Genomic DNA, 72,089 nt, shown 5'->3' on the forward strand with positions numbered 1-72,089 from the left:
TGGAAATCAAAGAATACCTATTGATTCTGAAAAAGACTCTGACTACTAAAACAAGCCAAAGTTACAAGAACCAGTAAGTTAAAATCACTGACCTCTTTATAAAACCTTCAGTTCTATTTTGGGGAAGGTATTTTTTATTTAACGTGAATTTTCTACATTTAATGCAGTTCTATGCATGTATATACTGAATTCAATTAATTTCATGATAAAACCATAAAACCAGAAAGAAGATCCCAAGTGTGCCATTATGCAAACAAAACATTTGTTGAGAAATAATTCACAGTCCCCTTTATCCTTTTCCTTATGATGTAAGGCATGCTGATTAATATATCAGAATTCTGAACCTGTCTTTTTATTTGAACAACATTACAGCAATAAACCAGAGATGGAAAGCTTATTGAGGGAGGGGGAATAATTACATTCCAACAAAGAAATAGATTTCATTATAAGTACCCAGGGGGTTATTTTATAAGAAACTAGAAAAATATGTTTTTAAAAAATATAGCTTGGCAATGGCCTTTATGTCTAGAATATTATTTTCTCAATATAACCCCCATTGAGGCACAAGTAATATTAACAAATAATAAAGTTTTGCTGTAATTCTTAGTATTTTAATAAACATAGTTATAACATGCCAAGTAAATTAAACTCCTTAATCTTTTCCCTCTATTTTACTACAACATTGCATTACTGTACTTGGAAAATGATCATTCCACAAGCAAAGTTACTAATCATCTTAGACTGATTAAAAAGAAAATGTCTTCTTGATTCCTCATGACCCCTAACCTGAAGTCTTTGAATCAGAGATTAAAGCTTAATTATTTTGATGTACCAGTTCAGTGTTATCAACCTGGCCTCTTCACTTTGAAAGTGTAAATTGCTTGAGTAAAATAGGTGAATGCTCTGTCCTTTGCTTTTATTTTTAAAGAACTCATATTTTCAATTTCTAGATGAAGAATAATACCTTCACTAAATTCTAATCATACTTTCTGCTGACAGAGATAGAATAAACCTGGAGATTATCTAGAATACTAAGGGAAGATCACTGTGCATAAATCAATATTGCCTCTACCTGTATTACTAATCTTCTTTTAGACATAAAACACAATGTGTTTTTTTTTTTAATGTAGACCACTTTGAGATAAGGTTTAAAGTGCTCTCTCACTCTTAAAATACAGTTTTCTTTACTAAACTACTTTCAGCAGAACTGTTTTAAGTATAAAAAATAATCTGAGAACAGTCAGTGCCACCAACCCCATAATTATCATCTACCCAGTACTTCTATACACAGGTAATGATGTCAGTTTCATGTGTGAACTTTCAGAAATATTCTGTGCTGCAAAAATATTGCTTTACAGAAATTCCAACATGAAACAACATGTTGAATTTTTTTCTTTAAAAACATAGCTTAAAAGAAGATACATATCAATACATATAGATTTGGTATGTTATTCTGTTATGTAAATATTCCATGATTTGTTTAAATCATCACTTAGGGTGTATACATAAACAGGTAAGTCCTAATGTTGATTGCAGTCCACTTTTTAAAATTTAAGTATAGTTGATTTACCCTAGAGAAGGAAATGGCAACCCACTCCAGTATTCTTGCCTGAGAATTTCATGGACAGAGGAGCCTGGCAGGCTATTGTCCGTGGGGTCACAAAGACTCAGGCACATAGTTGATTTATAATACTATATTAATTTCAGGTGAACAACATGATGGTTCAATATTTTATAGATTATACTTAAAATCATTATAAAAGATTGGCTGTATCTCCGTGTAACTTATCTTTGTAGCTTATTTGTTTTATACATAGCCCGTCTATTTTTGTTCTTCCTAATGGTGACTTATCTTCATGCCTCTTGATTCTTTGTCTGCCATTCCATGCACAAATCATGTAATATTTATATAACAGAATAACATACCAAATCTATATGTATTGATATGGATCTTCTTTTAAGCTATGTTTTTAAAGAAAAAAATTCAACATGTTGTTTCATGTTGGAATTTCTGTAAAGCAATATTTGTGCAGCACAGAATATTTCTGAAAGTTCACACAAGAAACATGCATCTCATGTAAGCTTGCTTGAGTTCAAATTTCGACACCACCAGTTTTTCACCATGCGAATGTGGGGTAAGTTATTGAGCTTATCTGAGCCTTAGTTTGCATTGGTATAATAATGCCTCCTGAGTTTTATAAATCATAAAAATCAGGAAACACAGCCCTGGCACATTCCAAAGTGCCTTATAAATAGAGTGAATACTGAAATGATCACTTCCAGAAGCCTTCTGGAACAGGAGGTAAAAGGCTCACTATATATTATAACAAGTTTCAAACATAGTATCCTCCAAAAGTAGCCATAGACCTGGCCCTGACCTACGCCAGTCTAAAGAATGGATTTTTTTCACTGCTCTCCTCAGGATAGGCACGAGTATTCCTGACATCCAAAACCACAGTGAGCAGGTGGGTCTTGTCACAACAGGATCCAGCTCTAAGAATGATTAGGCTCTTCCCATTCAGGGGGAGTAAGTTGCCAATATCTCTTAAATTGCAGATTCAAGCTCCAAGACCTCACTGCTGCTAAGTCACTTCAGTCGTGTCTGACTCTGTGTGACCCCATAGACGGCAGCCCACCCAGCTCCCCCCTCCCTGGGATTCTCCAGGCAAGAACACTGGAGTAGGTTGCCATTTCCTTCTCCAATGCATGAAAGTGAAAAGTGAAAGTGAAGTCGCTCAGTCGTATCCGACTCAGCGACCCCATGAACTGCAGCCTACCAGGCTCCTTCATCCATGGGATTTTCCGGGCAAGAGTACTGGAGTAGGGTGCCATTGCCTTCTCCTCAAGACCTCACAGGCCCAAGTAATCTCTATATGAAAATTAATTTACAGATCAAACAGTCCAACTGACCAGTTTACATTCAGATGACTTGTATGCATAACGGTTAATGTCTCTCTCCCTGCACTGTGGATTCAGCTGTGCTCTCCCTATAAAGTGGTATGTCATTCCCTTGTCCCCAGAACTAAACAGACAATCCTCATTGGGCTTGCATTTAATTGCTCTATAAGTAAAGGAGGGTGGCAATAAGGTGAGATTAGTCTCCAGTCCCTTTTGTATGCATATAACTTGGAGTGAGCATGAAGCAGAATCTAATCCTCACATTCTCGTGTAGTCTTGGTTCTTGTGTGGCACTAATGTTTGTGTTTTATATCATCTACTTCTATGATATCCATGTGTAAAGTGGCTACTATTATTCCCATACTATAGAAAAAGGATCAGAAGCTTAAAAAGCATAGATAATTTCCTCAAGATCAAAAGAGCATTACATGACAGAGCTAGCACACAAATTTGGGTTTCACTGACTTCCAGGTCTGTGTTTTTCCACCACATTCTTACATTGTCTCTAATGAATAAAGAAAGATATTCTGTGTGCAACTGACTAAATTCTGTAAAGGTCTAAACTAAACTTTTTTTTTTTTTTTTTTCTCTTTCACCAGAGAAAAACGCTATGTCCAGGAAATCTAAATGTAATGCTACGTAGAACATTATGTTAACATGTAAAACACAGGAACTGTTGACATATTTCCAAAGGTGTCAGTCAGGAAGATGACAAAGTAGTGGTTACAGGCCAAAGGGAGACTGATAAACACTGGAAGTGAGTAAAGATGACAATACAGGACAACACAAGAAAACTCACACAAAATAATGTAAGTGGTCAAATTGGCACATTAAATCCATGGAAACTAAAGCCTCTCAGACCTCTAATTAGAATACTGTATTCTTTCAAAATGTTTGTATATTTGCCTGCTACACATACGCTTTTAAATGATTATACTTGTTCTGTAATCTAGAGAAAACAGATGAACATTGGCTAGTCCCCAGGAGATAACACCCTGCTAGGCCATTGAACAAAACTTTTGCATAAAGGAGTTAAATGTATAAAGTTGTCTTCATTGCCTGGAAAATCCCATGGACGGAGGAGCCTGGTGGGCTGCAGTCCATGGGGTCGCTAAGAGTCGGACATGGCTGAGCGACTTCACTTTCAATTTTCACTTTCATGCATTGGAGAAGGAAATGGCAACCCACTCCAGTGTTCTTGCCTGGAGAATCCCAGGGACGGGGGAGCCTGGTGGGCTACCATCTATGGGGTCTCGCAGAGTCGTACACGACTGAAGCGACTTAGCAGCAGCAGCAGTCCTCATTAGAATTGTGCTCTAAATCAGTGTTTCCCAGTTATGGTTCAATCTTAACAATGATAACTTACAATGTTCAAATTGCCTTCACATCTATTCACTCATTTACATCACATTCATTTACTCACAAGAATCCTTTCCTGTTGACAAGGTGAATACCATATGCCATATTTTTGAGATCACAGCATTGAATTTGAAGTTAATGCATTTGCCCAGAGATTCTTTTTTCCATTATTGAAAAAGAATACAATTTCCTTACCCTTAGCCAAATGTTCTTCTAGTGATAATGGCAGTTATGATGACAAAATAAGAACATTACAAAAATACAATAGCCTTGAGTTTCCAAACACATGTGTGAAAATCACTACGGTGTGGGCTTAATGATGACATATTGCTTCATCTAATCCTCATAACAAAGCTATGAAATGAATATTATCTTATACAAAGCAAGAAACTGAGGCTGGGAAAGGTTTAAATAACTATCCTAGATCACACATTAAAAAAAGTACCAGAGTGAAAACACACTATAGATGCTTCTCAAGGTAAAATTTCTTATTAGAGACAAATGTCAAAAACAGTCCATGTGCTGGCCCCTTCTCGTTTTAGTGTTCAAAATAAGACAATGACTGTGTTCCAGTTAGAACATGAATTATTATCTCATAACTTTCTAATATTAAAGTCCTATATCATTGTTCTTTAAATATCATAAAATATTAGTTTACCTCTATTAAGACAAGAATTTTTGGGGTGTTTGGATATAGTGGCTTTGGAGTATCTTCTCTTTCTGACTGTAGTCAGAAGAGATAATAGAAATGACAAATGACATAATCTTTTTTTAAGGCAGAAGAACATGTCCTTTTCCACCTCTGTAAGTCCTGTTCTCCCTGTATTTCTCTCCATATTTCCCCAGATGTTGCCTTCTTTCTCTTGTCTCTTGTTCTCTCAGTGCAGATCACTGATATACTCAATTACAAATACTCTTTGACATCACAGGTCAATCAACAGTTAATAACCTAAAACACTAAAGTACTTTATTAAGTGCTATGAATACAGCAATGAATGAAATGAACATGGCATCTTACCTTATAAAGGTATTTACATAAAGACACTGACATTAAACAAATTCATTAATAACTGAATTATAGTCAAAAGATAAGAGGGGAAAAAACAGGATGTAGGATGATTTGTGATCTTTAGTAAGAGAGATTCATCTAACTAATAAACATCTCCTGATGAAGTAATTTTAGCTGAAATTTGAAATATGAATAGCAATATACATACAAATATGGAAAGAAACTCAAAGGCCCTGAGTCATAAAAGTCCTAAATGAGGGTTACTGGAACTAAAGATTAGTGAAGATGAGAGTCCACTACATCACTGAGGTAATCAAAGTCATGTACACTTTATTCATGATAGTCACTTTATTTATAATTGAAAAAACATTTGAAGGGCTGTAAGCAGGGGAAACAGTGGAAACAGTGGCTGACTTTATTTTTTGGTGCTCCAAAATCACTGCAGATGGTGATTGCAGCCATGAAATTAAAATATGCTTACTCCTTGGAAGGAAAGTTATGACCAACCTAGATAGCATATTCAAAAGCAGAGATATTACTTTGTCAACAAAAGTATGTCTAGTCAAGGCTATGGTTTTTCCAGTGGTCACGTATGGATGTGAGAGCTGGACTGTGAAGAAAGCTGAGTGCTGAAGAATTGATGCTTTTGAAGTGTGGTGTTGGAGAAGACTTGAGAGTCCCTTGGACTGCAAGAAGATCCAACCAGTCCATCCTAAAGGAGATCAGTCCTAGCTGTTCATTGGAGGGACTGATGTTGAAGCTGAAACTCCAATACTTTGGCCACCTGATGTGAAGAACTGACTCATTTGAAAAGACCCTGATGCTGGGAAAGATTGAGGGTGGGAGGAGAAAGGGACAACAGAGGATGAAATGGTTGGATGACATCACTGACTTGATGGACATGGGTTTGGGTAGACTCTGGCAGTTGGTGACGGACAGGGAGGCCTGGTGTGCTGTGGTTCATGGGGTCACAAAGAGTCAGACACAACTGAGCGGCTCAACTGAACTGAACTGAAACAGGAAAGGATTTTCTGTTTAAAAGCACACATGGGGGAAAATAGTTTAGGGACCCCCTAGACTATGTTTGGAGATTAATTATGCAAAAGTTACAAAATCTTAGGCAAGAAATATTGCTAGATAAATTAGAATGGCATCAGTGATTATGGAGAAGTAGAGCACATGGTTAGGACAGAATTAAAGGGTTTAGACTACACACAGTAATAATCAGAAGAGGAAAAGAACAAGAAAAGCTGGGGTCCAATGGTTAAGAATCCACCTTGCAATGCAGGAGACACTGGTTTGATCCCTGCTCTGGAAAGATTCACAAGGCATAGGGTAACTAAACCCATGTACCCAACTACCAAGCACAAGACTTGCAACTCCTGAAGCCCATGCACCCTAGAGCCTGTGCTCTGCAACGAGAGAAGCCACTGCAATGAGAAGCCCATGCACCACATCCAGAGAAAAGCCCATGCAGCAGCGAAGACCCAGTACAACCAAAAATAAAGAAATAATTTTTTTTTTAAGTACAAGAAGAATCAAGAATAAGTTCAAATATTTTAGTATAAGAAATTGGATACAGGGCTTTGAAATTTTTGAAAGATTATAAATAAAGCTTAACACGTGTTCACTCTAAAATACCAAAGAGAAATAAGGAAATTGATCTTAAAAATCTGTGAAACAAAAGAGAAGCATGTAAAACCAACTTGTGGTGTATTTATACAGCTCAGCAGTTAAAGCAAAAAACCTTTAGTACATGAAAAAAACATGGATGAATCTTCAAAATGTTATGTTAAGCAAAAGTAGTGAGACACAAATTACAATATTAAGATTTAATTTATATAACTATCTAGAATAAATAAAGCTAATTTATAGTGTTAGAAATCAGATGAATGGCTGTCTAGAGCAGAAAGAAATGCATAAAGGAGAACTTAGAGACAGTTCTTAGGGACAGTCTGAAGCCTTTGGGGATGGTGGCAATTATAAGCGACCTGATTAAAAAATGGTCAAAGACCAAAGAAGATACAAAGATGGTAAATAAACACATAAAAAGATGCCCCACATCATGTGCCATTGGGAAAAATGCAAAAACAAGACAAAGCATTATACACTCATTAGAATGGCCAAAATTCAAGACATCGACAGCACTAAATGCTGTTGAGGATGTGAAACAATGGAAACTCTCCTTCATTCCTGGTGGGAAGGCAAAATAGAACAGCTATTTTGGAAGATAGCCCAGCAACTGAATATTTTGGTGTTTATTTGCCCAAAGGAGTTGAAAATTCACACAAAAACCTACACAAAGATGCCTGTAGTAGTTTTATTAATAGCTGCCCAAAGTTGTACAAACCAATATGTCTTTCAGTAGTTGAACAAATAAATAAATTGTGATACATTCAGACAACAGATATTTAGTGTTGAAAAAATGAGACTTCAAGTCATGAAAAGACACAGAGGAATCTTAAATGTTAATTACTGAGTGAAAAAAGTCAACCTTAAAAGGCAATATTCTATATGATTCCATGTATGTGATATTCTGGAAAAGTTAAAACTATATAGATACTAAAAATCATTGATTGCCAGGGGTTCAGAGGAAAGGAGAGATGAACAGGCAGAACACATAGGATTTTTAAGGCAGAGAAACTATTCTGTATGGCACTAAAATGGTCGATACCTATTATACATTTACCAAAACTCATACAGCGTGCAACATCAGTAGTGTAAAAAACTGAGATTGGTGATTATACTTTAGTTCATTTGGTATAATTGAAGAATCTTGCTGCTAAGACTGCTATAAATGATCTTCACTAAGTATTTTTAAAAGTTGCATGTTATATGTGATTTGTCACTCAAATAATCTGCTTCTATTCCTGAAAATGTTCCATATCTTCACAACTGTTTCAAATTCAGAGGAGATTATTAATTTCCCCTGTGTATCCAGTAGCATTCAGTATTTCATTCACTCTTGGAGCCTGAACTGATTTTCAAGTATAGATATTACAGCAGATTAATTTTATGACATTTCAACAAAATTTAAGTTTACGTCATTTGTGATTAGTAAACACAAAGAGTGAATGTCATAATATTCAAATGGTTTAGTATTTAAAGCACTTTGGTGAGTTCAAATGGGATAATATTGCTTTTGGAATACTTCTCAGAGTTGTGAAGAGGTTTATATATAATCAAATGGTTTGACTTTATATAAAGAGTTGCATTGTGTTTACACTTTAGGTAGAAGTCACCATGTGCCCCAATATCTGTCAGTTTTTGAGTGGCTCTTACAAAGAGGACATCACATGCTGAAAACATAACTACACAGTTTGGTTATCTGTCAAAACACAAAGCCATCAGAGCTGAAAAGGGACGGAGCAAATATATCATACACCTGATATACGTCAGGCTGCTACTATGAGGGAGAAACTTGCTAGAGTTCTTTGCTTGATTAGAGCACAAGATGAATAGAATTTGTCTGATTTTAATCTTTAGACTCTAGGGATATTTTCCCATATTTACCACTAAGAATATTCACAAAATAAAACAATGGAATCATGCCCAGAAAAGAAAATTAAAAGTCCAACTTTAATTATTCATACAATTTAACATGGAAACTGAAAACGAATGGCAGCTGGAAAATGAAATGAATGGAAAGGGAGAGCTAATAAAGATGTCTATTCTCATTAGAAATGTTTTATGAAAAATGAGAAAAATGAATATTGCTAATGTAAATATAAGTGTACTTACCTCTCACCATGAAAACCAATTCAGAAGCATCAATAAGTGGAATGGCAACCACCTTAAAATTGACAACAATAAAGATATAAATAACACCAGATAATTCTGTGATTGCAAAACTTTCAGACTTCAGGATAAACTTAAGAAAAATAAAGATGTATTCTATCATTTTATAAATAAAGGATGATTGGCCCATAATAAAATTGATGAAAATTCACACCCACAGAAGAAAATGTTACAGCTAAGGACAAGATAATCAGTATAATCACAAATCTGACAAATCCCCAGAAAAATAAATTATCCACACATCTTTTTTTCTTTAGTATAAGTAATATCTTCTACTCTATTCACCCCAATCTATAGTTATCTAGTATAATTTCATAAGAAAAAAGAGAATGATTTCACTTCTGTCTCAATGGGTGAAAGTACTTCATCATGAATTGGTTTTACATCCATTAGACTGACCCTGTAAAAGCTGTGTGAATCTATATGTGATTCAGCCAAAAAGAAAGAGAACTTTCAACTTATCTTCAGGTAAAATTCATTTACTTTATTTTTTTAGGGTTTATTCTTTCATTCAAAATATCTAGAAATAATTTTTATTCTCTAATGTTTAACTACCTTAAATTTTATTCTAGACAACAAACATATAATTTGTAACCTCCTAAGAGCAGATGCAACATCAGTTTTGTTTACATTTTCCACAGCTGTTGGTCTGGCAAAAAAACTCGCAATAATATATAGCTTTTTTCTTTCCTCGAGCTTTATTGAGGCCACCAGAGAAATGCAAATCAAAGCCACAATGAGATATCACTTCACATCTGTTAGAATGGCTAGTATCAGAAGACAAGCGATAATAAGTGTTGGTGAAGATGTAGAGAAAAAGGAATCCTGGTACACTGTTGATGGAAAGGCACATTGGTATAGCCAGTATGGAGAACAGTGTGGACACTTCTCAAAAAACTAAAAACAAAAATACTATATAATCTAGCAATCCCACTTCAGGGAGTCAAACAGAGAAATAAAATCACCATTTCAAAGAGATATCTGAACCATCATGTTCACTGCAGTATTATTCACAATAGCAAAATATGTCCATTGATACATGAATGGATAAAGAAGACGTGACATGTATATACACAATTAATATTATTTAGCCATGAGAAAGAAGAAAATGCCATTTGCAACAACTTGGATAAACCTACAGGGCATTAAGGTTAAGTGAAGTAAACTAGACAGAGAAAAACAATATTGGAATATTAAAAAAAAAAAAAAGTCTAATTCATAGAAAGAAGAAGTAGAATGGTGATTACCAGAGGCTGCAGGTGGACAAAAATAGGGATGTGCTGGTCAAAGGGTACAAGCTTTCAGTTATAATTAGTAAATGGATGAATAAACTACCAATCTTTAAAAAATTAAATTGCCAAGAGCAAGTAGTCAAAGAATAAATAATTTAAAATCCACAAACACCATAATCTAGAAAAGACAAACTTCTCTACTCATTTTTGTGAGGCTAGTAAAAGTTTACTACCAAAACCTAAGAAGGAAAAAAAATTACTGTCAAATCTCACTTTTGCATTTATATGCAAAAATCATATATAAACTAATACAAATTAACACTACTGACATGTAAAGAAATATTAAACTTTATATGATGACTGCAATGATAGAATTGGATATCTAAAGAGTATACAATATGAATAAAAATAAAAATCATATCAACAATTAATCTAGAAATTTGATAAAATTCAATAACATTCATGATTAAAAAAAAAACACAGCAAACAGTATAAAAACATGGATATAATGCAAAAAGCAACTATTTGTTCTGCAGTGTATACAGAAGCAAAAAATCTGGTTAAGAGGGCATACTTTCTTGAAGAATGGAATATGGGTAGCGAACCAGTTAGGTTACAGTTTCCACCACTTTCAGACTTGAATACTGGAAAAAGGGAGCATGCCTGCAAAAGACTATAGCTGTTCCAGCCAGGGAAAATTGAAAACTGAAGTCAGGAAGCCAGAAACTACAAACATAGTGGTGGAACCATGAATGGGAAAGAGCCAGAGAGGAGAATCTTCAAACTTCCTACCCATGTCTCTGACTGACCCCTCAACTACACATGTGTGGAACACACTCAATGACAGGTAACTAAGGTCTGAACTAGGCCCAGAATTGCTTCCCAAGAAACAAAATTTAAAGTTCAAGGAAAACACTAATTAAAAAAACACAAAAACAAGACCAACAACAAAAACAAAAAACTAAATAATAGTCATTGGAGGATAATAACAGAATTAAGAATCCGCAAAATGTAATATTCATAATGTCCACGATACAGTCCAGAAGGTCATGACATACCAAGAATCAAGACAATGGAATACAGTATCAGAGAAAAATAAATCACTTGAATGCAAAACCAAGAAAACCTAGATGTTAGTACTAACAGAAAGAATATAGATGTGGCTGCTGCTGCTAAATCACTTCAGTCGTGTCCGACTCTGTGTGAGCCCACAGATGGCAGCCCACCAGGCTCCCCTGTCCCTGAGATTCTCCAGGCAAGAACACTGGAATGGGTTGCCATTTCCTTCTCCAATGCATGAAAGTGAAAAGTGAAAGTGAAGTCGTTCAGTCGTGTCCGACTCTTAGCAACCCCATGGACTGTGGCCCACCAGGCTCCTCTGTCCATGGGATTTTCCAGGCAAGAGTACTGGAGTGGGGTGCCATTGCCTTTTCCATAGATGTGGCTACTACATTCTAAATTAAATAAAAGACAATTTATTTAATCAATTAAAATTTTACCCCCAATATGGAATATCTCAACAAAGAAATAGAAATGGTAATAAGAAAGGAATTCTAGAAGTGATAAATAAAGTAAATATACAGTAGGAAACAGGAGGAATTATTTTTGATATGTAGTAGGACAATATTTTTAAGAGTACACAAATCACAAGAAAATTTATAATTTGGAATTGACTAGAAATGTGCTTTAAAACACACTGAAATAAGGAAAATGCAATTCACAGACTGGGAGAAAATATTTATAATACAAATGCCTGATAAAGGGTGTGTAACCAGAACACATAAAGAATATTTCAATTAAATAATGAAAAAAACTGCCCATTATGGCAAGTATGACATTTAAACAGATAATAGATAAAATAATATACTTATACATATATCCAATTGGTAGATATAAAATCCTCAACATTGCTAGATATCAGAGAAATCAAAATTAAAATCATATGATTCCTCTATATACTCATTAGAATATTGAATAAGATTGACTTAAAATAACCAATGTGTATATGAAACAACTGAAACTTTCATACATTGTCAATGAAAATATTAAATATAACAATTTTTAACAGTGTGTTAGATTTATCACCGTGTTAGATTGTACGGCTTCCCTGGTGGCTCAGAGGTTAAAACGTCTGCCTGCAAGGCAGGAGACCCAGGTTCAATCCCTGGGTGGGGAAGATCCCCTGGAGAAGGAAATGGCAACCCACTACAGTATTCTTGCCTGGAGAATCCCATGGATGGAGGAGCCTGGTAGGTTACACTCCACAGGGTCTCAAAGAGTTGGACGTGACTGAGCGACTTCACTAGATTATCACAGTTTTTATATTATTATAAAGTTTAGCATTTACTTAATATTCAAATCACACACAATCTAGAAATTCTATTCCAAAGTATTTCCCGAAGAATAATGAAAATATCTAGCCAAACAAAGATTTGTACTTAACAATTTCAACAATTATCACCCCCAAATGCAAACAACAGAAATATGTCCAGCAGCAGGTAAATGATAAACCAACTGTGGTATAATCATATAGTAAAATTATATTCAGCAACAAGAAATGGACTACAAATAACCAACACATCCCCAAAACGTTATGCAAAGTGGGAAGAACAAGACACAAAAGAACATAAATTGTATGGCTTCACTTACATGAATTTATAGGTCAAGTACAATGAATATATACTAATAAGAATCAGACCAGAGTTTGCATTGCACTGGGCAAGAGTTAGCTGTCAGTAGCTACAGAGTCATGAAGGAAATTTTCAGATCAGATCAGATCAGATCAGTTGCTCAGTTGTGTCCGACTCTTTGCGACCCCATGAATCACAGCACACCAGGCCTCCCTGTCCATCACCAACTCCTGAAGTTCACTCAGACTCACATCCATAGAGTCAGTGATGCCATCCAGCCATCTCATCATGTGTCGTCCCCGTCTCCTCCTGCCACCAATCCCTCCCAGCATCAGAATCTTTTCCAAGGAGTCAGCTCTTCACATGAGGTGGCCAAAGTACTGGAGTTTCAGCTTTAGCATCATTCCCTCCAAAGAAATCCCAGGGCTGATCTCCTTCAGAATTCACTGGTTGGATCTTCCTGCAGTCCAAGGGACGCTCAAGAGTCTTCTCCAACACCACAGTTCAAAAGCATCAATTCTTCGGTGCTCAGCCTTCTTCACAGTCCAACTCTCACACCCATACATGACCACAGGAAAAAACATAGCCTTGACTAGACAAATCTTTGTTGGCAAAATAATGTCTCTGCTTTTGAATATGCTATATAGATTGGTCATAACTTTTCTTCCAAGGAGTAAGCGTCTTTTAATTTCATGGCTGCAGTCACCATCTGCAGTGATTTTGGAGCCCCGAAAAATAAAGTCTGACACTGTTTCCACTGTTTCCCCATCTATTTCCCATGAAGTGATGGGACCGGATGCCATGATCTTCGTTTTCTGAATGCTGAGCTTTAAGCCAACTTTTTCACTCTCCACTTTCACCTTCATCAAGAGGCTTTTTAGTTCCTCTTCACTTTCTGCCATAAGGGTGGTGTCATCTGCATATGTGAGGTTATTGATATTTCTCCCGGCAATCTTGATTCCAGCTTGTGTTTCTTCCAGTCCAGCATTTCTCATGATGTACTCTGCATATAAGTTAAATAAACAGGGTGACAATACACAGCCTTGATGAACTCCTTTTCCTACTTGGAACCAGTCTGTTGTTTCCTGACCTGCATACAAGTTTTTCAAGAGGCAGATCAAGTGGTCTGGTATTCCCATCTCTTCCAGAATTTTCCAGTTGATTGTGAGTAACGTAAATAATTGTAACTTTTAATTGGGGTCGTAATTACATGGAAGAAATATGATTGCAAGGAGATCCAACCAGTGAATTCTGAAGGAGATCAGCCCTGGGATTTCTTTGGAGGGAATGATGCTAAAGCTGAAACTCCAGTACTTTGGCCACCTCATGCGAAGAGTTGACTCCTTGGAAAAGATTCTGATGCTGGGAGGGATTGGTGGCAGGAGGAGAAGGGGACGACAGAGGATGAGATGGCTGGATGGCATCACTGACTCGATGGACGTGAGTCTGAGTGAACTCCAGGAGTTGGTGATGGACAGGGAGGCCTGGTGTGCTGCCATTCATGGGGTTGCAAGGAGTCGGACACGACTGAGTGACTGAACTGAACTGAATACATTTGAAAAGCACATTGAACTGTTTTAAAGTGAGTGCATATTTACTGCATGTAACATATATCTCAATAAAGTCAATTAGAATGAAACTTTGATTTCACATACAAAACAATGCAATCCACTATATTAACAATATAATAAAGGAAAATTCAATATCACAGTAATCCAAGTCTATGCCCCGACCAATAATCCTGAAGTCGAATGGTTCTATGAAGAACTACAAGATCTTCTAGAACTAACACCCAAAAAAGATGTCCTTTTTATTATAGGGGACTGGGATGCAAAAGTAGAAAGTCAAGAGATACCTAGAGCAACAGGCAAATTTTGCCTTGGTTTACAAAATGAAGCAGGTCAAGACTAACACAGTTTTGCCAAGAGAACGCACTGGTCATAGCAAACACCCTCTTCCAACAGCATAAGACAAAACTCTACACAAGGACAACACCAGATGGTCAATACTGAAATTAGATTGATTATATTCTTTGCAGCTAAGATGGAGAACTCTATGCAGTCAGCAAAAACAAGACTGCGAGCTGAGTGTGGCTCATCATGAACTCCTTAATACCAAATACAGATTAAATTGAAGAAAGCAATGAAAACCACTAGACCATTCATTCAGTCAGTCAGTCAGTTCAGTTGCTCAGTCATGTCCGACTCCTTCTGACCCCATGGACTGCAGCATGCCAGGCCTCGTGTCCATCACTAACTCCTGGAGTTTAGTGAAAAAGCATCACTTTTTCAGTGCTCAACTTTCTTTATAGTCCAAATCTCACATCCATACATGACTACTGGAAAAACCATAGCCTTGACTAGATGGACTTTTGTTGACAAAGTAATGTCTCTGCGTGTTAATGTGCTGTCTAGATTGGTCATAGCTTTTCTTCCAAGAAGCAAGCATCTTTTAATTTCATGGCTACAGTCACCATTTGCAGTGATTTTGGAGCTTCCCAAAATAAAGTCTGTCACTGTTTCCACTGTTCCCCATCTGTTAGCATGAATTGATGGGACCAGATTCCATGATCTTAGTTTTCTGAATGTTGAGTTTGAAGCCAACTTTTTCACTCTCCTCTTTCACTTTCATCAAAAGGCTCTTTAGTTCTTCACTTTCTGTCATAAGGGTGGTGTCATCTGCATATCTGAGGTTATTGATATTTCTCCAGGCAATCCTGATTCCAGCTTGTGCTTCATTCAGCCCAGCATTTCTCATGATGTACTCTGTATGTAAGTTAAATAAGTAGGGTGACAATATACAGCCTTGCTGTACTCCTTTCCCGATTGGAAACCAGTCTGTTGTTCCATGTCCAGTTCTTACTCTTTCTTCCTGACCTGCATACAGATTTCAAGAGTCAGGTCAGGTGGTCTGGTATTCCCATCTCTTTAAGAATTTTCCAGAGTTTGTTGTGATCCACACAGTCAAAGCTCTTGGCATAGTCAATAAAGCAGAAGTAGATCTAATAGACAGTGCCTGAAGAACTATGGACAGAGGTTCGTGACATTGTACAGGAGGCAGGGATCAAGATCATCCCCAAGAAAAAGAAATGCAAAAGGCAAAATGGTTGTCTGAGGAGGCCTTACAAATAGCTGTGAAAAGAAGAGAAGCAAAAGGCAAAGGAAAAAAGGAAAGATATGCCCATTTGAATGCAGATTTTCAAAGAATAGCAAGGAGAGATAAGAAAGCCTTCCTCAGTGGTCAGTGCAAAGAAATAGAGGAAAACAATAGAATGGGAAAGACTAGAGATCTCCTCAAGAAAATTAGAGATACCAAGGGAACATTTCAATCAAAGATGGACACAACCAAGGGTAGAAATGGTATAAACCTAACAGAAGGGACTATAAAAAAAGCTGAGTGCCAAAGAACTGATGCTTTTGAACTGTGGTGTTTGAGAAGACTCTTGAGAGACCCTCGGACTGCAAGGAGATCCAACCAGTCAATCCTAAAGGAAATCAGTCCTGAATATTCATTGGAAGGACTGATGCTGATGCTGAAGCTCCAATACTTTGGCCACCTAATGCAAAGAATTGACTCACTGGAAAAGACCCTGATGCTGTGAAAGATTGAAGGCAGGAGGAGAAGGGGATGACAGGATGAGATGGTTGGATGGAATCACTGTCATGACGTACATGAGTTTGAGTAGGCTCAGGGAGTTGGTGATGGACAGGGAAGCCTGGGGTGCTGCAGTTCATGGGGTCTCAAGGAGTCAGACAAGACTGAACGACTGAACTGAAGTGAACTGAATAGAGGAAAAAACAGATAACCACCTCAATAGACAAAGAAAAACCATTTAACTATATCCAACACATTGTTTCCTGATAAAACATCTCAGTAAAATAAGGATAGAAGTGAATTTCTTCAACTTGATAAAGGCTGTTTCCAAAAAGTCTAGAGATAAAATTATCCTTAATGGTGAAATACCAAATACTTTTCCTGTAAGACCAGAAAGAGTAAAGCTGAGGGGCTACAAAGCAAAGAAAGGGGGTGAAAAAAATACAAGATGTCAGAATAATTACCTCTTGGTACCCTTGGATATCAAAGATAGTTGTGATGTTCTTTTCCCTTAAATCAATGAGTGCTTTTTGAATTATTATTCTTTATGTGTTACATGTATATAACATGTTCTTTTCTGTATGTCATAATATAATAAAAATTTTATTTGGAGTACATCTTAATTGCAAATACATCATATTTATCTTAATTCTAATAAGAGTATATAATTAAATAAAAGATATCATAGAAGTTTGAGTAATATTAGATCATTGTGGATTGTTGTAGGGAATTGTTTATGAAATCATAAAAGAACAATTTGAAATTTTGGATGGTAAATTAAATGCAACAGGAATAGCATCAGTTAGAATTATAAACATGTATATATGTTGTGCATTCTTGGTGGCACTGTGAAGTGGTATACAGAAAGTATGGAAGACAGTACAGAATTTTCTCAAAAAGTGCAAACAGAACTACCATATGATCAGCAAACCCACTTCTGGGTGTATATTTGTTTCCTTAGCTCTTAACTACATGAAGTGGTCTTGTCCTGCTAGAAAGGCTTTTACATAGTTCAAGGTGAAAATTATTCTTTGAATTGCCCAGATGCTTAGTAATAACATCCAGGTAAGTGGCTCCTAATAATACACTTTAAAATACAAAAATAATGACATTATATGGTGATTGGTTTATATAGCTCTTGTCATTTTCCCCTGAGTCTGTGTATGCATGTGTTAGGCATTCAGTCATGTCTCACTCTTTGCAACCTCATGAACTGTAACACACCAAGCTTCACGGTATTCTCCAAGCAAGCATACTAGAGTGCGTCGCCATTCCCTTCTCCAGGGGATCTTCCCAACCCAGGGATTGAACCTGGGTCTCCTATATTGCAGCTGGATTCTGTACTTAAAACAGCAGAACTAAGATTACAGAGAATTTTTACTTTTATATGCATTTATCAAAAATTTTATTTCTCTTCTTCACTAAAATCTTACATATTGAATAACAAAACATCATGATATTTTAAAAATAATTTTTATCATGTTATGGGTCATGGAAGTATATTTTTAGTAAAATTTGTCTTACTACAAATCAGTGTTTTACTGACAGAAGAGTATCCTTGACTCCTACCTTCTACTTGGATAAACCTAGAGGATAGAGTTTTGATAGAGTCTTAAATTTGCAACATGATTGTCATGTTTTGGTATTAGGTTTTTTTCACTGGCCTCATAAAATAAATTGGAAAATGTTCCCTTTTCTATTTTCTGAAAAAGTTTGTATAAAACTGCTATTACTTATCCATTAGATGTCTGGCATAATTCCTCAGTGAAAGCATCTAGGCCTGGAGTACTTTGAGAAAAACTTTTTGATGATGAATTCAATTTTTATTATAGATATTGAACTCTTCTGACTTTCTATTTCATCTTATGTCAGTTTTTGTGTTATAATTATAAGAAATATGTACATTGCATCTATTTGTCAAAGTTACTGGTATTAAGGCTTCCCTTATTATCATTGTAATAATGATATGATATGTAATGATATATCTTTGCAGTTTAAGAGTGAATTCAGATCATTGTATGAGATGAAAATATAAGAAATGGTTATTTTATTAATACAATTAATTGTTTGATGAATTCAATTTTTTTCAGTTCTAAGCATTTTCATTCCAAGTGAAAAATTAAGAAATAAAAGAAACAAATAAGACTAGTTGATATTACATATACACATAAATGTATGTGTATATATGTGAAACTTTTATATATTTATATTTTATATAGATTCATTTACTGAATGAGAAGTTTAGATATATATATATAATATTCTTTAATTAGTGTATTAATATAATACTTTCAAATGTAAATGGAAGTTCTCAACCTCTTGTTAGAACTTACAATTGGCAATGTGAATATAGAAATATATAGACATTGCCAGTTTGGTGAGTCAATTTCTATTTTTTTTTATATTGACTTAGCAATTAGGAATCACAGAAGGTCATACAAAGTGTTACAAATTCTTAAACAAAACAAAGCAAAATAAAAAAATTAAAAACCTCATACAATTTATCCTATGTGTTTTATAAGAATTGTTATTTTTTTGTTTACTATTTACTTTCTTAACTGGAGAAATAGAAAGATACAGGAGATATTAGCAGGATGCCAGAGAAAAAAAATAAATTATTTAAAAACAAAATAAAAAGATACATAAGATACTACCTCTCTCATTTTCAACACCAGATGGCCCACAGAGATGACTTCAAAAATAATTTTTTAAGAAAGTCCATTAATATCATGCATTGTTCAGATGAGACCACACCTTCTTAGAAGAGATGGCCATTTTGTTGTTGTTGTTGAAGTTCTTTTTCTTTCTTTCATAGACAATCCTCTAAGTTTTAAGAAGCATGAATTTAAACTTTATTTTTGCTTCACACTTTCTCCAAAAATAAAATCCTCTGGAAAATCTGTGTCCTGATAGATACTTACATTTTCTCCTAATCATCATACAGATTACCTCTTTCCAAGTACTTTGGGGAATATTAATATTATATCCAATACAAAGTACATGAAATGCATCCAAGAAATATGCTGTAAGAAATATTCATCCAGCGTAAGGGACAATGCCAAATTTGACAGGGGGTTGGCACTGAACATGTTATTAGTAATTATAGCATGAAAACATGTTTTTGTCTTTATTTCTTTAACATATCTGAATAAACACAGAATTGAATCATAAAACGCAGAAAATATTTTCCTTATGCCAGGGCATCCTCTGGCATTAGACTCAGAATAGGCCCATTCTTCAAGCATTTTGTGTGAAGGGCTCCTTTGAGGGATATCTTGAGATCCTTTTTGAGGTTTTTTCATGTAAATGGTAGGCCCAATGATAATTTTCAATATTTAGAATAAATACTCATCTAATTACTTTGATAAAAACAATGATCATCCTCCTGTTATTGTTCAGTCACTTGGTTGTGTCCGACTCTTTGTGACCCCATGAACTGCAGCACACCAGGCTTCCCTGTCCTTCACCATCCTCCAGAGCTTGCTCAAACTCATGCCAATTGAGTCAGTGTTGCCATCCAACCATCTCTTCCTCTGTCTTCCCCTTCTCCTCCTGCCTTCAATCTTTCCCAGCATCAGGGGCTTTTCTAATGAGTTGGCCCTTTACATCTGGTTTTGGAGTATCGGAAATGCTGCCTAAATATTGGAGCTTCAGCTTCAGCATCAGTCCTTCTAATGAGTATTCAGGGTTGATTTCCTTTTGGATGGACTGGCTGGATCTCCTTGCAGTCCAAGCAACTCTCAAGAGTCTTCTCCAACACCACAGTTCAAAAGCATCAGTTCTTCAGTGCTCAGCTTTCTTGATGGTCCAACTCTCACATCCATATATGACTACTGGAAAAACCATCTTCCTGTAGGCAAGAGCAAAGACAGTTCCAAGTATAGTCATAAGGCCCTTATTCTTTTATTTCTTTTTTAAGGGGACATTTTTTATAAAAAATTTTATTTTTGGCTGTGCTGCATCTTCATTGCTTTACATGAGCTTTCTCTAGTTGCACTGAGGGGGGCTAGTCTCTAGTTGTGGTGTGCAGGCTTCTCATTGTGGCAGGCTTCTTTTGTTACAGAGCATGGGCTTCAGGTGCAAGGGCTTTAGTAGTTACAGCACACAGGCTTATTTACCCTAAGGCATGTGGAATCTTCCCAGACCAGGGATCAAACCCATGTTCCCTGCATTGGCAGGTGGATTCTTAACCACCCAGTGGACCACCAGGGAAATCCTCCTTTATTCTTTAAATCATGATAAAAATTTTTTAGATTAACCCATCAATCAGAAAATTAATATAATGCCACCCAAGATAATTTTCAAAGTAACCCACTAAGATTTGTTTTTTAACCACACAATAAATTCAGCTAGAAATATGGACTTTTATTATTTGGAGCTTTTTTGTTTTGCTTTTTAAATAAAACTTTTTGAAAATCTGGAAAATTAATCTTAACTATCATCAGGAATGTAATCTAATGTTATGCAAATCCCTAGATAAAATTCTAATGTGTCATTTTCATTACTAATACTCTTAAAATAGCATTATATATGCATTGTGAATAATGCAGAGATGATTTTTCAATCACCTTTATACTAGAAAAGTATTTAAACTTAGAGATATTAATAGAATAGCCACTATTTCCTTTTCCCTATAGATTATTGAGTGCTTATGGGAAGAAAGGAAATAAAAATGCCTTTTTCATTTACCTATTAATAAAATACGATGACTTCTTAGGTTCAGTAGTGAAAATATTTCATTTATTGGTTAATTTAAATACATTTTGGAGCACTTTTTGGTGTTAGAGTGTAGTTTAGACACTGAAAAGTATAATGCTAAAATAACTCTTTAACACTTGCTACATCAGTTAGAACATCAGTTGCAAGATACAGAAATCCAAATTAAAATGGTTTAAACCATAAGTGGATATATTATCTCAAGAAACGAGAAGTTCAGACATCAGGAATATTACACTGTTGGTGAATTTATACTCACTGACAGGATCAAGAGTCCATGTTTTTTCCATGTTTTTGTTTTGACATGTTTTTCATGATTGCATGACGGCTACAATTTCATATAGAGCCAACAACATCAATAAATGAAGAAAGGATATTTCTTATTGACTACTTTCTATACCAGTGGAAACTCTTAGCTTGAGAAAATTTCAAATGCTTTAACGTTGGCCAATAATGATCACATTTCCTATCTTAATCTAATCCCTGGCAAGAAAATTTCCATTATCACAAATGCTTTAAAGTAATTATTTATCTGCTCCTTGGACCGCAGATAGTATGATGTTTTATTAACATGTGGCCAAATAACAGAAATTTTTCCATCAAAAGAATCAGATTGGTAAAAACAGGCATTGCCCTGAAAGAATTAGCTTCTCAGGTAAACTTGTTCTTGATATCTGGTTTTCCTCCTTTCTTACACTTCTCCCAACTCCAATATTATCTATCATTTGAACTCCTTTTCAGCATTCAATATTCAACTGTAAGTTAAAAACTAGATAAAAATCTAATTATAATTTTTTAAAAAATCACAAAAACAAATCATGAGAAGCCTGTGCATCATTTTGTTCTGAATGTACCAAGAACTGTTTACTATTTTAGAAAATTTGTTCTGCAATGGCAATTTTGCTCATAATTTTTGAGTCATCACCGCAATTCAACTGTGTTAGTTTAGATTTATAGCAGAGTGTTTCTACTTTTGTTATGTCTTCTATCTAGTACAGTTGTGTCTGAGTATTTACATATTTAAATATCACTATTTTATTATAAATTGATTTTTTTGTTTCTTATTTAAAAAATGAGTTAACATGAGCTCATAGCTTTCTGTTCTACCAGGATATGAAACTAGGTGTGAATAGGAAGAATCCATTACTATGAGAATATGGTGAAAGTCAGGTTACACCTGAGTAGCTCCAGAAGACATAGTTACATTTGGCTTACACTCTACAGTATTGCCACCTTGCTTTCATCTTACACTTATGACCCCATGAAGATCTCTTAATGACAAGTCTATGGAGTAAAAAATATCCGGCCTAATTTAAAGATGATTGCATGTAATACTTGCCACCACATACCTTCTACATGACCAGGCAAGACAGTGGTGAAGAAAGATCCTACAAGTGGATGATTTAAAGATGATTGCATGTAATATGTTGCCAGCACGTACCTTCTACATGACCAGGCAAGACAGTGCTGAAGAAAGATCCTATAAGTGGATAAAATATGAGGTGGTACTTCTGATCCCTCGCTTTTGTTGTAAGGATACTTAAATAAAAATGTGGATATACTGATTTATGATATTGTTTTACACTTTTAAAAGATTTGTCAGAAAAATGGTTAGAATATGTTTGGAAATTTGAGAACAGAAAGCCTAGAGTAGAAGCATATGGTATACTGCTCAAAATTTTCTGTGAAAATATTTGTTTCCCAAATGAATAGTCACCAAAAGGCACCACTGCAGATGAGGCTTCCCTCTATACATGACAAACTGTCTCTTTCACCAGGTACCCTGTTTCCTGCTTAATAGACTCAAGTATAAAATTTCATGGTGGCAAATATGGAGGTTATGAACAAGCTTAATAAAATAGCATTCCTTTCATTGAGTAATTCAACATAGAGTTCTCTTCATCATACTTTGTTTTAAGTAAACATCAGTGCTGACCTCTGCATATAGCATCAAGAGTAGAAAATCTTTCAGTTACCTGATATCATGTTGAGCAGGGTCATCATTTGTTCTTATTGAAAAAGCATCTTAACCTAGATAGACATTTGTAATGATAATCAGTAATAGACAATAATGTCACCTTTTATCTTGATATTTACTACACAACATTTGCCCTGAAAAGTCCTGCTTGGGAAGTCCCTTACAAGATGACTCAAGTAAAATCATAATTTTACTTGGGGAAGAGTGAAAGAAACAAATCATACATGCTTTTCTTTCCCTTGTTGGACATACAACTCACTGAACATTTCGCCCTTTCTTTTTTTACCACTTGGGGTCCTTTAATTAGTTATTCTAGCCTGAGACAATTACTTCTGAACAAGTGCTTTATTGGGGCAGTAATCCCAAGGAGCAAAAGTAAGAACAGAGAGACTGAGATAACGGAAGAAAACTATGAGTGCTTTATCAAGGGTTGCCATTACTTGACTTAGTTCTATCTGGGTCTTACAGTAGTTCTATCTTTTGTTTTTTGAGGAACATCCATATTGTTTTCTGTAGTGGCTGCACCAATTTACATTCCCACCAATAGTGTACCTGGGTTCCCTTTCCTCCACATCCTCACCAACATTTGTTATTAGTGATCTTTTTGACAATAGCCATTCTAACAGTTGTGAGGTGATATCTCATTGGAGTTTTGCTTTGTATTTTTCTGATAATTAGCTATGCTGAGCATCTTTCTATCCATTCGTTGGACATCTGTATATCTTTGGAAAAATGTTCAGATCTCCTGCTCATTTTTAATAGAATTATTTATTTTTGATATGAATTTGTATGAAATTTTAAAATATATTGGATATTAACCCCTTAATAGTTACATTATTTGCAAATATTTTCTCCCATTTAGTAAGTTGTATTTTCATTTTGTCAATAGTTTCCTGTATTGTGTAAAAGCTTTTAAGTTTAATTAGATGCTATTTATTTATTTTTGCTTTAGTTTCCTTTGCCTAGGGGAGACAGATCCAAAAAAATATTGCCATGATTCAAATCAAACAGTATTCTGCCTATGTTTTCTTCTAGGAGTTTTGTGATTTATGGTGGGGGTGATAAAATGGTATTTAAGAAATTTGGACAAGTAAAAATTATAGTACCTATGAAACTGAAGGGCCTTCTGTAGATACTTCTAATGCATTGAAAAAAAGTTGATGAAAAAGGTGAATGTGATTACTTGCCAATTAAAATCTTAGTTTGAAAGCTCAAGGACTTTCAGCATGTAAGTAGATTCTCATCCTAAGAAGCCAGAGTGCATAAAAACATAAGGATTTGACCCAGGAATTATTTATAAATTTGTTTATAATAGTAGTTACAAAAGTCTGTCAATTCTCAGTCATTTAGCATATTTTAGGCACTAAGTTCAGGAGAGAAGGGGATATTAAGAAATGAGACAGAGATATCTAGACTGATGATTACAAAAATCTTGAATCTCTAGATTCTTTGAGTCCTACAGTGTTCAGAAACGGCCCACTACTCCCTATTAAAGGTAAATGCACTCCTTTGATTGACGATGATGTAGAGGCCTCTGGCTTAAAAGAAAGCATGCCCCTTCCTCAGGATCTACCCTTAGTACATATATGGACCACCAGGCTTGTAAGTACAATTAAGCTATAACAGATCATGACCAAGGAAGTACTAAGAGAGGAACGGGAGTACAGCCAAAAGGAGATTCAAGGTGTAGTCATCATATACTGACAGGATGCTAGGGAGTTTACATGGTCTGAAAGAACAGGGGAAGAAGTGAAAGTTGAATAATGGGGAGTTTATAGGTATGAGACTATCCCATGAAACAAAGTTTATCATCTTAGCAAGACCTCCAGAATATGATAATAACACCCTGTTAGGAGCTTCCCTGGTGGCTCAGATGGTAAAGTGTCTGTCTGCAATGTGGGAGACATGGGTTCAATCCCTGGGATGGGAAGATCTCCTGGAGAAGGAAATGGCAACCCACCCCAGAATTCTTGCCTGGAGAATCCCACGGACGGAGGAGCCTGGTGGGCTACAGTTCATGGGGTGGCAAAGAGTCGGACACGACTGAGCAACTTCAGTTTCACTTTCAGGATGGCTCTTGGAGGTTAGAGAAAGAGATGGCTAAGAGTAAATAAATAGAAATGTCAGAATTTCTATAAAAGACAGTTGAGGAAGAGATTAAAATTCTCAGAGAAATGGATATGCTTAAGTAGACACTCTACCTAAGGTCAAAAAAATTCACCATCTAAATTTTATACTGAGGGCTCAGTAAAAGACACTTAAAAAAAGAAAAAAGGAATGTCCTAGGGAAAGAGGCATTAACTATCACCAAGAAACTCAATGTGATTTATTGGTATTGAACTTAATAGAAGATGATGTTTCAGAACAGTAAACCCTGATAGCAACGTGGATGGTAGGAACCCTAAGTGATAGAGGCCGGATGGCAGTACTAAAATGACTTTGAGTGTCAAAGTGGCAGCCAAAGGGATATAACCTCTTGAGAATTAAGGAGATGGTTAATATATCACTATGTCCCAAGTCACAAACTAATGAGCTTTCAATAAATAAAATTTTCAACCTAAAAATTTAAAAAAAAAAATTAAGGAAAGGTAGCCAAGATGTTGAAGTCGGCTGTCCTTTTAAGAACCAGCCCTTTGCTCAGTTGTTTGACTTAAGCCAGTTTCAACCTTGAATTTCATGACCACAGGAAAGACTGAGTCTCCATGAAGAAGGGCTCTTCAAATCAATAGCAAATCAATAGAATAATGACTTCCCCACTCTTCTCCCCAAAGGGACCTACAATGAGTTTACAGACACAAACAGCCATGGAGACAGCAATAAAGACTATGTATAAAATCCAACTGTAGGGACGTCCAACCTCTGCTGCTGACAAAGTCAGCAATAGAGATTAATTCTGAGATCCTGATATGATACCATCCTTTGGGCTTCCCTTGTGGCTCAGCTGGTAAAGAATCTGCCTGCGTTGTGGGAGACCTAGGTTTGATCCCTGAGTTGGGAATATCCCCTGGAGAAGGGAAAGACTACTCACTCTAGTATTCTGGCCTGGGGAATTCCATGGACTGTATAGTCCATGGGGTCACAAAGAGTTGGACACAACTGAGTGATTTTAATGTCACTTTGAAGAGACAACCTGTTACTTGATAGCAAGTTAATTACATTAGATCCCTTCCATACTGGAAAGGGCAGAGATTCAGCTTGAGTAGAATTAATACACATTCAGTAGGGTATGCTTTACTCCTTGTGAGGCCTCAGATAGAATAATATCTGGTGTGATCCACTTATCCACTATCCCATATAACATGACTCCTCTTTATAGAAAAGAAAGTATGAAACTTTACCCATATACAGAGGTTCCATTGTTTCTATTATCCATCTCACTGCCTAGAAATTGTTCACCTGATGGAGTGATGGAAATGCCTTTTAAAGGTATAACCGAGACAAGTAAGTTTGGATGTTATAGCTGATAAATATGGGGAGATCTTTGTCAATATTCACTTTTATGCTAAATCAATGATCATTTAATGTTTCTGTGTTTTAAATAGATAGGATAAGACATGGGTTTGGTTATCAAAGATAGAGGTCACTGTAGCCTTGCTTAGCATCAAACTCAATGTCTTTGTTGGAGAATTTAAGCTTCCTGTCCCCATAGTAATATGGGTTTAGACATCTTGGTTCCCAGAGACAAATATTTCCCCACAGGGAATAGAAAAAGTACCACTAAACTTTAAGTTATGGTAATCACTCGGTCACTTAAGTTTCCTTACATCAAGAAACAAGCAGGCAAGGAAAGGAATTATCAGCTTGGAAGATATAATTGACATAATCATCATGAGGAGGTAGGACTGTTCTTAGATGGAGGGATAGTAAGGATTATGTTTGATACTCAGGGTGTCCATGTGTATGTGCTTTGATATATGTTTGCCCATTTTTGAAAATAAATGGACAAATGCAATAGCTATGATTTGAGAAGATGCTAAGAATTCTAAAGGATAAGGGTCTTGGTAAGTACCCTATACTGGCAGAAGTGCTATCCAAAAGAGGGCATCTCAAATGGACAGAAGTGAATGAAGACAAAGCATATCATTTTCACTCCTAAGACCAGCTACAGCAGGGGTTGTAATCTTATCCCACTAATCTTCTTATCTCTCAAGAAAAAAGACCAACCAAAATCATAGCAGAGTTTCTCATTGAACTTTTGATATAAAATAAGAGGCTGAGAGCAGCATAAGAGTAGAGCAGTAATAGATGGGGGGCGCGGTACTCAGATTACTCCTTCTGGACTGAAGCACTCCCTCCCTCACTTGTTGGGAGTGCTGGTGGCTAAAGGCTCCCAGCTGAGTCTCTTTCTATACTGAATGGAGACTATCAAGAGGAACTTGGGTTGCCACTACACCATGTAGGAAGGGAGGAATGTGTTTGGAACACATTTTCTAAGGGGTCTTCTAGTACTTTGATGTCATGCAGTAAATTGAAAGCAAAACTGCAACAACCAACACAAACAGGTACCAAAAGAACTGTTAATAACTCAGGTTCTATAAAAATGTAAGTTTGGTTTGGGGTCAGTTTATCAAAGAACGCTTACCAGCTATGTACTATATTAAGACCAAAATAAAAATGTGGCAGAAACCATTATTTTTTGAAGACTGTCATACAAGCTTCACTATACCTTCATAGCAATATTCACAGACCTCCCTATGAGCTTCTCTAAATCAATAAGCCAAATGTGAAGACTTTTCTAAAACTTTCTTTAAGCTTCAGTTTCTCCAATATATCTAGATATTCAAGTGGAAGCCATTTGGTTACTATTTCTTTTATACCCCAATTGGAGCCCCTCTGTGCTTTCATTACCCCATCTCTTCCCCATCCTTGTGACTTCTAAAACCTATATTAAATCCCTAATTACTATAATACTTAAATTGGAATAATATGACATGGAATGAATGATAATGGAAACTAAATTGTATCCAAAACTGTGAAAAGCTAAAGCAGGATTTAGATGTATATATTAGAAAAGAATAGTTTATTACAGAAGAAAATCTTTGACTTTGAAGTAGTTGAAGATTTCTTTAAAAGGCAATGAGAGCAAAGGTAAAAGGAAAAAAGGTTAAAATGTTGTTTAATTGAACTTCAAATTAATCTAGATTAAAAATATCAAGAGATATAATTAAGAAAGTAAAAAAGGACTTTACAAACTGGAAAATACTTCCAATACCTGTACCCTACAATAGATCTATACCCATATATATATTTAAAACTATATAAAGTTAATTGGAAAAATACAGGCAACACATTTTAAAAAACAGGAAAAGGACTTAGACAATTCTCAAAAGAGGGTATCCGAACCACAGACAGACTTTAAATATATAAATTACAATCAAAATGCCAAATTACTGCAAACCAATTATAATGATCAATTATTTTAGTTGACAAAACCAAGAGTTGTTGAGAATGTAGAGCAAGTGAAACTCATGGACTGTTGGTGAGAGTGTGAGATAATAAACCAGTTTTTGAAAATTGGCATGATCACTAAAGCCGAACATACCTAGAGCATGGAGTTTAAGTTTTTTTTTTAAACTGAGATGATACATGCAATCAGATCAGTTCAGTCGCTCAAGTCATGTCCGACTCTGCGACCCCATGAATCGCAGCATGCCAGACCTCCCTGTCCATCACCAACTCCCAGAGTTCACCCAGAGTCACGTCCATCGAGTCAGTGATGCCATCCAGCCATCTCATCCTCTGTCGTCCCCTTCTCCTCTTGCCCCCAATCCCTCCCAGCATCAGAGTCTTTTCCAATGAGTCAACTCTTCGCATGAGGTGGCCAGAGAGATGACTCAGTATCAAAACATACTAATAACTCAAAGGTTAGAGGTAACTGCATAATGCAACCAAAAATGAACTCCCAAACATCTTAAACATAATGACTCATTTGTTGGTGCCTGATTCCAAGGGGCTGGGAATGTGCCTAGAAAAAGAGAGAACCAGACATAGATGATTTTTAGAATTATTATGGGGTCTGACAGAAAGCAACATATACAGTTCTTTGCAAAATCTGAGTAAACTGTTGAAAGGTTGTTGTTGAATCACGCAAAGACGCCAGGATTCTTGGCCCCCAGATGAGAAGAATTCAATCTGGGGCCAGAGACTAGGCTTGATCGCTCAGAGCTTTTGTGTAATTAAGTTTTATTAAAGTATAAAGGAGATAGAGAAAGCTTCTGACATAGGCATCAGAAGGGGGCAATAAGAGTGCCCCCTTGCTAGTCTCCACCGGATGTTATATAGTCACTAGCAGTCAGGCTCCTCCGTCCATGGGATTTTCCAGGCAAGAGTACTGGAGTAGGGTGCCATTGCCTTCTCCGTAATGAAAGAAAGGAATGTCTTAAAACTCAGAATGGCACCAGGCCCCTCACCCACAAGATGCATTTTGGGATAATCTTGGCACCAAATGGTTCATCTTGGGCCATAAAATGATTAACTTGAATCCTGAAGAAGGGCAGATCATCATACAAATAGTTTTGTTTACATAGATTAGGGGAACAATATCTGAGTATAACATACTGGTTTCTCAAGTAGGTTCTGAGACAAGAGGCGGAACCAACTTGAAGACAGAGTTTGGGGTAAATGCATAGTACGTTAGCACAGCTTAAGCTAAACATTTCCATAAGAGAAATGCATTGTTTATCTCTAGGCTTGAGAATAGTTAACTTCAGGTGAAACCAGGTGTCATTATGGCAACACAGTATTTTAAGAGAAACCTCCTTTTAAATTTGTATAGAGAAGAAAAAATATCGCTAGTTTTTTCTTCCTGCCAATTCAGTTCAGTTCAGTCGCTCAGTCATGTCCAACTCTCTGCGACCCCATGAATCGCAGCACGCCAGGCCTCCCTGTCCATCACCAACTCCCGGAGTTCACACAGACTCATGTCCATTGAGTCAGTGATGCCATCCAGCCATCTCATCCTCTGTCGTCCCCTTCTCCTCCTGCCCCCAATCCCTCCCTGCATCAGAGTCTTTTCCAATGAGTCAACTCTTCATATGAGGTGGCCAAAGTACTGGAGTTTCAGCTTTAGCATCATTCCTTCCAAAGAAATCCCAGGACTGATCTCTTTCAGAATGGACTGGTTGGATCTCCTTGGAGGCCAAGGGACTCTCAAGAGTCTTCTCCAACACCACAGCTCAAAAGCATAAATTCTTCGGCACTCAGCCTTCTTCACAGTCCAACTCTCACATCCATACATGACCACTGGAAAAACCATAGCCTTGACTAGATGAACCTTTGTTGGCAAAGAAATGTCTCTGCTTTTGAATATGCTATATAGATTGGTCATAACTTTCCTTCCAAGGAATAAGCGTCTTTTAATTTCATGGCTGCAGTCACCATCTGCAGTGATTTTGGGCCCAGAAAAATAAAGTCTGACACTGTTTCCACTGTTTCCCCATCTATTTCCATGAAGTGATGGGACCAGATGCCATGATCTTCGTTTTCTGAATGTTGAGCTTGAAGCCAACTTTTTCACTCTCCTCTTTCACTTTCATCAAGAGGCTTTTTAGTTCCTCTTTACTTTCTGCCATAAGGGTGGTGTCATCTGCATATCTGAGGTTATTGATATTTCTCCCAGCAATCTTGATTCCAGCTTGTGCTTCTTCCAGTCCAGCGTTTCTCATGATATACTCTGCATATAAGTTAAATAAACAGGGTGACAATATACAGCCTTGACGGACTCCTTTTCCTATTTGCAACCAGTCTGTTGTTCCATGTCCAGTTCTAACTGTTGCTTCCTGACCTGCATACAAATTTCTCAAGAGGCAGATCAGGTGGTCTGGTATTCCCATCTCTTTCAGAATTTTCCACAGTTGATTGTGATCCACACAGTCAAAGGCTTTGGCATAGTCAATAAAGCAGAAAAAGATGTTTTTCTGGAACTCTCTTGCTTTTTCCATGATCCAGCGGATGTTGGCAATTTGATCTCTAGTTCTTCTGCCTTTTCTAAAACCAGCTTGAACATCAGGAAGTTCACGGTTCACATATTGCTGAAGCCTGGCTTGGAGAATTTTGAGCATTACTTTACTAGCGTGTGAGATGAGTGCAACTGTGTGGTAGTTTGAGCATTCTTTGGCATTGCCTTTCTTTGGGATTGGAATGAAAACTGACCTTTTCCAGTCCTGTGGCCACTGCTGAGTTTTCCAAATGTGCTGGCATATTGAGTTCAGCACTTTCACAGCATCATCTTTCAGGATTTGGAATAGCTCAACTGGAATTCCATCACCTCCACTAGCTTTGTTTGTAGTGATGCTTTCTAAGGCCCACTTGACTTCACATTCCAGGATGTCTGGCTCTAGGTCAGTGATCACATCATCGTGATTATCTGGGTCATGAAGATCTTTTTTGTACAGTTCTTCTGTGTATTCTTGCCACCTCTTCTTAATATCTTCTGCTTCTGTTAGGTCCATACCATTTCTGTCCTTTATCGAGCCCATCTTTGCAGGAAATGTTCCCTTGGTGTCTCTAATTTTCTTGAAGAGATCCCTAGTCTTTCCCATTCTGTTGTTTTCCTCTATTTCTTTGCATTGATCGCTGAAGAAGGCTTTCTTATCTCTTCTTGCTATTCTTTGGAACTCTGCATTCAGATGCTTATATTTTTCCTTTTCTCCTTTGCTTTTCACTTCTCTTCTTTTCACAGCTATTTGTAAGGCCTCCCCAGACAGCCATTTTGCTTTTTTGCATTTCTTTTCCATGGGGATAGTCTTGATCCCTGTCTCCTGTACAATGTCATGAACCACATTCCATAGTTCATCAGGCACTCTATCTATCAGATCTAGTCCCTTAAATCTATTTCTCACTTCCACTGTATAATCATAAGGGACTTGATTTAGGTCATACCTGAATGGTCTAGTGGTTTTCCCTACTTTCTTCAATTTCAGTCTGAATTTGGCAATAAGGAGTTCATGGTCTGAGCCACAGTCAGCTCCTGGTCTTGTTTTTTCTGACTGTATAGAGCTTCCCCATCTTTGGTTGCAAAGAATATAATCAATCTGATTTTGGTGTTGACCGTCTAGTGATGTCCAGGTATAGAGTCTTCTTTTGTGTTGTTGGAAGAGGGTGTTTGTTAATACCAGTGCATTAAGAGAGACAAAAATGTCTGATACTTGCAGGCTAGTTCCTCCATTTGGAGACCCCTGGCCTTCGTGCCTGTTACCCTCTCACGGTGTTGGATTAACTTATAGATATTAAAGAGAAGAAATAATCATAGGGGAAGGGGGTCAGTGTAACCTACTTAGACTTTTAAAATTATTTATAAAAATTATTTCAAAAGTCTTTTAAAGGACTACTGAATTACTGTGAAATATCAAAATAAATATGAGCTTTGACAAAGCTGTTTAATATGTTTCTACTGCTTTTAAAAAATGCTATCGCTAACATAGACAGCATATTAAAAAGCAGAGACACTACTCTGGTGACAAAGGCCTATATGATTAAAGCCATGTTTTTTCCAGTTTTCATGTATGGATGTGAGAGTTGGACCATAAATAAAGTTGAGCACCAAGGAACTGATGTTTTTGAACTGTGGTGTTGGAGAACACTCTTGAGAGTCCCTTGGACTGCAAGAAGATCCAACCACTCCATCATAAAGGAAATCAATCCTGAGTCTTCATTGGAAGGACTGATGCTGAAGCTGAAACTACAATACTTTGGCCACCTGATGCAAAGAACTGACTCACTGGAAAAGACCCTGATGCTGGAAAAGATTGAAGGCAGGAGTAGAAGGGGATGACAGAGGATGAGATGTTTTGATGGCATCACCAACTCGATGGACATGAATTTGAGCATGCTCCAGGAGTTGGTGATAGACAGGGAAGCCTGGTATGCTTCAGTCCATGGGGTTGCAAAGAATTGGGCATTAGTGAGTGACTGAACTGAACTGAACAGTTAGAGATTAAGGTGTATCATAATCTTTTCAACCCACAAAGTCTATAAGATTTGAAATCTTGAAGTTGCTGGATAAAGTCAAACTTCTTGGTTAAGTGAAGACAGTGATGAAATAATTATAAGGCCTCACAGTTCGGTACAAATAAGCAGAAGAGTGGAAGATACAATCTAGAGTAAGGAAATTCAAAGAAAGATTATACAAGCACAAAATTCAAATTATGTATAATGACCTATAACTCAGAATAAAGAGAGAGAATAAAAGGTGTTTAAGTGTTATTGCTATTTGTTTTTGTTTGCTATCCTTCTCCTACCACTAGTATATTAACCCTGTGGTGGTAATCAAAACATTTAGCAAATTCTTATGCATTAAAAAATGACTGTGGGGGATGGAATGGGGAGGGAGGAGGGAGGAGGGTTCAGGATGGGGAACACATGTATACCTGTGGCGGATTCATTTTGATATTTGGCAAATCTAATACAGTTATGTAAAGTTTAAAAATACAATAAAATTAAATTAAAAAAAAAAACAACAACAACAAAAAAAAACTCAACATTCAGAAAGCTAAAAAAAAAAAAAAAAAAAAAAAATGACTGTGGTAGACATAAAATCAAGTGTCCTGAATCAATGTTAAACAACGTGCTTCTAGAATCTGATGTAGACTCATGTAATATATTCACATGACGGCAATCTTTTAATTCACAAAGATAAAATTATAGAATAAATAGGATCAAAATCATGTAGACATGAACATAATAGATAAATTATCAATGGATTTTTTTTTTTTTGGCTAACTCTGATATAGTGGTGGTAAAACATTGAAATTGGGCAAAGTTTTCTTACAATAAGGATCAGGAAGCCCTTATTCAAAGTGGATAATAAACTTAAAGAACTATTTGTTCCAAGAAGTGGCAGTGGCAGGAAATTAAACTGGATTCAAAATGACTTTCATCAAATTGATGGATGATAGAACTATAAAAAGTTACTAAGAAAAAATGGTGCATGATTCAACTTTCAAGTTAAAGTAAGGAAAATTAATCCATACCACTAATAACAGGTAACTTGTGGTAATTATCCACAACAGAATTGCTTTGAACTGAGGTGTCTAATAAAAAGTCACCAGTTACATATGCCTATTTAAATTTAGATCAATTAAAATTGAATGATAAAAAGTCAGTTCTTCAGTTGCAATGTTCAAGTTCTTACTAGCTGCATGATGCTAGCGGCATCAGTACTGGACAGAATGAACAGTTTATAGATCATTTTCATTATCACAGAAAGATTTACTGTGTAGTGCTAGGAAAATGACCAAGAATATTACCCAAACTTTTTTTGTTTCTATACTACTCATATACTATTGCATTTTGTATCTAAATGAAAGATAAATTATGGGGTTAAATATAACTTTCCAAACTCAATCTTAATGATTGAGTCACAGAAAAATAATGTTCTGTTAAATGTGAAAAGAAGTTCCATGAAAAATGGTGGTGGTTTATTTGCTGAGTCGCATCCGACTTTTGAGACCTCATGGACAGTAGCCTGGCAGGCTTTACTGTCCATGGGATTCTCCAGGCAAGAATATTGGAGTGGGTTGACATTTCCTTCTTCAGTGGATCTTCCCAACCCAGGAATCAAGCCTGTGTCTCCTTCATTACAGGAAGATTCTTTACTGACTGAGCTATGAGGGAAGCCTGGAAAAAATTCTATAGTAACATCTCTGGAAAAATACTTCATTATTACATTTTAACTGGTATTTAAAAAATATAGCAAGCATACTGTTCAAATTTGCTTACCCAAATGTTCAAAGAGAAAAATGTTTTTCTTAGACTTCTCCATTGAAAAAACTACTGGGAAACCCTATGGCATGATTCTTCATACCTATAAATGCAGATCTCTTATATGTAAATTTATTCATCCAACTTGTAATTTGGTTCTGTTTAGAAGCATCTTTTAATACAAGAATGATTAAGCTATAAAACTATGAGTTTATGATAAAAATATTATCTTCATTTTACTTTTCACAACAATTATGCAGTATATAGATGGTAAGTCTTATTTTAAAGACTAAACATTCAGTAATTTGCCCAAGGATAAATAATTACTAGTCATGCTAGAGAGGACTTATACTAAAATTTGTTTCACTCCAAATTTTGTTCCTTTTGTACTATTTTAAAATTTTAAATACTTTTTTCTCCAAAATATTGTGCTATAGATCAATATGCAAAACAGATAAGCAGACACTTTCTCAACCTGAATCTGTATGGGTGAATCAGAGCCTACCACCAAAGTGAACATATCCAACTCCACTCTGGCCCCCAAAGAGACTGGTTATCATTGCATTAGGTTCTGTCACAGGCTAAGCACTATGCTAACTGGTGCATATATAACAAAATATGATCTTTTACTTAAAGACAGCTTAAATCTAGAGAAAGAAAAACCGAGATATCGAACCTTAAGTTGGTAGTTGCTCTAGGGCAATTAATGGCACCCTTGGTGAGAGGAAGGGGGCATATGTCTACCATGAGTTGTCAGAGATGACTTCTCTAATGAGTTTCGACTGAGATGTAAAACGTATTTATTGAATTTCTTGTCAGAAAAGCATTAGAGAACTTTTCAGGCATGGATAAAGACATGTACAAAACTGAAGTGGAATGAGAAAACTGGCAAGTTTAGAACAGAACAACTATTTTGGTAAAGTGGGAGGACAGAATGCCAGTTGAGATAGTTCTCTATGTAATACATCATGAGTTTCTAATGTTCAAAATTGAGCTAAGGGGCCACTTAAGCAATTAAAGCACATAAAGGCAAAGCACAAAATGGCACAGTTTTATTTGTGTGTTGGAAACATAACTAAGTATAGATATTAAACTGATCAAAGGGTAAGAAGTAGGGCAATCGGTAAACAGACAATTGCAACAATCCCAGAGAGAGACTTTGGGTAATGGATAATGAGAAGTGTCCAGACTGTGGCAGAGACAATGACAGTAGAAAGCAATTTGAAGCAAATCAAAAAATAAAGATGCTGAGGTTTAGATGTACTATTATTGAAGATGCTTGTGGAATTTTCTCAAGAAGACATGCAATAGAAAATTTCACTCAGAAGGCTGAAGTTCACAAGAAAGTTCAAGTCTGGAGATTAACTCTAAAATCAATAATATTTAGGTGGAGATGGCATATTTAGTAATGGATAAAGAGACCCCTGTAAAGCATGGATGATAAAAAAGAAAAAAATCTATGACTGAGTCCTGGAAAACACTAATATTGTAATGGTTGATTAGGAGAACTAACCGACCAATTGCTTTTTTCACTGAAGATGCCCCTACTCTAGTACTATGAAGATCATCATGGTCACTGAGGTCGCTTGACAGTTTTTATATATTAGTATTAACATTTTTATTAGCATCAAGGTGGGTAAAATACAAATACAGCATTCTAAAAATGCATTTTCCCTATCATAATGTTATAGCTTTATCTTCTGGATGAGTGATCATTATGTAAGATTACCCAAGCTAAAAAGCAAGAAATTATTGATTTATGATAAATTTCCAATCTGTACCTTCCTAAGGTCACTTTTCATATCTTTAGTTCTACTTATATGTCTGAGCAGATAATTAATTGCTAATTAACTTCATTACTTTAAAAATTAGTATCTTTTAGAGGTTGCTGTCAAATCACTAAATTACATAAGATAATTCTATATCCACAAGAAAAAGAATCACATTCTATTTTATTTCAGTTTTCAAACTGTGCTCAAGTATATTTTTAAATTAAATTTGGCATGAGAGGCAGACTGTAAACATGTAGAAGTGAATTTATTTGAATAAGAACAAAGTTTCTTCTAAGATTGCAGCATATGTTTGAACACAAAGCAAAAACAAGGATCAAGATATGCTCAAAATGCAAATCAAAACTAAAATGAGACATCATGTCGCATCTGTAAGGATGATTTTTACTGGAAACCCAAAAAATAACAAGTTTTGGTGAGATGTGAAGAAAATGGAACCCTTGTACACTATTGATGAGAACAGTGCAACTGCTATGAAAAACATTATGATGTTTCCCCCCAAAAGTGAAAAACTGAACTATAATATAATTCACCAATACTACTTCTGGGTATATTCAAAGAAATTGAAATCAGAATCTCAAAAAGATATTTGGCTCTTATGCTCAAAGCAGCATTATTCATGTAGCAAAACTATGGATGGATAAAGAAAATGTTATGTATATATGTGTGTGTGCGTGTGTGTGTTTATGTCTGTGTGTATGCATTAATGAAGAATTATTCAACCTTAAAAAAGAAGAAAATCCTTCCATTCATGACAACATGAATAAACCCGAGGCACATTATGTTAAGTGAAATAAGCTAGACACAGAAAGACAAATACTGCATGATCTCACTTATATGTGGCATCTAAAACAGTCAGAGTCATAAAAACAGAGAGTAGAATGGAGGGTGCCAGAGGCAGGGAACTGGGGAGAATAGGAAGATATTGGTCGAAGGGGTTCAAAGTTTCTATTATACAAGAAAAATAAATTTCTGGATATTTAATTACAACATGGTGAATGTTAACAATACTATATTGTGTTCCTGAAATTTGCTAAGGATATCTATATGAAGTGATGGATATACTAATTAGCTTGATTGTGGTGGTCTTTCACAAAACGTACAAATACCAAGTCATCAAGTTGCACACCTTAAAAATTTTAAATTCCGATTTTTCAATTATATCACCAAAAAAGCCGAAGAAAGGCTAGTCAATCAAGATATTTATGTTTAAATTTTGAGGAATCTAAAAGATTATATTTGATAGAAATTAACAAAGTGCATGTGAATGTCCAATGACAGAACTTTTCATCAAAAAGCCATTTGTTCACGTGGCATCTTTTTCACAATAGCATTTGACCAACACTCGTACAACTAAGCACAACGACTTAGCTCCAACGTTCTGTGATGCACAAAATCAAAATATAACTGCAATAACAAGTTATTCAAAAGAGTATTTTAGAGCAAGTAAAGATAGTTCCAAAGCAGACAATTTTTAAAGGTTTTAAATAGTGGTAGTATTATCACAGTCAGCATAGGAACTTTCAGAATTAAGCACTGAAGAAAATAACACTTACTTGGATGTGCTCCATCATATTTGCTGTTTTTTTAAAAAAGTATAATTGATTTAGAAATACAATCAATAACATACACCAAACTAGCGGCTAACAGTGTTGCTGAATAGGCTTCTTTTGTCAGACTTGCTTATTAAACAGACAAGAAATAGCTGAAGTTAGCATATAAAATATTTGCATGTAAATTGTGTTTCAAAAACTATTAAAAATAGTTTATTTTAGTAGATTAAGTATTACCCTCTTTAAAATTTACAAAATCAATTTGCATATCCAGACCTTTAAAACTGGTAATGAAATTTTAAACGGTACATCCTGTAGATGAGTAATTATTCACACTCTAGTTTATTAAGGTCTAACATCGATTATTTTTATTTTATTAAACCAAAGACATATTTTTAGTGAGGAAAACCATTTCTGATGGTACTTTCTTACACACCATTATATGTTACAGAAAAAGACAATTTTAATTTCTATAGAAGTTATTATTTGAAAGTTTACTTTGAAAAAATGAGGCAATGAAATGGCAGAACAAAACAACTAAAAGAAAAATAGGTAACATAAGCAAGTTATTCCCCTTTTGCTCTTCAGTTAAAGGCTATGTTTAAAATCCCATGATTTTAGTCAATATCACAGTTTATACTTAAACAGAGCAGTTCCATAAAAAATTTAGAAACAAAAGGAAAAATGCCCAGTATAAATTCTATGTCTAGACATCATTCTAGTTTATAGCATTACTGTAAAAATATGTTTTAAATCAGAAATACAAATGACAAACATCTAAGTATATATTGAATATAACCTGTGAGTTAAATATTCAATTAAATAGCAATTAGACACAGTTTGGCTGATGAATTATCATACCTTTTAATAATGAGAATAATAATGTTGCCTAGAGTATAGTGAATATGTCCTCCTAGGTATTCATAGGTTTGAATTAAATTAGTACCTCTAGTTTGAAATCATCTTGGCAGTGTTTATCTCCCCTCTGTCAGCTTCCTCCACCATGCCCCCAAAGATCAGTGCAGTTCCTAGTATACAGCAAGACTGTAAAAAGAGGTTGCTATTCTGTGACCAGAAAAATTTCATCTCTAAGAATTGATAATTATAAGGAGTAAGAACTGGGCCACACAGTTGTGAAAAAAGATATTTAAAGAAAAAATATTAGTAAGAGGCAAAATAGGAAACAGTAGATGTTTGACTACAGGTAAATAGATGACTACACAGTATTTCTATGTAAAAAATTCTGTGAAGCTATCTGAAATTTTATTTTATAAGAATATTTAATGATATGAAAAAATACAATATATGTGAAGTGTGCAATAGAGAAAATAAAATTGCATAATCCAATTTGCTAAAAATAAAGAAGCATACACAAAGCTTAGGAAGTTTGAAAGCACACATCAGACAGAGGATATAGATAGATGATGATCGATGGCTAGAAGGTAGAAATGAGCCAGGCAGAAAATTGATTATTCCTTAGCAGAATTACAGGTAAATTTTATGTTCTTCCCTTTTGACCTCCTAGGATGAATATGTATTAGTTTTATTGTTTTTTTGTTTTTTTTAAAGAACGTGCTGTAAACTCAAGGACATGCATTTTATTACATAATTTATCACATTTTAATTGTTTAGAAGAGTAACAGCTGTAGTTGTGATATTTAATAAATATTTTATTTTGGTGAAATCTGGCCCCTTCTCCATTTGGCCCTTCTTTCAATCCTATATGCACCTTTAGATCATGATTTACACAGAAATTAGCAGAGTATAGTTTTTAAATAATGATACTGCTCTTGAATGCAACAATTCAAAAGTAAAATGTAAGTTAATAAATTCTTCATAAAAATTACACTGTTTCACAGAAGGGCACTACCAGAGATTGCTGGTTGATTAAACTTTCAGTAAGATGCATTTGTTTTCTAGTTCCATACTTATTGATTCTGTAGTAATAACTGCAATGCAGAATTACTGCTTGTACTACCTCAGCACAACAAGCCTGTTGTTTTCTTATCAGAACATTATGTTTCCTGTTTTACTTCTTAATTTCCTAGATATATCAAGAAAAAGAAAATGAGGTTAAAAATAAAAAAGAAAACAAAAAATTGGCACCTGAGGCTCCAACTTATATCACCTAAAAATAAAATGGGAGATGTAAGAGTTTATATGAAAACAAAGAAAATTTTAACACATCAGAAATTGAAATTACAAAATTATATGATGCTGAAATAAAAGTATTCACTTTAAGTATTTTTATTTCTGTATTAGAAAAATATCTAATATTTGGGTACAACTATCTCCTTTCCGTGTTACTGATTTTCTATAATGACTCTTGTAATGGAAAACCTGGAACAAATATGCATGCTAAACTGTGTATTGCTTTATTTTCTTTTTTGGTTTGCAAAATTTTCTGCTAATATGCATTCTGAATCATGGTAACATATTCAGCTTCCAGGGATATGAAGATTCAATAGGAAAAAATAGTTTATTTTCAAATGACATCACAATAGACTTCTTTCTAACACTTCAGTATCTTAAAATACAACAGCAAAGGGAACAAGCAGTAATCGTGCTCTCTGTTCATTCTACATATAGTCGTACATTAATCTGGGGATTATTTCAGCTTTTCTTTTTTAAAATTAGGACATAGAAAACTCAAGATGACTGTTAAACATTATCAGTATAGTGTTAGGAAATACAGGCAACCTATAATTTTTAAGGTGTTTTAGCCTGTTTATCTCTCATTCACTATATAAAATTTGAAACATTTTGTAGGTAAATAGAGAGTTTTAATTATCCCCTACATTAGTTTAAAGTAAGATTAATCCATTTCTTAGATCTTGACAGTCTCAATTAGATGTTATCGATTTTAACCTTTGTATTAATTAGCGTAGGATAGACTAAACAAATCAAAACAAAAAACTGGACCCAAATACACAAGAGATCAGCATAAGAAAAGTTATTTCCCATAGCTTTTTTTTTTTTTTTTTAAAGTCGCTCAGTCATGTACAGCTCTTTGCTACCCCATGGACTATACGGTCCATGGAATTCTCTAGGCATGAATACTGGAGTGGGTAGCCTTTCCCTTCTCCAGGGGATCTTCCCACCCAGGGATTGAACCCAGGTCTCCCTCATTGCAGGCGGATTCTTTACCAGCTGAGCCACAAGGGAAGCTCAAGAATACTGGAGTAGCCTGTTGCTTCTCTAGCGGATCTTCCCAACAGAGGAAACGAACCAGGGTCTCCAGCCTTGCAAACACATTCTTTATCAACTGAGCTATTTCCCACAGTAGCCCATGGAATTTCCAAGTATACAGAGTATGGGAAGTGTCTCCACCCCAAAATCATTAGAATTAAAACTGAGGACAACTTCTCTAATATCAGTTTGCAGTTTACAACACTGCCCTGGGGGTCATATTCCAAGTCAAGCAGCTCTCAGAACCCTGATCTTTTGGATTTTTATAGAGGCTTAATTACACAGGCATGGCCTGTGTTGGCCATTGGTGATTGAACTCAATCTCCAGCTCCTCCTCCTTCCCTGGAAGTCAGAAGTTGTAGTGAAAGTTCGAATCCAATATCTTCTGCTTCTGTTCCAATCCTAACAGAAGCAGAAGATAAAAGAAGAAATGACAAGGATACACAGAAGAATTATACAAAAAAGATCTTCATGACCCAGATATCCATAATGGTGTGATCACTCACCTAGATCCAGACACCTGGAATATGAAGTCAAGTGGGCCTTAGGAAGCATTACTACAAACAAAGCTAGTGGAGGTGATGGAATTCCAGTTGAGCTATTTCATCATCCTAAAAGATGATGTTGTGTAAGTGCTACACTCAATATGCCAGCAAATATGGAAAACTCAGTAGTGGAACAGAACTGGAAAAGGTCAGTTTTCATTCCAATCCCAAAGAAAGGCAATGCCAAAGAATGCTCAAACTACCGCACAATTGCACTCATCTCACACGCTAGTAAAGTAATGCTCAAAATTCTCCAAGCCAGGCTTCAACAAGACATGAACCATGAACTTCCAGATGTTTAAGCTGGTTTTAGAAAAGGCAGAGGAATCAGAGATCAAATTGCCAACATCTGTTGGATCATTGAAAAAGCAAGAGAATTCCAGAAAAATGTCTACTTCTGCTTTATTGATTACGCCAAAGCCTTTGAGTGTGTAGGTCACAACAAACTGTGGAGAATTCTTCAAGAGATAGGAATACCAGACTACCTTATCTACCTCTTAAGAAATCTATATGCAGGTCAAGAAGCAATAGGAGAACTAGACACAGAGCAACTGATTGGTTCCAAACTGGGAAAGGAGTACGTCAGGGCTGTATATAGTCACTCTGCTTATTTAACTTTTATGCAGAATACATCATGCAAAATACCAGGCTGGATGAAGCACAAGCTGGAATCAAGATTGCCAGGAGAAGTATCAATAACCTCAGATATGCAGATGATATCACTCTTATGGCAGAAAGGGAGGAAGAACCTCAAGAGCCTCTTGATGAAAGTGAAAGAGGACAGGTAAAAAGCTGCTTTAAAACTCAACATTCAAAAAACAAAGATCGTGGCATCCTGTCCCATCACTTGATGGCAAAGAGATGGGGAAACAGTGGAAACAGTGACAAGCTTTATTTTCTTGGGCTCCAACATCACTGCAGATGGTGACCGCAGCCATGAAATTAAAAGATACTTGCTCCTTGGAAGAAAAGTTATGGCCAACCTAGACAGCATATTAAGAAGCAGAGACATTACTTAGCCGAAAAAAGTCCATCTAGTCAAAGCTATGGTTTTCTAGTAGTCATATATGGGTGTGAGAGTTGGACTATAAAGAAAACTGAGTGCCAAAAAAATTGATGCTTTTGATCTGTGGTGTTGAATACAAATGAGATACTTTACTACTTGCTTGTATGGAACACATTTTTATTCTGGTGTTCTGAGTTTTTCACTGAGAGGAAGACATATAATAGAATTCATTTCTGAGTATATTGATGCTTAGTTAGATCCATCAGCTAATACTAAAGTTTATTTCTCTTGTCAGAGAGTACTCCTTTCCTCTGCTTTCAGGAATAATGTCTGTAGTTCATTGGAACCCTATATGTACTCTCGTTGGTTCACACCTTTAACTCTTTCTTTGAGTCCCAAACCTGTTACAGCACTAAAGAAAGACTAATCCATAAATAAATCTAAGTATGCTGCTGCTGTTGTTCAGTTGCTCAGTCGTGTCTAATTCCTGGCAACCCCATGGACTGCCAGTCTTCCCTGTCCTTCAACATCTCCCAGAGCTTGCTCAAACTCTTGTCCCTTGTATCAGTGATGCAGGACAACCATCTTATCCTCTGTAATCCCCTTCTCCTACTGCCTTCAATCATCCCTAGCTTCACAGTCTTTTCTAATGAGTTGACTCTTCACATCAAGTGGCCAAAGTATTGGAGTTTCAGCTTCAGCACCAGTCCTTCTAATGAATATTCAGGATTGATTGCCTTTAGGATTGACTAGTTTGATCTCCTTGCAGCCCAAGGGACTCTCAAGAGTCTTCTCCAACACCACAACTCAAAAGCATCAAGTCTTCAGCATTCAGCCTCCTTAATCCATACATGACTACTGGAAAAACCATAGTTTTGACTAGACAGACCTTTGTTGGCAAAGTAATGTCTCTGTTTTTTAATACCCTGTCTAGGTTTGTCATAGCTTTCCTTCCAAGGAGCAACCGTCTTTTAATTTCATGGCTACAGTCATCTGCAGTGATTTTGGAGCCCCCAAAAATAAAGTCTGTCACTGTTTCCTTTGTTTCCCCATCTATTTGCTATGAAGTGATGGGACCAGATGCCATGATCTTTGTTTTTTGAATGTTGAATTTTAAGCCAACTTTTTCACTCTCCTCTTTCACCTTCATCAGGAGGCTCTTTAGTTCCTCTTTACTTTCTTCCATAAGAGTGGTGTCATTTGCATATCTGAGGTTACTGATGCTTCTCCTGGCAATCTTTATTCCAGCTTGTGCTTCATTCAGCACAGCATTTCACATGATGCACTCTGTATATAAGTTAAATAGTCAGGATGACAATACACAGCCTTGAGGTACTCCTTTCCCAAATCTGAACCAATCTGTTGTTCTATGTCTGGTTCTAACTGTTGCTTCTTGACCCGCATATAGGTTTCTCAGGAGGCAGGTAAGGTAGTCTGGTATTCCTATTTCTTAAAGAATTTTCCAGTTTGTTATGATCTACACAGTCAACAGCTTTAGCTTAGTAAATGAAGCAGAAGTTGATGTTTCTGGAATTCTCTTGCTTTTTCAATGATCCAACAGATGTTGGCAATTTGATCTCTGGTCCTCTGCCTTCTCTAAATCCTGCTTGAACATATGGAGGTTCTCAGTTCATGTCCTGTTGAAGCCTGGCTTGGAGAATTTTGAGCATTTCTTTGCTAGCATGTGAGATGAGTGCACTCATATGGTAGTTTGAACATCCTTTAGCATTGCCCTTCTTTGGGACTGAAATGAAAACTGACCTTTTTCAGTCCTGTGGCCATTGCTGAGTTTTCCATATTTGCTGGCATATTGAGTGTAGCACTTTAACAGTAACATCTTTTAGGATGATGAAATAGCTCAGCTGAATTCCATCACCTCCACTAGCTGCCAAGCAGAGGCAGTACTGACTGCCTCAATATGGAATGTCTTATTTTCTCAGAAGGATCTTGGTGAGAAATGAATCTAAATCTAAGGATAAACTGGTTCAATGATGGGTAATCATCAGAATTCAGGCCTGAGATTGTAGTTCCTTTAGAGGACGTGCCCCAAGCCTCAGATTCTTGCAGGTGGCTGTGCAGAAAGGGCAATTTACTCAACCCTTAGAGCCAGTATTCCACTTGATAGTCATACTTGAATTTGTTCCATGTGATGTGGAAAAATGGAAAATAACCTTCTGAAACAAACTGGTGGAAGATCAAGTTACCCAGGGAATGAAAAATTAGTTTAAGCCCTACCAACTGCAGTGTGTATATATTCATTGTCATCATTTTAATCTTCTATTTTGTTTATTTTTTATATTAAAGTCATGATAACTAGATAGGATGAACCGGGATAAAATATTTTTTAGAATCAAATTACTCTGTCAGTTTCTTCTTCTTAACAATAAAATTTCACTCTCATTGTGGAAAACAACTTATGTTCAATTTTTCACCAAAGTGTACATGTTCCTGCTGTCATTAAATTTGAAGTCATAAGACTGTTATATTTATAATACTGCAATGTTGGTTGAGTGAGAGAAATAGATGAGTACCATAGGTCTGAGGATATGAGATATGATTCTGTCATTCATAACTAAAGTCATGCTGCGTGTATAACACAATCTTTGTGTCCTGTCTGTTTTGAAATACAGAATAAAATGTGTATAGAAAGGGATGCCATATTTATATAATTGATTAATTGTGATTATTTTTAGAGAAATAGATTTCAGGGCCTGAATATGTATATTGTATACCAGATTGACAGATTAAAAACAGTATGATAAACGATACCGTGTTTAGTCAGTAACCAACAGTTAACCAAAAGGAAATTGGATATAATCATTTTAACAGACATGTCAATACTTTGCCATGGTCGATGCCAAATGGTCACCTCCTCTAACAAACTTTCTTCCTGGTAGGAATTTAGTGTTTTGTGAAACAGAGCCATAAAGTAGTTAAACAGACAGATCCTGGAGTCAAACGGCCTGGGTGTGAATCCTAGCCCACCTCCCAACTAGCTATGTGAACATGAGCTGTCTTTAACATTTTCATCTTTCATTCTTCTCTTCCTTAACTAAAGTAATACCTGCCACATTTGGTTGTTATGAAGATTAAATATATTAATAGATATAAAACTCCTATAAGCATGTTGTATATTGAGTTGCTCAGTCATGTCTGACTCTGTGATGCTATGGACTGGAGCCCACCTAGCTTCTCTTGTTCATGGGATTTCCCAAGCAAGAATACTGGAGTGGATTGCCATCTCCTTCTCCAGGGGATCTTCCCAACCCAGGGATCAAACCTGGGTCTCCTGCATTGCAGGCAGATTCTTAACTGTCTGAGCCACCAAGGATACATGGAAAAAACTCTTGCTTAACTAGAATGTGAAAATGACTAGAACATGGAACTTCTCAGAAGCGAATTCATTCTCAATGGAATTGCATTACCTCAGAAACAACAAGCCCATAAAATCATTAACAATTTAGAAATTTCAGTGATATGGATATGAACATTCAATTAGAATTCTCGAAATTTTTCTGTAAGTCTGATATATATTAAAATGAAAAGTGGAAACGAAGCACTCGTATGCCAATAAGAGAAGAGTATGTGCTCATAAATCAATGAATGCCAGGAATTTCACCATCAGGAAGATAGGTGAACTGTGAAACTTCCAAGTTGGTCATTCTCCACCCTATTCACTTCAGATGTGGCCACTGAAGATGAGATATTGTGATTTATAATAAGAAATATATATATATATATATTTGTATTCAAAATCTCCAGAAAAACAGCCATGAATGAATACTGTCTCCTCATTCTGTAGTTAAAAAAACAAAGAAGCTGATGAATGAGTTAAACAGATGATACCACCAATTGAAAAAGAATTTTTTCAAGACCAGAGAAATACCACAAAATATAAATATTTTTTACTTTAGGTGAACTGATGAGAAAATTTAAAAAATTAATTATTACTGCTCATCCAAGATGTCAGTTACCAAAAGCTGATAAGATGGATTATTATGAGTGCCTTACTCAGGTCTTCTACTTAGAGCCTTTAGACATGGCTTATCAGCCACTCATTAATGGAGACTCAGATCAGATCAGATCAGTCGCTCAGTCGTGTCCGACTCTTTGCGACCCCATGAATCGCAGCAGGCCAGGCCTCCCTGTCCATCACCAACTCCCGGAGTTCACTCAGACTCATGTCCATTGAGTCAGTGATGCCATCCAGCCATCTCATCCTCTGTCGTCCCCTTCTCCTCTTGCCCCCAATCCCTCCCAGCATCAGAGTCTTTTCCAATGAGTCAACTCTTCGCATGAGGTGGTCAAAATACTGGAGTTTCAGCTTTAGCATCATTCCTTCCAAAGAAATCCCAGGGCTGATCTCTTTCAGAATGGACTGGTTGGATCTCCTTGCAGTCCAAGGGACTCTCAAGAGTCTCCTCCAACACCACAGTTCAAAAGCATCAATTCTTGGGCGCTCAGCCTTCTTCACAGTCAACTCTCACATCCATACATGACCACTGGAAAAACCATAGCCTTGACTAGATGGACCTTTGTTGGCAAAGTAATATCTCTGCTTTTGAATATGCTATCTAGGTTGGTCATAACTTTCCTTCCAAGGAGTAAGCGTCTTTTTATTTCATGGCTGCAGTCACCATCTGTAGTGATTTTGGAGCCCAGAAAAATAAAGTCTGACACTGTTTCCACTGTTTCCCCATCTATTTCCCATGAAGTGGTGGGACCGGATGCCATGATCTTCGTTTTCTGAATGTTGAGCTTCAAGCCAACTTTTTCACTCTCCACTTTCACTTTCATCAATAGGCTTTTGAGTTCCTCTTCACTTTCTGCCATAAGGATGGTGTCATCTGCATATCTGAGGTTATTGATATTTCTCCCGGCAATCTTGATTCCAGCTTGTGCTTCTTCCAGTCCAGCGTTTCTCATGATGTACCCTGCATATAAGTTAAATAAACAGGGTGACAATATACAGCCTTGACAGACTCCTTTTCCTATTTGCAACCAGTCTGTTGTTCCATGTCCAGTTCTAACTGTTGCTTCCTGACCTGCATACAGATTTCTCAAGAGGCAGATCAGGTGGTCTGGTATTCCCATCTCTTGAAGAATTTCCACAGTTGATTGTGATCCACACAGTCAAAGGCTTTGGCATAGTCAATAAAGCAGAAACAGATGTTTTTCTGGAACTCTCTTGCTTTTTCCATGATCCAGCGGATGTTGGCAATTTGATCTCTGGTTCCTCTGCCTTTTCTAAAACCAGCTTGAACATCAGGAAGTTCAAAATTCACGTATTGCTGAAGCCTGGCTTGGAGAATTTTGAGCATTACTTTACTAGCGTGTGAGATGAGTGCAATTGAGGGGTAGTTTGAGCATTCTTTGGCTTTGCCTTTCTTTGGGATTGGAATGAAAACTGACCTTTTCCAGTCCTGTGGCCACTGCTGAGTTTTCCAAATGTGCTGGCATATTGAGTTCAGCACTTTCACAGCATCATCTTTCAGGATTTGGAATAGCTCAACTGGAATTCCATCACCTCCACTAGCTTTGTTCATAGTGATGCTTTCTAAGGCCCATTTGACTACCTAACCTTAAAGTAAGGTATGCCCTAATCAGTGAATTAGATCACAGTACAAAACTGATCCATAGCAAAAGCCTCATCTTCAATGCTGAGGAGCAAAAGCCATGAAGAAATATAAAAATGCTTGTTTCTTAAACCTACTCTAGAGGCTGTATTTGGTTATGCTCTATTCTTTTTACATTTTTGTCATCTTTAAGTGGATCCAAATCTAAGTAATATCTGCAAACAAATTAGTAATGAGTTTCCCCAGTGGCTCAGATGGTAAAGTATCTGTCTATAATACAGGAGATCTGGGTCTGATCCCTGAGTTGGGACAATCCCTTGGAGAAGGGATTGGCTACCCACTCCAGTATTCTTGCCTGGAGAGTTCCATGGACAGAGAAACCTGATGGGCTACAGTCCATGGGGTCAAAAAGAATCGGACAGGACTGAATGACTATTTCACTTTCACTTTTTTCAAAGAGAATAAAGCATTTAAATCAGTACTCTTTTGGTCTCAGAATATTTCCAGTGTGTGGGGGTGGGGTGGGGGTGGGGCTTTCCTCTAAACACTTAATTTGAATAGTAGGGTGGAAATGGTTAATGATGTATTTCTGGAACTGCTTATCTAATCTAATGACAATGCCAAGGGCCTACTTTAGAAAGTTCAACATATTCTTTTGATTAATTTTTTACTATATCATTAATAATTACAAATGAATTCTGAATGAAAAATGGTGTGTATCTTTCTGTTAGCACATTTTCTTGACCCGTATTTCCAGAGAGAACATTTTCCAGTTCATTCCAAGTTTTGATAGTCACCTCTCTTAAGGTCAAGATAAAGATACAATAATGAGAAAATAGAACAAACAGCAGCTAGTGGAAGAAGCAGTCCATAAAAAGCTGTAATGGTAATTCCACCCAGACAGCAAAGGAATGCAGCATTTTCACTGAGCGCTACCTGACAGATTCAATAATCAAGGGAAAGCCTTAATTGATGACACTTCATTAGCATAATGAGTCGAGGCTGGGAAAAGAGAGTCCCTTATTAATTAATCAAGCAAAGCACGAACTGTTTCAGTCTCCTACACTCTACCATTTTCCATTAATCAAGAAAATGTGTATTAAACTCATTTGAAATCCTGGCATGTGGATTATCATTCCAAGGAAGAGCAATGGCAAAAAGGTTTGCCCAGCTGCACACATCTGCTCTGGACTTATGTATGCCTCCAGTTCAGATCTGCAAGGCTGAAACCATGCACAGAGGGCCCAGAGTAAGTGGTTCTCTAAAACATGTAAATCACCATCTCATTAGGAAAATAAACAAAACCCCATCATCTTCACTAGGAGAAAAAGAAAGAGAATTAACTTCATTTGCCATTCCTTCACCTATTGTCCAAAACCTCTATTGCATGAATATTATCAAATATGCATATAAATGAAACCTTTATAATAACCTGTTCAATGTCCATACAAGATTCTGGATTCAGTATTTCTGGCTGTTCATACCCTATTTGGTCATGGGAGAAATGATTATTGGTGGTGGGCTCTGGTACAAAGAAGTCATACGCACCCTAGTGTCCCGACTAACCACAGGCACAGGTGTTGAGAATCAATGCTAATGAGGTTAACAAGCCAAGATCAAAACTGTGGAATCCCTATAGCAGAATGGACTTCAAGGGAGGTTAAAACCACAACTCTATTATTGTAAGGTCACTTCCCAGTGATGTCTCTTATAATCAGGGGAGAGGTGACTGTCAACATATTAATAAGATAATGAGAGTTAGCATAGAGTTTTGAAAACAGAGCACTGGAAAAGAAATCTATAGACTGGAATTTACTAGCTTTGACAGCTACTAGCTACCTACAGGACTTAGTTCAACCCTTTGGTGAGTAGGAACTTAAGTTTACCTAACTTATACTGTAATGAGTTTGAACTAGATGAACTCTTAAGTCAATTCTGACTTGTAGTCTCAGATCAGATGCTATTAAGTAGGTCATTCAAAGCAGGTAAGGCTCTGATTTACTCATTGACCTACCATGCAATTTCAGAATGATGATTTAATCAAACTCCTTACTTGCTTCATATTTATCTATGGTAGTGCCTCCATGTACTATTGTGCCAATTGTACACCATCCAGATACAGGGGGCATTCTTTGCAAAGATTAAAAGTCACCAGTGCTCTGACAAGTTATGCAATGCCTGAGCTTAATGGCCATATATGACGGCCATGAAAAGCCAGCGTTGTAATCAAGGTCAATTTCATATTTATTTATGCTTGTTCCAGTCTAAAAAGGACTTGAAGAATTATACAAATCTTAGTGGTTCCAGAATAAGTGGAAAAATAAAAAATCTGATCAAGCAGAACATAATTTTATCCATTGACTATTTATCAGCATTCTTTTTAAGTGCTTGATATTCAAAAGAGAAATTTGTTTGACAGAAGAGTGATTCATCTAAATATTCAAGTGGGTGCATTAAGCCCAGTAACAAAATAAATTCATATCTGAAGCACTCCTGGCATTCTAGACCTTAAGTGCATTGATGTACAGATCACCAGAAAAGAGCCATTACCACTCCAGGGGCTCTTTCATGTCAGCCAAATTGGTCCCAAGTGCTGAACATTAACTGTTTGAGTTCTGAGTGGAGAGGAGCACTACCTCCTTACAGTGCAATAACCTGTATCAATTTGGAAAGAGCGTGGCTTTATGGTGAGAAAGATTTTATAGTAATAATTGCATTTTGCAATTCAAAAATGGCTGAAGCCGTCACCTAATAACATGGAATGATAACCAGGGATTGCATGCTCTTCCTTGCCATTTTTTTTCTTATAAATATTTTACTGATTTTTGTTTTTAGGCCCATGAAGATTCCCTGTTGTCATAAAGCTGGTTTAATGTATACAATAGACTTTGCTTTATGCAAATAAAATGAAACCTTCTCTCTGGTATAGTAGAAATAGAAAAGAAAATGCTTGTTATGAGCAGGATCTGTTTTTGAGTTTCAACTATTAACTTTTCAGAAAGACTTTCAGATCTTTTCACTATTGGCTAAATATGCTTGTAATGTGCTATTTCTGTGTACAAGTATTATCAGTAAATAAAGAAACATCAAAACTAATTTTAAAATGAGAAAGCATTATACATCAAATGCAAAAGTTAACATAATTAAAACAAACACAAAGGAAAGAGCCAAGACATAGAGTGATCACAGCTCTTTTTCTTAGATACTGAGAAACAGTATCAGATATAGATGTTTATTTCAATAAATAGCAGATAGCTGCATTTTGGTAAAGAATGATTCTCCCCTACTGCTGTGAAAATAATAAATTCCTATCAAAAAGTAAGAATTGAGATAAATTAAAAAGATGGAACCCCTTATCTTGAGAGTATAAACTAAGGCTGAAAGAATTGTTTCACATAAAATAGAGCAAAATACAGGGCTATTTAAAAAATTCTATAGATGATTAATTTAATAGAGATTTCAGTGTTTTCAAATTTTAAGTATGCTTATTTTAAAATAAGGGTTGAATTTCAGAGAGGTGCTAAGTTACAGGGATTGCCCTGCAACCTATGAAATTATTTTACTTATTTTGAAAAAGCCAACCACATTCATCGAATATGAACTTAGTTCTTACTTTTGGAAGATGCATTATCCTTTTCAGGCCAATTAGAATATTAGAATATAAAATTCTAATAAAATTAGAATTTTATGTGCCATAAGAGCAATGCCAAAACAAGGAAAACCACTCATAAAATATGTGTAACATCTAAAGTACATCTGGAGAGGAATGAAATATATAAAAATCCAAAGAATATTATTACAGAGAAAGACAACTTTAGAATAACCTTACAGCATGGGAGCGGATTCCCTGGTAGCTCAGGTGGTAAGGAATCTGCCCACAGTGTGGGAGACCCAGGTTCGGTCCCTGAGTTGGGAAGATCCCCTGGAGAAGAAAATAGCTGCCTATTCCAGTGTTCTTGCCTGGAAAATTCCATGGACAAAGGAGCCTGGCAGGCTACAGTCCACAGGTTCCCAGAGAGTCAGACACAACCTAGCGTCTAACACTGCTACTACTACAGCATAGGAAAGGTAACAACATATTTAACTTTGTATTTGCTATTCTCCATAAACCTATAGGAACAACAGGAAACACAGCAGAAGAAAATGAGAAAACGAACTATTTTAGATAGAAAGCACACTGAGAAAGATGTAGATATTTACTGTCTCTGTGAGTATTTTCCAACTCAAAATTAAACAGAAAATAACACACTGAATACTGCTAGAAAAAGGGGGGAAAAAAAAGGCCCTATCTATAATTTCAAAGTCTTTTGTTTATTTAATCACACAGCACATTCTGTAGTCAACAGGTAAGAGGTAAATTACCTTTGAAAAAGTGAATGTGTGAGTTGCTCAGTCGTGTCCCACTCTTTGTGACCCATGGACTGTAGCCCAGAAGGCTCCATTTATCATTTTTAATGTTTCCTGAGGAGCCCCTGGATGGGGCTTCCCAGGTGGTGCTAGTGATAAAGAACTTGCCTGCCAATGCAGGAGACATAAGAGACGTAAGGGTTTGATCCCTGGGTCTGGGAGACCCCCTGGTGGAGGGCATGGCAACCAACTTCAGTATTCTTACCTATGAACAGAGGAGCCTGGTGGGCTACAGGCCATTGGTTGGCAAAGAGTGGAATATAACACAAAGGGGTCCCCTGGATACATTGAACTAAACATGATACTTTGTGGACAGAAAGGCTCAAGCCCATAGAGGAGGAGTAATGCTGAAGTGACAAAATGAACAAGTGATGAAGGCAGAAACAAAATCCCTGTTTTCTAAATGTCAGATCACTTCATGCTAACTCCTTTGTTGCTTTGCTGAGACCAACAAGTGTACCTGATAATGTGCTTGGAAAACTGTAAGGGCAATTCATGTCATGTTAACGGGGTGACTGAAAGAATGAAAATGAATAGATCTTTTCTTGACACGTTTTATATGTGGATTTGGGGGTGCAAGAAAGACTCTAATAACAATTAATGCTAAGAACCACAGCTTCTTAGTGGTTATGAAAGAATACTGGAGTGGGTAGCCTTTCCTTTCTCCAGGGGATCTTCCCAACCCAGGGATTGAACCCAGGTCTCCCACACCTTCTTTACCAGCTGGACCTCAAGGGATGCCCAAGAATACTGGAGTGAGTAGACTATCCCTTCTCCAGGTGATCGTCCCAACCCAGGAATCAAATTGAGGTCTCCTGCATTGCAGGCAGATTCTTTACCAACTGAGCTATGAGAGAAGCTATGAAAGAAATACAAAATTATATTTTGATCCATCTTTACAAATACATTTTTAAAGGATGTAATTATTCTACCATATTATTATATCAGAATCTTATGTGGTTATAACTACTATGTATATCTTATTCCTGGAAAAATGTGGGGTTGTGACATAATTAAAAATTATGGTTTCAACTGTATTTAAGGAAACTACCAAGAGATTAATGTTTTACAGAGCACTTATTTCAGAAAAGTTTTTGTGCCAACGAAGAGCCAAAATTGAAGACAAAACATAGTTTTACAAAGATGCAGATAATTGCTTGGCTATTGTGACTCTTGCAAAGAAGAAAATTAAAATTAATTTTTAAAAACTGGCTTTATTCAGGACTATATATATATACACACACACATACACACACATATAAAGTTTACTGAACATACAAGTGAGGGAGAAATGAAAATATTGGAGAAGAATTAAGCAGTTTAAGGCCTAAAAATCCTTGTGAGTTATGATGTGATCATCTTTACTCTAGACAAGTCTAAAGGGTAATTATATTCCTTTAATAATTTTGGTAATCTCAAGTCATCTCACTTTCTCTATATTACTTACAAAGGAAATTATTCACATTTTTATATCCAGGTTTCATACTGAGAACAGTATATAGGCATGTTACAGTGCAAGGAAATTCACCACAACTTGGGGTCTTTATTAAAGTGTTTAATTACCTGAATTGTTCTAGAATGTAAATTCAGAATATTTCTGATTTAGAAACTTTTAAAAGTTAAGTTCATTTGATATAAAATAGCAATATATTCTAGATTCAGTCTTCAACCAATAACTTGATCCAAGTGTGCTCATGGGGAAAATGGTACACAATTTGAAACCAATGTTATACCAAGAAATTCATATGCTCATTCAACCAGAGACTGGTCAAATAGTAATGGGTACTGATTTTTAATTGTTTTTTTCCTCCACTAACTTATTACTGTATTAATTATTGGCTTTCGTCCACTGGTACCTTTCATTGGTTTTTTTTCACTGCCCTCTTCCAAACCCATGAAGTACAGCTGATATGAAAACAAGTGTGTAAACACAAGTCATTATATGTATGAAGATGCGATATCTTGGGATTAACCTTGTAAATCCTATCCGACCCAGGGATCGAACCCAGGTCTCCTGCATTGCAAGCAGACGCTTTAACCTCTGAGCCACCAGGGAAGCCCTTTCATTTTGTGATAGTCGGTTTATAAAAATTTGAAATCAGTGTGTGTGTGTGTGTGTGTGTGTTAGCATTTGTGTGTGTAGAAGCAATGCTGTATCTTCAAGCTTGTTAAGTCAATAGATATTGACAACTGGTAGAAATTAATAGATTTAAATTCTGTTTCAAATTGAAATTGAGATCATGGCTATCAGTTTCATAGAAGAACCTAGTAGATTAAATCAGTTATAGCACTTTAAATTTCTTGAATAAAATTATGTACTGGTAAGTGAATTCTGTCCAAAATAAAAAAGCTCTAGGAAAATGGAAAACAAGTCTAATATTTTGATACAATAACTCAATGGGGAGGGAATAAATATTATCAATTATACATTGAAAGAACTAATAATTCCTAGAATATGTGAAACAATCACAGCCATAATGTTTCATTTTATTTTTTTAATTTTTTTTTATTGAAATGAATCTGCCACAGGTATACATGTGTTCCCCATCCTGAACCCTCCTCCCTCCTCCCTCCCCATACCATCTCTCTGGGTTGTCCCAGTGCACCAGCCCCAAGCATCCAGCATCGTGCATTGAACCTGGACTGGCAACTCGTTTCATACATAATATTATACATGTTTCAATGTCATTCTCCCAAATCTTCCCACCCTCTCCCTCTCCCACAGAGTCCATAAGACTGTTCTATACCTTTTAGATTTTTAAAAAATATTTCTTCCCCCAAGGTCCTTACTATTATTGTGATAACATAGTATAAGAAAAGAGAACCACCATCATCATAAAGAGATTCTACTATCAAGGTGAATATATGGACCACTCTTAGGCACAGAGCACAATTTTAAATAAGATGAAAAAGGTTCTGCCTAAAGTATGAGTGGTAAAGGATTCTTTCAGAAACAACGTTATTGGAGAATTCATGGACATATTAGGAAGCTCGTAAGTACAGAAAAAGACAAGGACTTTCTCCACCTGGGAAAGATAGAAAGTAATTTTCTGTGTGTGTGAATCAACCCTAAACCATAAGGTTAATGTTCTACCTCTTATTTGTTCAGTTCCCATCCATGGTATCTCTCTATTTATTTAGAAAATGTGCTGCAATCTTCACTGTTTTTTCCTTTATTTTTCAAGTAGGATTAACAATTCTTACTGATGTTGCCCTACCTCATCTCTCAACTATTTATTCTTTGTAATTCCACAGATAATCTTAGTTTAGGCTGTCTTTGCCTCCCTAGAGGAACAGGAGAGAAGTGGCTAATTACAGAGGTCACATTTTGAGAAGGTGGAATCCAGGTCACACCTGACAAGTTTAATTGGAAAAGAGACACTTCATCCAAACTGAGGGAAAATCAGACAGTGTAGGTCATTACAGATGCAGGTGAGTTGACAGTTTTGTAATGGGAAGGCGAAAAGAGTAGATGTTTGATTGGATCTTATTTATTGAGTACAAAGTTTGGTCATTGAAGAGTAGAGAAGGAGATAGGAATAGAACATACAGGGAAAATAAGATGATATCAATGGCTGTTTTGAAGCCTAATGGATATTTTACACAAATCAAACAACTATCAACCCAATTAAAGATGTGAAACAAACCTCTTCATGCACCTATTCTCTTTCAAATTAAGTAAATATCCACTTATATCAGCAGGTATTCCAGAAGATGTAGATTCAATGCACAAAAGAAATAATCACAGATAATATTGTTTGGGTTTCCCTTGTGGCTCAGCTGGTAAAGAATCCACCTGCAATGAGGGAGACCTGAGTTCAATCCTTGGTTGGGAAGATCCCCTGGAGGAGGGAAAAGCTATCCACGCCAGTATTCTGGCGTGGAGAATTGGACTGTATAGTCCATGGGGTCTCAGAGAGTCAGACATGACTGAGCAACTTTCATTTCACTTCAGTCAATATTGTTAAGGGTTTATTGCAATAGCATATAAATTGTTCCCCACTAGTCTTTCTAACAAGAAGCTCTAGAGTTACCACAAGAACATTGTATGACTAATTACTTCCCTTACATTATCTTAATAAATTTGCTCAATAATTTTATTTTAATTTCCAAAAGGGAGCATTTGCAACCTAAGGCTAACTCTGCCATTAGTGTATTGTGACTTCACCTTGGTCAGGGAAATGCAGATGTTCTCTTGCTTCACTTGGTTCTTGACAATAACTCTCACTATTTTTCTCACTGAAAAAGCATGAAACTCTACTCAGTCATGCTGTGAAACATATGTCCTATTTTGGATTTTAGGTAAAGAAGATAGCAGCATCATTTGAATTCTATAAATGATTCGATAAATCTTGAATATCTAAATGACAACTATTGGACTGGAGTACAAAGGTGGGGGAAAGCTACTATATTCTTGGAAAGAAGGCAGAATAACACCTGATAAGAGTAAGGGAGTGGTTTCTTTACCAGAATGGTGGCATAGTTTTCAGATTAACAGTGTAGAGACATAGGGAAAGAGAAGTCCATTTAAAAAAAAACAACAACAACAACAACGAAGAACAGGCTGGAATCTGATTTTCATGAAGTTGAACACAGGCTCAAGAGTAGCCTATGAGGAAGCAAGAATGATGCTAAAACCAATAATGGTAATATACAGTCCCTCAAGCTTTTCTGTCTTAGGTATGGTAGTCTTTGAGGCAAAGTCAAAGTGAAAGTCTTAGTTACTCAGTCATGTCGGACTCTTTGCGACCCCATGGACTGTAGCCATCCAGGCTCTCCTGGCAGGATTCTCCAGCCAAGAATACCGGAGTGGGTTGCCATGCAGTATTCTAGGGGATCTTCCTGACCCAGGGCCTAAGCCTGTGTCTCCTTCACTGCAGGTGGATTCCTTACTCTCAAGCCACCACGGAAGCATGTTTGAGGCAGATAGAGACCAAATCTATAGTCATGTATGGATGTGAGAGTTGGACCCCAAAGAAGGCTGAGTGCCAAAGAATTGATGTTTTTGAGCTGTGGTGTTAGAGAAGACTCTTGAGAGTCCCTTGGACTGCAAGGAGATCAAACCATTCAATCCTAAAGGAAATCAGTCCTGAATATTCATTGGAAGGACTGATGCTGAAGCTGAAACTCCAATACTTTAGCCACCTAATGTGATGAACTGACTCATTGGAAAAGACCATGATGCTGAGAAAGATTGAAGGCAGAAGAAGGGGATGACAGAGGATGAGATGGATAGATGGCATCACCAATTCACTGAACATGAGTTTGAGCAAACTCGGGGAGATAGAGGACAGAGAAGGCCAGTATGCTGCAGTCCATGGGGTCGCAAAGAATTGAACATGACTGAGCAACTGAACAATAACAACAGGAATTACAACTGTCCTGCGAGGACAGTTAGCAATGTCTGCAGACATTTTTTGTTGTCATAACTAGAAAGTGTACTCCTGTCATATAGGGAGTAGACATTATTGTTGCTCCTAAACATCCAACAATGCACAAGACAGCCCTGATGAGAAGGAATTATCTGACCCAAAATGTTAATACCACCAAGTATTCTTATCTGGGAAATCCCATGGACAGAGCAGCCTGGCAGGTTATAGTCCATGGGTGGCAAAAGAGTTGGATATGACTTAGCCACTAAACAACAACAGTTGGTCTCTCTCTGGAATTCAAACTGTTCTCTCCATACAAAATTGTCCCTACTTTACAGCCTGCTTCCTACTTCTAACACAGTCCCACTTTCGTCTGTTTTTATCTAACTTCACACTTTGTCCCAACAGTTGCACTTTCAGACACAAGTAAATGATTGTGATCTGTACACACGCTTGTACTGTATTCTTGCCACATCCTAAGATGTGATGTGACGGTCACAAACTTATGCCTCACTGTACAGGTGCAGTATTTTACAACGTATTATTGAGATAACATATCAATATTTTACAAAGAACTAATCTGAAGTAATGCACATTGACCTGTATCTTTCCCCCACCCATCACACTTCAGAGTGTAAGACCATTTGTCAAATGCAGTTTTCATTCATCAGAGAACAAAAATACCCTGCCACAGATGCCCACCAGCCCTGGAGGGCTGCCAAAGGGCTGCAACTCTACAGCCACTTTCCTGGAAACACAAAGGACAATGTGTTTATTTAATTAGGTTGTGCTAGAAGCTCATAATGTTTAGCTGCTTCCAGCTCATCTGCATAATAATGATTGCATGGAATCAGTTATAGTGATAAAAACACATCCACACAAGAGGTATTGTTCTTTCCTCTTGAATCATATATCTCCTTATCCATACACATGCTTTAAATTCAGCACATGTTTGGCTAATCCTCTTTGCGACAGCTCCTGCAGCATCTCTGAACAGAAATAAAAATAAGGAGAGAGCCTGAACCATTTTATTCCTTTTAGTATATAAAGAACTGAAAATGCAAAGCACTGAAAATTTAAGGATTTAGAACTCCTGATAAGTATAAAATCTTTTCCACCACACTATTTTGAAGTCTAGAGGGAAATAATAATGTAATAATAAATTAGCCTGTAGCCTGTGGAGTCGCTTTAAAAAACAAGTTTGTTTTTCTCTACAATATGCCACCTCTTCCTGATGAACTGTCCTCATTTTATTTTAATGCACGATGTTAGGTTATTTATCGCTCTATCAAAATGGACCAGCTCTCATCATATGTTTTCTGCATATTTTATTATGAATGATAAAATTTGTTTATGTGAGTAAAGTTAAAAAAAAAACTAGTTCATTTTTCATGATGAACTAGTTTTAGGACAGAGGCATGATTCTCTTTGCCTTAAAAATATTAAATTTGATTGCTGATTTAAATTATATCTCTGCTCAGCTCTAAATTTGTATTATCTTTTGACATAAGGTATTACATCACTTAGCACATGTACATGTGAGAAATACTACAGGAAATAACATTGTATCTATCTGTGGATAAGCTCCCCAAATATTGAAATAACTAGGGCAATCCTTCCAAAAAGCTGGAGATGGATGAGGGATGTCTCTAACTAGGAACATTTTTAAGCTATCAGTCAGTGTCTGCAAAGGAAAAAAAAAAATATTCTCAAAAACCCTACTGCCATTTTTACGACTTTAAGACAACAAGATCCTCTGATTTGTTTTGACCTAAATCAATTTGCGGAGAAGGCAACGGCACCCCACTCTAGTACTCTTGCCTGGAAAATCCCATAGGTGGAGGAGCCTGGTAGGCTGCAGTCCATGGGGTCGCTAAGAGTCGGACACAACTGAGTGACTTCACTTTCACTTTACACTTTCATGCATTGGAGAAGGAAATGGCAACCTACTCCAGTGTTCTTGCCTGGAGAATCCCACGGACAGGGGAGCCTGGTGGGCTGCCGTCTCTGGGGTCGCACAGAGTGGGACACGACTGAAGCGACTTAGCAGCAGCAGCAGCAGCAAATCAATCTGACCTTTCTTTTCTTCACTTACTTTTGCTCATTTTTTAAGTTAAATAATGACAATAAAGTGGTAGTGTGATGGGAATTTCTGGATTCTTCTGGCTGGAATTAAAAATAAGGCAAAATATGCATATAAGAGTTATAAGATGGTATGAGATGTCCCAACACCAGTGCCAATAATTGTAAATAAACTACATTTCCATGAAAGAGTACTCAAAATGCTTGCAAACATAGAAGTCAGTTTCACATGTGGAGACCAAAATACTTCCCGAAGCAAGAATGCAGATGTTTTGTACTCTGTCAGCCCTCTCTAGGCAAGAAGTTCTTGGAGAAGATTTTGCAGCTGATTCAAAAGTTGTCCTTTTTAAAGAGGAGGTACAATCTCTTTTATTCCACAAAGTATAATCTCTTTTATTCCCAAGCATACCATTCTTCTGATTAAGAAAAGACAGTTTTCAAATTTAGTGACGATTTATCTCTTAACATCCAGAGAGCTATGAAAGCAAACCATCTGTTTACTTTAAGGGATTACCATCAGCAATTCTGGAAATGACTACCACCTTGTCCTTAAATTCCTTCTACAGACAGGCAAGCTGTGTTACTACTATTTTGAGTATCAAATCAGTGTAGGAGAGCAACAAATACACTTAAGACCTGTAGATTAATACTTAAAATTATGTAGAGATTAGTGACAGCTAACTTCCCCGGAGGCTCAGATGGTAAAGAATCCCCTGGAGAAAGGAATGGCTACCCACTCCAGTATTCTTGCCTGGAGAATTCCATGGACAGAGAAGCCTGGTGGGCTATAGTCCATGGAGTTGCGAGGAGTTGAACATGACTGAGTGACTTTCACAGTGATAACTAAAGTTAAAGCAAGCAAACAAATGGCAACAAAGTCAATAGTGTAAAGGATTCAGTGTATATCTTAGATTCGGTGTGGTTTAGCTGAATCTCTGAAATACAGACCATGAACTCTTCAGATAGGGAACAGACAAAGAAAGCTTCACTCCATAGTCATAGTGAAACATAGCAAGACCCTGCAGTCCTTGTCTCCTGTGTCCCCTGCCTGCCTTTTGTCTCTGGAAAAACTTTAGCCAAAGAGTAAGTTTAATCAGAGAAGTGAGAACAGACAGAAACAAAGGAAAACAGTCCAACAACACTAAATAGTAACAGTTTAGTCACTAAGCATAGTTAAAGACCTTCAATTCCTTCTCAAGGGCTATAGACATTATTCTGAGGCATATCCTGAGAGTTGTCATAGATACTGAAACTTCAGGTGAAAGAAGTTAACTACATGATGACCAGACTGAAGCCATGAAATAAACTGCCATAATTCTAAGAATTGATCTCAAGGAAATGGAAACAAACTGACTCTGGACCTAAAGATAAACTGTACATGAAACAATCAAGATGATGTGGTCAGGCCACCAATGACCAATTTAAAGATGACTGTTAGAGCTGACCTGTGCTGGTTCTGCATTTAGCCCCCTCCCTCTGTCTATAAAAGCTCTTGCCTAATGGTTTTGTCAGTTGGGGGGGGTTGGGGGGGCTGTCGGCATTTGCACAGGTGTTTGACCCCCTCCCCCATTGCTGGCACCCCAAATAGCAACCAACCTGAATTCTTTATTGCCTTTTGAGCAGCAAGCACCCAGACCCCACTTTCAGTTACAATAGCCTTCTTATCCTGTATAGATTGAACCAGAAAAACTGGTAGAAAAAAAGCAAATCATTTGTAATAAGCATTTAAGCAAAAATAGTGGATTTTGGTGGGGGAGGAATGTGTATTATTTAGGGATGGAAGAAGAGCCAGGAATTCCAAAAATTAAAATGATTTCCTTTAAATACTCCGGTTAACTGTGTTTTACTGCATGTGGCCTGTATCTTTCAAAGCATAAAATATTCCTTAAAATTACTGAAGTAGTAGTTAGAGGGAATGGCATTTGAGTCTTTCATCATGTTTTAGACATGGACAAGTTGTGATCTGTCTGGTACATAACATGAGAAGGAGGAACATTGCTGGCAGGATTCTCATGCTCAGGCTATTCTTTCTTTCACAGTGAACAAACTTCTTAAACTTATGGTTTAAAGAGGAAAGAGAAATATGTCTTATAAGAAGATGGGGATAAGAAAATGGCATCTTGCTGTGTCCTAAAAAATAAGACAAAACTATTTGGAGTAATTAAGCACATAGGGAAAGAGGAGATGAAGACGAATGGGCCAGGCACAGTGGATACCTTAGATCTTGAGAGGAAATGCAGACTTGTAAGGAATTCAATAGGCTGAGGTGAATTTACAGACTGTTTTTCTTTTGTTTTGTGGAAGTTCTTTCTAGCTTCTAAAAACTGTCTTCAAATATAATTTCTATTATTTGAGGTATCTATTGATGTTTCAGCAATTAACTCTACGAGGATCTTGGGATTTCCTAGGTGGAACAAGTGATAAAGAACATGCCTACCAACGCTGGAGGCATAAGAGACACAAGTTCGATTCCTGGGTTGGGAAGATTCCCTGAAGGAGGGCATGGCAATCCACTTCAGTATTCTTGCCTGGAAAATCCCATTGACAGAGGAGCCTGGAGGGCTACAGTCCTATTAGGGTCACAAAGAGTTGGACACGACTGAAGTGACTTAGCATGCACAAAGATCTTGTCACAAATACAGTGATCAAAAATTTTTATTCAGAATACCAAAGCAATATTTGCAAAACCCTTGTCATTGTCGATCACTAACTCCAAGGATGCCCACCTAATAGGTAGAAGGAGTAGGTTTTATTTATGCACCTAACAACATCCCCAGCTGAAAGGTTATCAATATTCTACATCTATCTCAGTAAACAAGTCGTCCCTCAGATCTGAGCTAACCTAGTCATTGTCATGTTAACCTTACTGCTTTAGATGGATAAATTGCTTATGAATTCACAAAATTTTCATATGGAATTATAAGTTTTTCTGTCAGTGAGATGGCCTAGGAAAAAGGATTGATAATTTAAAGTATAACTTTTTATATCACATTCCATCACTTTCTGTGGTCACAGTACCAATATATATGAAGACCTTGGTTTCCAACTTTATGTTATATCTTCATTCATTCAGTTCAGTTCAGTTCAGTTGCTCAGTCATGTCCGACTCTTTGTGACCCCATGAATCACAGCACGCCAGGCCTCCCTGTCCATCACCAACTCCCGGAGTTCACCCAGACTCACGTCCATCGAGTCAGTGATGCCATCCAGCCATCTCATCCTCTGTTATCCCCTTCTCCTCCTGCCCCCAATCCCTCCCAGCATCAGAGTCTTTTCCAATGAGTCAACTCTTCGCATGAGGTGGCCAAAGTACTGGAGTTTCAGCTTCAGCATCAGTCCTTCCAAAGAAATCCCAGGGCTGATCTCCTTCAGAATGGACTGGTTGGATCTCCTTGCAGTCCAAGGGACCCTCAAGAGTCTTCTCCAACACCACAGGTCAAAAGCATCAATTCTTTGGTGCTCAGCTTTCTTCACAGTCCAACTCTCACATCCATACATGACCACTGGAAAAACCATAGCCTTGACTAGACGGACCTTTGTTGGCAAAGTAATGTCTCTGCTTTTGAATATGCTATCTAGGTTGGTCATAACTTTCCTTCCAAGGAGTAAGTGTCTTTTAATTTCAAAGCATAGGCAGTACCAAAATACAGATTTCAACACCTCTATTTAATATTAGTCTTATTCTAAATAAGACACACATGCAACATTTGGCAAATCCTCATATCATTTAGACCAAGGTTGTGACCAGTGCTGCATCTTAGACCCTTTAATGCCTCACTCTCCACCACCTGCACAGTCCTTAGAAAGGCACACTTCACGATCTATGGACACTTTCAGACTCATCTCTTGCTAGGGGTTCATCCTATGCTTTAGAAACTGAATTATATTAAATCTGCATTACAAGCGAGCCCAGGTTCTCACCTCCCCACTCTGCGCTTGTTATTTTTCTGCTTGGTGCTCATATCGCTTCATCTGACTAATGCATTCTTAGCTTTCACAGCTTGATATGGATGTCAACTTTTCCAACAATCCTTCTCCAGACCTCCCAATCTTGATCAGGTACCTCTTAAAATTGTTTTCTATACATCTTTCTCTTTAACAAAATCTTTATCATATTGTATTTGTGATAAATATACATCATAAATATACTTCTAGTAAAACAGAGGCTGCGTTTTAGAGGCAGCTTTGAATTTCAAATGCCCAGTGCTATTTCTAGTCATTAGTAGTTGCTTAATGAATGTCAATTGAATAGATAAGTAAAAACATGCAGATGAACACTGTTCCTCCCTTTTTATTGGCATTTTTAGGTTGGTTTAGAAATGTTGGGTTATTTTTCCTCTGTCTTCATATTGAATTTTTATTCATTAAATTCATGTATTAGAGAAAATTGATTTTCTTGCCTGACTTCTTAACTCAGCAGTACAATTTTGACAATGCTGGAGCCTGGTGTTTTGTTTATTAGTTTTTTTTCTGTGCTCTGAATGTATTTCATTGGTTTATTCTGTACTGTTTACTATTTTAACTTGAATTTCAATGAGAGTTTTAAAGTGCCACAAGCTGTGTGTGTCTGGCATGTTGCATTTGAGGGGAGATAGCCCAAGGTTATCAGGTTTACTGTGTATTATTCCTTAGTTTATTTTACTGGACTAGTTTTTGGACATTATTAGAGTTATATTTTGTACAACAATATCTGAAATTATTGTAGGATAATCCCATAAATATGGGGAGTTTTATTTATACATTTGGCCTCTTGAAATAAGAACACAAACCCACCAAATTTCTGTTAAGTTATTCTGAACAATCTAGAACTGTCTCTCTTCAATAATATATTATTACTTTTTTATGTTATTAAAAATTCCATCATAAATGTTGGTTTTCTAAAATTCAAAAGATATTTTAGCAGTTATTATCTATGCCTTACCATTATATCGGAGAAGGCAATGGCACCCCACTCTAGTACTTTGCCTGGAAAATCCCATGGATGGAGGAGCCTGGTAGGTTGCAGTCCCTGGGGTCGCTAAGAGTCGGATACAACTGAGCGACTTCACTTTCACTTTTCACTTTCATGCATTGGAGAAGGACATGGCAACCCGCTGCAGTGTTCTTGCCTGGAGAATCTCAGGGATGGGGGAGCCTGGTGGGCTGCCGTCTATGGGGTCACACAGAGTCGGACACGACTGAGGTGACTTAGCAGCAGCAGAAGTACCATTATATAACTGCATCAAAAAGTGTTAAAATAAATTTTCAGAGGTCAAATTGATAGTGATAGAACACATTCCTTCTGAATCTCTGCCATGATCTCTATTCAACTGAACAACAAGATAGAATGAATAACTGAAATTTAGTAAGTTAATGTTTCCAGTAATAGTTTCACAGACATTCATTTATCTTTTTACAGAAAGTCTTGCCTTTTAAAATGTTAGATTTTATCCTGAGTGATTTAGGTTATCCAAAGGGACAGTGATGTGATGGAAAGACATCAAAAGACATAGTCAAGTAATATACATTCTTTTAATGAAAAGAATAAAGAATTGTAGTGAGATCCTAAAAATAACAAATACTGGATAGGATGTGAAGAAAAGGGAACCCTCATACACTGTTTGTAGGGATGTGAATTGGTGTAGCCACTAAAGAAAATAGTACAGTGAGTCCTAAAAAATTAAACATAGAATTGCCATATAATCCTACAATCCCACGCCTGAGCATATATTCAGACAAAATATAATTCAAAAAGATACATGCATCCCAATGTTCAAATCAACACTACATAACAATAGACAATGCATTGGAAACAACTTAAACATCCATCAACAGATGACTGGATAAAGAAGATTTGGTACATATATGCAATGGAATATTACTCAGCCACAAAAAGAACGACATGATGACATTTGCAACAACATGGATAGACCAAGAGATTATTATACTAACTGAAAGAGGTCAGAAAGAGAAAGATAGATGCCATATGCTATCACTTATGTGTGAAATCTAAATTATGACGCCAATGACCTTATCTAAAAAACAGAGACTCACAGACATAGAGACCAGACTGTGATTACCAAGGGGAAGGGGAAGTGTGGGACAGATAGACTAGGAGTTGGGGATTAGCAGATGCAAAATATTATATATAGAATGTATAAGCCACAACAACCTACTATACTGTACAGGGGCTATATTCAATATCCTGTGATAAATCATAATAGAAAAGCATATGAAAAAGAAAGAATTGTCTCGCTGTACAGTGGAAAATAACACAACATTGTAAATCAATTATACTTCAATAAAATAAATTAGAAAAAAGAATTTTTGAGAGGCCATTGAATGGAAAAGGAGTTGATGCAGCATATTACCTGTTGGAAGTATACATTTCCAACTCCTCTCAAAGTTGCTCAAGGAAGCACAGAGCTATTGACAAAGCTATTCACGAGAAGGGAACTTTCCACTGGATGTGAAGAAGCTCAACTTTGATATCGGCAAATGATATTTATATAGTTCTGCCCCTGAGTCTTCCCCACCCTCACCAAATCTGTCCTGGGCATGGGCTTGCTTGCTTATCAGTATGCATAACTGAAGCAAAAGTAGACAGTATTACTGTTTCTAAATGGCTAAATGAATCAGAAGTCAGTCCCTGAGGTGGAATATCCCCTACAATGTTTCTTAATGAACTGAGTGGCATTATTAGTATTTGGAGCAGGATATTTAGCACTGCCAACCCCTACCCAGCTGGGAAAGATTGAAGGCAGGAGGAGAAGGGGACGGCAGAGGATGAGATGGCTGAATGGCATCACTGACTCAGTGGACATGAGTTTGAGTAAACTCTGGGAGTTGGTGATGGACAGGGAAGCTTGGCATGCTACAGTCCATGGGGTCACAAACAGTTGGAGACGACTGAGTGATTGAACTGAACTGAACTGAACTGAGCCCTACCCTGGTGTCTCAGATGGTAAAGAATCTGCCTGCAATGCGGGAGACTTGGGTTTGATTTCTGGATTGGAAAGATCCCCTGGAGGAGGGCATGGACCCACTTCAGTATTCTTGCCTGGAGAACCCCCACGGACAGAGGAGAGCCTGGTGGGCTACAGTCCATGGGATGGCAAAGAGTCAGATGCAACTGTGTGAATAGGCACAACACAGACATCTACTTAATACATTCTAGTGGTATTATTTGTTCATTGTGCCACCAAAAAAATTCTTCCTCATATTTACAAATGCCCTTGTTGAGACCTATGTAATGGGCTGCATGAGAATTCTTCCCATATCAAACAGTTATGGGGGAAGAAAAAGAAAATTCTGCTTTCAGGTATTCAGATTTTGTTAGAAAAATGCTACAGTATATTCTGTTATCTTTCTTGTCCATTGTTCCCTTTCACAAAATTATCCAAAATACAATTATCTAGAGGGCTAATGTTCTACTATATGCTATATATATATAAATAACATTACTTCATGATAATGATTGGTAACATAAAAATGGAATGAGATAAAAATAGTTTGCACAATTTAAAGTTAAAAGGACACATATATACTACCATCCCCAACTCTCTGTAAATTTGGATACACTTTAGAGATGAACCTATTCTGTTTGAATTCTTTTCTTGACAGGAAGTATGTAACATTACACTTTTGAACAACCATAATTGTTAAAGTTTTTAGAAGTGCTTTCCTTGCATGAGTCGTTATCTGCTTACCTATAAATGAATGGTTTTAATTTATACATCTGAATGACATAGTATCCAAATAATATGCTCTATATTTCCCAGTACAATCCTTCAAAATTTTAAGATGGCAAACATTTAACATATTAAATATCCCCAGTCCTTACATATAGCACAATTTCTAAATATTTCTCCATTCTGATGTCTTTAGTCCAGACACCCTGCAGACAGTTAATGTCTCTCAATATGCAGACTCTCAAAATGAACACAATAGGCACAAACTACATGACTAACAGCATATTATGAAGATATTACCTCCCATGTGCCAGATAGTATCAGGATTTCTACTGATAAAATCTTCAATAGCTTTTTTGTTGGCAACAACTCACTGTTAACTGAATTATCAGCTGATTTTAAACTTAACACTTTTGTTTACACAATAAATATCTCAAAAACCTATTTTCAGTATTTTCTTACATAAACATTTTTATATAAATGTAGTATCTTATGACGACACAGGTTGGTCTAGTCAAAGCTGTGGTTTTTCCAGTAGTCGTGTACCAATGTGAGAATTGGATTATAAAGAAAACTGAGTACCAAAGAATTGATTCTTTTGAACTGTGGTGCTGGAGAAGACTCTTGAGAGTCACTTGGACTGCAAGGAAATCAATCCAGTCAATCCTAAAGGAAATCAGTCCTGAATTTTCATTGGAAGGACTGATGCTCAAGCTAAAGCTCCAGTGTTCTGGCCACCCAATGGGAAGAACAGACTCATTGGAAAAGACCCTGATGCTGGGAAAGATTGAAGGCAGGAGGAGAAGGGGACAACAGAGGATGAGATGGCAGGATGCATCACTGACTCAATGGATGTGAGTTTGAGCAAGTTCCAGGAGATAGTGATGAACAGAGAAGCCTGGCTTGCTATAGTCCATGGGGTTGCAAAGAGTCAGACACACTGAACAACCATAATTGTTAACGTTTCTAAAAGTGTTTTCCTTACATGAGTCATTACCTGCTTACCTATAAATCAATGGTTTTAATTCAGTAATTCTCTACCTATATATAATTCTTATATAATTCTCTACCTATATTCATATGTTTCTTTCAGTTCATAATTCTGATTTTGCATGCAATATTCTATCTTTAACCTTTTCTTGCAAACGATCAATAAACATATTTAATGCCAGCGATATAACCATTTTCATCTGCAAATTGTGATAATAATATGTCTATCTTTAATAAAGTCTAGTAAATTAAATTATACATTTAAAGTTCAGCATTGCCTACACTGTGCTGTATCTTCAGGTGTGTTTGACTCTATGCAACCCTATGGACTATAGCCAGACAGACTTCTCTGTCCATGAGTTTCTCCAGGCAAGAATACTGGACTGTATTGCCATTCCTTTCTCCAGGGTATCTTCCTGACCCAAGAATTGAACTGGCCTCTCTTAATGCCTAAACTGGCAGGCCTTAATAGCTGCCAGTTCACTTTCTTTTCCCCACCTTATACAACATTTATTGCATAATTCAAGATAAAACTCTGTAAGATACTATCAATAATTTCCTTCTAGAATCACCATCTAGTAACAATATACGTAGGAATGGCGAATGGGTTTCCCTGGTTGTTCAGATGGTAAAGAATCTACCTGCAATTGAGGAGACCCAGGTTCAATCCCTGGGTCAGGAAAATCCCCTGGAGAAGAGAATGGCAACCTACTCCAGTATTCTTGCCTGGAGAATTTCATGGACAGAGAAGAAATCCATTTTAGAGAATTGCAAGGACAGATAGGCAGGCTACATTCCATGGGGTCACAAAGAGTCAAACACAACTGAATGGCTAACACTTTCACTTTCAAGAGTGGTGATTAATTCTTAATATGTCAACCAAGAATCCAATCAGTCTACAGACTCCTATATTTTAAAAAAATGTACTACAGTAGAATTTGTTTAATGTCTTACAGAAACTGAGACATATCAATGCTATGTCTGTATTGTTCACCCCTTCTATTACTTTATGTGCTTCCCGGGTAGCTCAGCTGGTAAAGAATCCACCTGCAATGTAGGAGACCCCGATTGGATTCCTGGGTCAGGAAGATCCGCTGGAGAAGGGATAGGCTACACACACCAGTATTCTTGGGCTTCCCTGGTAGCTCAGATGGTAAAGAATCCACCTGTAATGTGGGAGACCTGGGTTTGATCCCTGGGTTGGGAAGGTTCCCTGGAGAAGGAAACAGCTACCCACTGTAGTATTCAGGCCTGGAGAATTCCATGGACAGAAGATCCTGGCAGGCTACAGTCCATGGGGTCACAAAGAGTTGGACACGAGTGTTCACTTCACTTCTATTACTTAACTGATGAAAAAGAAACCACTACGAAGTATATTAGGTGTCAAGATTTGTTCTTACTAAATTAATTAACTCCCTAAGTTTTTAACAAATTATGTTTCTTTTAAATTTCAAACATAGGGAAAATAGAGGGAAATGAATAACACATAATGTAAGGGACATGCATTTTGGCAGAAACTAATATCCCTTTAAATTTCATTCTGACCTTTTCCCATTTTGTAATAGAAATGAATGCCTGTTCTCAGAGCTTTAGCAGTGCACATAGCTACCCAGTTAAAGATCATATTTCAGAGTCTCCTTGTACTGCGTTTGGACAAGGACTTACACAAATGGAATATGAGTAGAAGTGATATGTACAAGCTCCACATCATTCCCAGAAAAGAAACTTGCCTGCTTTCCACTGCCTCTGTAATTCCCTTCTCACAGGCTAGAGATGGAAGGATTGTGAGGTGCCAGCTCCAACTATGTGATGCAGGCAACACCCAGCTGAATGGTAGAGCCTGAAATAGAAGGAAGGAAGATTCCTTTTTGACCTTGTGAAACAGAACTGTCTACTTCCACACTATCAAGTAGTGTAATGAACATCACTTTCATCTTTATTTAACTTCTATATTTGCGATCCATTTGTCGTATAATTAACATATCCTAATATTTTACTTACATATGCTCCCAAATAAAATTTTTAAACATTAACTTTTTCCATATTTGTTTCAGATTTTTTAACCAAAATAAATACTGTGGGTACTATTAAATCATTCTTCTCCCAGCCATCATATTTTCTTCTTTCCTTCTCCAGAGGTATCACCATTCTAAAGACTAGTATGCAAGACTTATTTCTTTTGCTCTGAATTTTTTATTGAACCAGCAAACATTCAGTGGGAAAAAATACACTAGAAAAGGCTATAAATGAGTAAATAAATGCAGCTTCTCAATGCCTGTCTAGTTTCCTATGGAGGTGCATTAATAGTTTGGTGAGGAACGCTCAATCTAGACAGAATTGGATATTTTTCATAGTGGACAATACCAGAGTGTTTTATACCATCAAGCTTGAGAGTGGAAATACGTAGGTCCTTGAAGTCTACCTGACATATTAATTTTTTTCTGCACCCTAAGTGATATCCTCTTGTTATTATATCATTAGATTTTAAGAAAATTGGGCCTTGATCTGTTAGAGTTTTATGCTTTTCCTACATTGAGTGGCATATTAAAAATCAGATGTTTGGACTTCACAAACCAGCTGAGTTTAGGGATAAAGAATTTTGAGGATTAAGCTTTCAGTTACACTGCACTGTCACTCTGTAAATATCTGCTAAATTACATTGAATGTGTATTACAGTATAATCCAGTCAAAACTAGCAAAAATGAGGTATAAATTCTGAGAAAAGTAATTTTTATTATGGGATTTTTTTTCCTGTGATTTAGAGTGTTCTGCTTTTTAGTGCATATAAAAATTCATACAGTAATGGAAAATGTTTGCCACAAAATAAATGCAATCATATAAAACTGGTTTGATATAGCCATAAATTAGATATTTCCAAATGAAACAGCCATATTCATATCAATAAAATTAAACATAACATCCAAGATGAAAGTATTCCACCACTTACTGTAGTTACCCACTGAGTTTTATATCTTTACTTCCTTTACCTTTCGTA

This window comes from Bubalus bubalis, chromosome 20, assembly GCF_019923935.1.
Source record: "Bubalus bubalis isolate 160015118507 breed Murrah chromosome 20, NDDB_SH_1, whole genome shotgun sequence".
Taxonomy (NCBI): Eukaryota; Metazoa; Chordata; class Mammalia; order Artiodactyla; family Bovidae; genus Bubalus; species Bubalus bubalis.